Source organism: Coregonus clupeaformis, unplaced genomic scaffold (genome assembly GCF_020615455.1).
Source record: "Coregonus clupeaformis isolate EN_2021a unplaced genomic scaffold, ASM2061545v1 scaf1172, whole genome shotgun sequence".
Lineage (NCBI taxonomy): Eukaryota > Metazoa > Chordata > Actinopteri > Salmoniformes > Salmonidae > Coregonus > Coregonus clupeaformis.
In genome coordinates this window covers 89,582-161,468 of record NW_025534626.1, presented here as the reverse complement: position 1 = coordinate 161,468, position 71,887 = coordinate 89,582, and the positions used below count along the sequence as shown (strand labels likewise).

Below are 71,887 nucleotides of genomic sequence, written 5' to 3'. Positions count from 1 at the left end.
CAATTACTTTAATTATTTTTTTAATTGGCAAGATTAGCAAACTTAGTCATGACATGCCAGTAACAAACACTGACACTACACACCCAAGTATAACTGATCAAATTATGAAAGACAAGCATTGTAATTTTGAATTCCATTGTCTATCAACAATGACAAGCCACCGGGGTTTGACAACTTAGGTGGAAAATTACTGAGGATAATAACGAACGATATTGCCACTCCTATTTGCCATATCTTTCAATTTAAGCCTACTAGAAAGTGTGTGCCCTCAGGCCTGGACGGAAACAAAAGTAATTTCACTACCTAAGAATACTGGCTCAAATAGCTGACCAATCAGCCTGTTACCAACCCTTAGTAAACTTTTGGGAAAAATTGTATTTGACCAGATACAATGCTATTTTACAGTAAACAAATTGACAACATTCTTTCAGCATGCTTATAGGGAAGGACAATCAACAAGCACATCACTTACATAAATTACTGATGATTGACTGAGAGAAATTGATAATAAAAAGATTGTGGGGGCTGTTTTGTTAGAATTCAGTGCGGCTGTTGACATTATCGATCATAGTCTGGTGCTGGAAAAACGTATGTGTTATGGCTTTACACCCCCTGCTATATTGTGGATAAAGAGTTACCTGTCTAAAGGAACACAGATGGTGTTCTTTAATGAAGCCTCTCCAACATAATCTAGGTAGAATCAGGAATTCCCCAGGGCAGCTGTCTAGGCCCCTTACTTTACTAACGACATGCCACTGGCTTTGAGTAAAGCCAGTATGTCTATGTATGCAGATGACTCAACACTATACATGTCAGCTACTACAGCAACTGAAATGACTGCAACACTTAACAAAGAGCTGCAGTTAGTTTCAGAATGGGTGGCAAGGAATAAGTTAGTCCTAAATATTTCAAAAACTAAAAGCATTGTATTTGGGACAAATCATTCACTAAACCCTAAACCTCAACTAAATATTGTAATGAATAATGTGGAAATTGAGTAGTTGAGGTGACTAAACTGCTTGGAGTAACCCTGGATTGTAAACTGTCATGGTCAAAACATGTTGATACAACAGTAGCTAAGATGGGGAGAAGTCTGTCTATAATAAAGCGCTGCTCTGCCTTCTTAACAACACTTTCAACAACGCAGTTCCAACTGGCCCTAGTTTTGTCGCACCTGAACTACTGTTCAGTCGTGTTATCACTGAGAGGGACTTAGGAAAATCCCAATTGGCTCAGAACAGGGCAGCACGGCTGGCCCTTAAATGTACACGGAGAGCTAACATTAATGATATGCATGTCAATCTCTCATGGCTCAAAGTGGAGGAGAGATTGACTTCATCACTACTTGTTTTTGTAAGAAGTGTTGACAAGCTGAATGCGCCGAGCTGTCTGTTTTAAACTAATAGCACACAGCTCAGACACCAATGCATACCCCACAAGACATGCCACCAGAGGTCTCTTCACAATCCCAAAGTCCAGAACAGATTATGGGAGGCGCACAGTACTACATAGAGCCATGACTACATGGAACTCTATTCCACATCAGGTAACTGCTGCAAGCAGTAGAATCAGATTTAAAAAACATAAAAACACACCTTATTGAACAGCGTCGACTGTGAAGAGACACACACACAGATACAGACACACGCATACGCACACAGGCACTAGCACACACACTCTACACACGTACATTGTGGTATTGTTGTATGGTGGTATCGTGCATTTTGTGTTGTGGATATGTAGTGGTGTAGCGATGTTATATGATGTACTGTTTTATATTTTGTTTTATGTGTAATGTAAGTGTCTTGATGTGTTTTGACCCCAGGAAGAGTAACTGCTGCCTTGGCAGCAGCTAATGGGGATCCCTAATAAAACACTAATACAAATACACACTGGGGACAACAGAAGGCTGCTACTGTGACATCAACAACCTGATGCCCTCATCAAACACGAAAAATCGGCTTCCCACACCCAACACCAGATCACCCTAACAACTTTGGGGAACACACGGCTCGATCTGGCATTAAATGAGCAGCAAGAACAACAAGTGACCATGCACAATGCTAACCCACTGGGCACACATTGGTTGAATCAACGTTGTTTCCACGTCATTACAAGGAAATTACGTTGAACCAATGTAGAATAGACGTTGAATTGACGTCTGTGCCCAGTGGGAAGGTAGCCTAAAGGAAAACCGTGAGATTTTGAAGAAGGACCTTATTATAGCAACATGCTTAGGGAAACAAGAGTTAGCATTTCGGGGTAATGATGAACCCAGACACTTGAAGATTTCCACTGTGTTTTTGGGTAGGCCTACATCAAACAGAATACAGAATGATTTGATTTAAACAGTCAGCGATGTAAGGACAGAGGAATGGACTTTATTTAAAAGTAAAGGTAGGCCTAAATGCATTTTCGTTTGCAATTTGCAGGTTAGGCTACTGTTGAATGAACATGAGAATAATTGTTTATTAGCCTTTACAAACTTGTAAAATGTAATCAGTGTGTGTGAAACTAACTGTGCCCACAAACCGTCGACTTGCCTGTCCACAAACGGTAAGAATTATAGCTGGCTAGACAGAGGTGCTGTCCATTGAGCACCACAGAGTTAACCTGCCCGAGGCACTGTCCATTCAGCAGTGCTAAATCCTGGTCACGGCCTCAGCTACCTTTATAAAATACTTTCTTCTGAAGCTCATTTTCGTCATTGTTCCAGCCCATTCTCTTATGGAATACTCAAGGAAAAAATCCTGAAGTATCCCTTTAAGTTTAAACCTATCCCTAACCTTAACCCTAACCATTCTGAGTTAATGCCTAAACTTAAGTTTTAGTTTCACTTTTGCAGAGTTTGACTGACAGCTAAAATACGGCACTACATGGCATAATTAAAACGTAACGCAGTGTCTTAATTCTGTTACTGCAGTTACACCACAGCCTGAGGTTTCATTTGGAGATTGGCTTGCATTGTTCGGTCGAGTGGAGTAATGTGTCACTGGAACCTGCAGCAATTGTAATTACAGCTTCAGCTGGCCTTGATGATTACAAATCAAACTTGTCTTTCTTCAAGAAAACGTGCTGTTAATTTCACAAGGCCGCCATCATGTCCCCAGATTAAGAAACATCACCACAATGATATCTGACCGTAATCCACATAGATTTTAGTCCGAAAATCTATACACCTTTTTCCTTTTCCTCCACCTATCTCATGTGGGAATGTTGGTTCATTCTATATTCCCCTATCACAGGTCTTTTATCCAAATGGCCTGGGGATAGATATGTCTAGCAGGCTGCAGCAGGCAGGTCTGCAGAGCTCTAGGTCACCTAGATGTCACACCAATGGCACACACACACATACACACAAACACAGGGCTTGAGACGTTTTCCTTCACTGTAGGGTGATGAATAGAGAGAAAAATAACTTTTTCACATCACACAACACTCCCCCTGAAACGTTGAGATAAGTAAAACTGACATATTTACCACTGGTCCGCGGGACAATAATCACAGACGTCTAGCGGCAAGAAAAACACATTTGATAGTGAAAAGTGTTAAAAGAAGAAAAACTTGTGAATGGATCTGGGCTATCTGGGGTTGTGAATCCACCTGGTGAGATTATAAATTGATGTTGCAGAGGACAGAGCAATGGGAAGGACACACAACGAACCAACACAGCATTTGCCAGGTGACAAAAATACATCAAAAATACTAGGAGGATGAAGGATGACATCTATTGTTACCGGGGAAAGGCAGAGCCAGCCTTTTCCCATTTAGAAAATGTATATCAATCAATATAATCTCACCCCCGCAGATTACCATCACTATGCCAAGGTTACTTTCTAATTAAATGACATTCTAGGAAAAAAAGACATTGACATACATAAAAATACATATATTCTCAAATCAGTCATTTGCTTTGCATGTCATGCTCCCACAAGTGTGCTGAGGTCACACGGTACATTTCAATCACTCTGCTGCCGTGCCATGTTGACTGGCAGCCCTCCCCCCACGGCACGGCCCAACCTCAGCCTCTCCATCCCATCCTCCCACCATTAAATAAATTGTGTTGTAATAATCTCCTGTGATGTGATGTGTGCTCCTAATATTGGTGGATGGACAGGGCAGCAGCCTCTTTTGATTACCCCACTCTCAGGCTCAGCCAGATCCAGAGCTCTCGCTAATCCTGTGCTTTACCTTCACTCAATTAAAAAAGGGTGCAATGACTCCTCCGGCCGCACCCGTTTCCCCACTATGGCATCCCCTACTACATAGGCTATTAGCACTGTACTGTAGTGTGCCGTGCAGAGGAGAGGAGAGACATGCTCCATGAGGGCTGGCTGGGGGCCGGACCCGGGGGAGACACTCACTCCCAACACCCACCAATAGAGCTGGAGCAGTCAGTCAGAGCCTATGACTGCATGTGGCCACCATGCAGGGTGGAGAGACTGCATTATTTCCTCCCAGATCATTTTCTATAAATCACCCAATGACAAACTAGAGGTCCCGCAAGACCCAAACAAATCAATATGAAAACGCACCCTCAAATCAACTGCAATCAACCTGACTGAAAGTAGACAACACTGTCATCTGATCCCACCCCCTCCCTTTCTACCTGAGCTACGAGCAAGTCAAGAGAGAGCGAGAGAGAGAGAGCGAGTAAGAGAGAGATAAAGTGTGTGTGTGTGTGTGTGTGTGTGTGTGTGTGTGTGTGTCTACTAGAGCATTGCAGCCATGTATTACACCTGTATAATTTGTCATTCAAATTCCAATTTTCCGAGAGGGTTTAGTACCCTGTCACTATAGTGTATTGAAACAGTCTGCTGTACATTGATATAGCCTATAGTTTTCCCAACCTATGAAACATTCAATGATTGAACTGCCAAAGCTGTATTTCTGTATGACAAGCTGTTGGATGTGCTTCCAACAGACACATTTACAAAGCACTGTCGCAAGATCAATATGACCAGCCACCATACAAACACAGTTCTGCTTTCATTCAATGTGCAATCTTCATTTACGTACTGAAATAGAAATGGTGGAGTCATTTATAAGACCTCATTTTGACTTGGGATACCATTATTGTTATGATGAACCAAAAGGGGATACAAACTGAAGCCTTTATACACACAGAAGACTTGTCCAGACTGGAAAACAAGGGACATTTCGTATATTTCCTTTCCTTTTGAGCTGCTGAAACATTTCCATTATCAGAGCAACAGTTTTGATTCAGCAGCAAGCATCCCCCTTTAGTTTGATAATGACAAGCACAACTCTTATCCCATTTTTACAGGCTGATTGCTACAGTACATTTCCAAACAGAGATGTATTTTAGAAACAGGATAATAACCCTGTCATGGGGAGTTGAAGCAAGCTGAACTAATGAGTGTTACAATATGCATTCAGAAGGAAGTATTTCTGCTAATGCACATTTGGATATAATGGTGTTTCTTGGCCCTTGAAATGCATTCAACCCTACAGTAATGTGCATTTTCTCTTCTAAACCTGCACTACTTCACTTTTCTTTAATGTATTCCTCTGGAAAGGTAACAGGAGGAGAAGGAACTAGAAGATTTCTTTTTAGAGGCCTTATTTACTGCCAAGTGAAATCTCTTTGGGGAGATGGCGATGGTTATGCAGGATGAATAAAAAGCCTGGTGAGAAGTGGGGTTTGAAGGTTTGAACAGGGAATCTCCTGGCAGAGGTTGAGGCGGAGGGGGGGAGTCAACTGATTGACAGACACAGCAGGGAAGGTTAACCTCCTCTTCTGATTGGGTTGACAGCACTGTTTTATGCTTAATAGAGTCTTTAAAACCAAAAGAAGCTTTCATGTTAAAATTCTTGTCTTTTTCCAACTCGGTGGGGATACGGCAGTATTAAATAGTATACTACTACTGATGATGCATAATTCAGGGTGCTGCTGAATTACATTTTACATTTACATTTTAGTCATTTAGCAGACGCTCTTATCCAGAGCGACTTACAGTTAGTGAGTGCATACATTTTCATACTGGCCCCCTGTGGGAAACGAACCCACAACCCTTACAAGGTTATTGCTGACGCATCATCTGTCATTAACCTTGCCAAATCTCTCACTGATTCCCCCCATACAAATCACCAATCAATCACCTCTGCTCTGCTGCAGGCTGGTTGGCTGGCTGGCTACATCACTTCCCAACAGGAAGGAAGAAGACGCATGTTCAGCAATGAGCAGAAATTAGGCTGTACAGCTTTGGCTCTGGAAATGAGCCTTTAGATTGGATTACGATGCCATTTTTAAGCTGTCTTTTCCCCTCAGAAGATGTGCTGTGCTCCTCCCCTCCCTCTCAACGTTATACAATAGTTGACAAGGAAAAATATTGCTGAATTCCAGTAGTCATGACAGTGTGTGACTCCCAGTGACACTTTAATTTCTGCTTATTATGACAATATTAAATAGCAAAGGCAGGGAAATAGAAACTCACTCACAGAGTTCTGACTTCTCCAACCATGCCCATTACAAGATCCTCCTTCATCTCCTTCTATACTTTAATTTCAGCCATGTGCTATTTCTGTCTCTGATTCTAGTCAATATGCCTGCCAGTGGCACTATTTTCTGTTTATTCTATGGCAACAACACAGAAACAGTTTCTCATTATCATAATCCCCCTATTTTTAAAGCTGCAATATGTTACTTTTTGGGCGACCCGACCAAATTCACATAGAAATGTGAGTTATAGATCTGTCATTCTCATTGAAAGCATGTCTAAGAAGCGGTAGATCTGTTCTATTTGCGCCATTTTCTATGCTTCCAGTTCTTAGGTTTCGTTTTTGCGTGTTTTACTTTCGGTTTTGTACACCAGCTTCAAACAGCTGAAAATACAATATTTTTGGTTATGGAAAATATATTTCACAGCAGCTTAGATGGTACAATGATTCTCTACACAATGACTGCTTGTTTTGTCACATTAACTGAAATTAGGCTAACTATTAGAATTTTAGCAACCAGGAAATGGCAGAGCGATTTCTGCATATTGCACCTTTAACGTCACATTTCCAAGTAGGTTTGAAAGGTTCTACAAATAAAAAGACTACCTTTACTCTCATCTGACCAAAAGCCTGGCTGGATAGTATAAAGATTTAAATATGAATGTAAACAAAATCTCAACAGAAACACATCTACTGTTAACTGCATTGGATGAGGGGTGGGCCCTCTCTACGTCAGCTCCTCCCCATGGTCTGACATATCCTTACTTGGCTTCTCCTCAAGCAATCAACCTGCTCCCATTCCTTAATAATGACAACTAGAAGAAACAGGAAACGTCTTACACAACCTACTGTGCAAACAAGAATAAATCCCATCTCTCACACAAGTCTGTCTGTGACAATACAACCTGTAAGTGGAGGGAACAAGGTTATAGGCTACAGCTAAGGATGCTTAGTGGGATGACACAATGCAAAAAAGTAGTTTGTTTGCTCATCTCATGTACATTTAGACAGCTGCACTCATTAGCTAGTATCAAAAACCGGCTCTAGGCAACACAGTGACTATGGTCTGGTTTCAATTATGGACTCTTTTGGCATAGTGAACTACGTCACTGCCTACGTCGATAAGGGAAGAGAAAAAAATGGTCACTCCCAACAAATCACGAGGCAGACAAGCCAGAACGTCGCGATTCATAACCAAAGTTTGCAGTTAAAACCTTAACTAAAACCACTGCATACTAGCCACTATTTTTTATTTTTTTTTCACTTGGGATATGCACTCATTCAAAATAGCCTCTGTGATCTCCATCTTGCTAGAAACTATTTTGTAGTTTATTTAAGCTGATAAAGTAGTGACGTAGGCAGTGACAGTTCCTCTATGCCAAAAGAGTCCATCATTGAAACCAGACCCTAGTCACTGTTGCCTAGGGTCGGGTTTTCAAGACTACTCATTAGTAGAGTATTGTACTTCAATGGGGACACATAAGCATGCTGAAGCACAGAATGTTCAGCGTGACCTATGTTAAGGGTAAAGGCATCAACTGGGTGAATAAATAATAACGATAGCAGACCATTTAACAATGAGTCAGGACTGAAAGAGATTTTTAATTGCACAAGTGAGAGGAACGTCCCATATAATCACAGTGAACTGATTTTATAGCGTGTAAACTGCTGTCAGCTAGCCGAAATGTTTCAAATACAATTATGCCGATATACAGTAATACCCTCCCACACACACTGAGCGAGGCAAGTGATTGACCTGATTGTCATGCCACTTGGCAGGCATGGCCACTGGACATTAGGATGTGTTGGATGCCAGGGGGAGTCAGAGGTTGTAGCTACCGAGGGAGGGGGATATACTAGAACCGGCAGACTCCTGTACATACAGTAACTCTCGTCTCACTTCTTTATAAGGGGAAAAGGGGAGTTGGGGGTGTAAGTAATTATAGCAAGAGTGGGAGGCAATTGCAGGTGTGGGAGACAGAGGAGTGACTTTGGTGTAGGAGGTGCTAACTGTAGTGGTACAGGTGGGAGGGGTGACATTGGGAAAGGAGATGATGGTCCTTGTGGTGGGAGAGAGGGGTAACAGTCAGATAATTGATTGCAGTATCTGTGATCTATCCCTCACTGAATACCAATACTCCACACTGAGAAACAAATCATCCAATAACCTTGGTATGAAATGCGTAAACATAATCAGAATCCTGACAATAAGACAAAAGGAATCCAGTGTTCCAGTTACTGAATACAGTGTACTATGAAGGTTACTCAACACTGTTGGAATATATTCCTGGATGAAACAAAACAAAAATGATGGTACAACAAATCGTATGATTCAACTCCCAACTTACTCAGATATGCATGTATACTACTATATACTGTCACTGTCACTTGCACAATGCACACACCCACCCACCCACACACACACCCACACACACATACACTTCTTGCAAAGGCAAAGCAAATGGCCTCTCATTTCTTTTCTTGGCAGCCTGAGCTAAGTAATCCAGGCATCTGAGAAATGTGCACCATCCTGTGATGTAAAGGCAACAGAATGTCTGTGTAGATTCACAAGACCAATGGGTAAACAAGCAGATAAATCAGTCTGTTTTCCATGGAGAGTGCCTTCCTTTCCCTGAGCCCTTCTCTCTCTCTCCACAGCCCTGGGCTGTGTCTGCCTGCCTGACACTGCTGCCTGCTCCCTCTCTCCCCCTCTGGCCGCCAGCATAGCCTGCCTGTACACACTCGTCACGCACACTTGTCTCTCACAAGCGAGACAAACCTGGTCTTGTTCTTGAAGCACTACTGTTATGACACACCTTCTGCTTGTGTGACAGGTGATGGGGTTGGATGTGGTATTACTGTATATCATTATATCAGTGTACAGTAGATGAACCAAAGATAAACAGGCTGGATCAGATCCAATGTCAAGGAAAGGGAAAGATCTGTCGGGCAATTAGGCTTCTGCTATTGTCTTTCACAATATATATTTTTGCATTTAGCGTTAGCGTTTCGTCTGGTAACAATAAAGGCATTAGCCAACATGTAAATAGTTGGAGGCTTTTATTTTAACTATATTATTAGAGATTGTATATGTCCAGTTGATCATTTAATGCCACCTCAAAAAAACAAGGTAAGCATGAGGCCAGATGTCAACTGTTTAAAAGGTTTTCATGAGCCATTTCACTGTCCTTGAAACGCTGATACAGACCTCCAATATGGCAGCTAGAGACAAAATGTATCAATGACCTAAATATTTTGAAAGTATCAGAATACTGGAAAGCATGATGACTGGGTAAATTAAGATCACCTCTCAAAAAAAAATTATGTATTTGAGATCATTTGGTTTGGCATTCATGTATATTACTATAATTTGTCTCATGGGATCAGATACAATTGTGTTCAATTGTACTATAGTTTGATATAATATATAGTATGATATGATATTGTACAATATATTTACTATTTAAATTATGCATAAACAAATATTACAATTGCAATATCAAGCTTTGTATCTGGTTGCTGCGATTCGGTAATCCACTTTCGGAGTAAAAACATTATTCCTTAATAAAATATTCACTCCTAATCTATCCTATATTATATGCATGAGATGAATGATTACAATCCACTATATAAATTAAGCCTGTGTAAGAGGTTGTTATTAACTTAATTACATTATTGGGATTATAAAGATCACTGCTTATTTTGAAAATGAGTGAAGATGCTTTATAAATGCAGACTACATTCATATTGGTTTATACTGTATATCATACTTTCTGTAGCTATGTTTCACCATAATGTTTCACTCGTTCTCTGGATATACATTAGAATTCACTGTATGTTTTTGGACATATGGCAGGTAGGCCCTTGAGGTATAGCATCAATAATGGACAATATCCATAATGCTGGGCAATCCTGTGCTTTACATTTGAAGCCATGCATCAGATGCATGCACTGTACTGTATAGCCAATGTCACAGTCAAGGGCAATACTTAATGAATAACAAGAGAATGAGGCTGCACTTCCATTTAGACCTCTTATATGAAAACTTGAAGAATGGTACTGGTAATTTATAGGTAGAACTGGTTATTATAATGTTGAACACATGAAACCTGAAACCTTAAATACAAGTAGTGTGTGTGTATGGGGGGGGTCTAATTATTCAATCATTGGCACATACCCTCACATAAAGCCAATAGAGTTGCTGTACATTGATTAGTGATAAATCATTTCCCTGAGTATGATTTAATGAAAAAGAGAGAACATGGAACATTGGTGCACTTCTGTTGATTCTGTTTTAAAAGGTGATTTATCCCGGAAGGCCTGCAACTGAACAGACACCTTTGAGAACCATATTTGTGTGTGATGTGTGGCCTGTTCCTGCCACACATTATTCTGACGCCATGATTTGTATATAGTAGCCTACATTACATTTATTTGACTTTTTTGACTTTATCGTTGTATTTCCAATGTTTAATAAGTTATAGTTATACTATATCTGATGTCTAATAAATACATTTAAAATGATGAGTAACTATCATGGGTTTATGTAATTCTCCGACGTGTAAATTATTTTAGATTCGTTTTCAATTCATAAAAAAATTGTTACACACATATTTACACACAGAATTAGGCATGAACCAAATGCATTCTTTTATATCCGAGATGACTGCATTTTCTGATGCCATCACTAAATACCCTATCACTAATGCATGTGCCATTGAGCCTGATAGTGAGATAGTGAAAGTATCAGGTGACAATAAAGTACACATTTCATTTGACTTGTAGGCTAGGTGAGTGTGTATGAACACATCCTTCCTACACTTCATCGGCGCATGACGCTCTGATGTCTGGCCAGAGCCCAATGGAGTTAGTTACCTGAAATCACTGTAAGGGTGAATTATCCAAAATCCGGCGGATTTAACCCGCTCTTGTTCCCGTTCCACCGCCTTTTCGCTCCCAAACATCCTTAGGGAGAACTTGTTGACCCCCGGTTGCAGCATTGCCCCAAACTGCCTGTGTATGAATCCTGCCTGGTACAATCTCTCATCGTCTGGCGAAATTTGATCAATGCCATCCAACTTTATGAACCCTGATTCCTGGTCAAGAGAAGCATGTTGGGCACCACCAGCACCACCACCGCTGGCGCCTTGCGCACCCTGGTCAGCCCCGCCGCCAATAGCTCCAGGGGGGCTCTCCTCGCTCGGGGTGACGTCCCCCTCCGTGATGAGGCGCCTCTCCTCCGCCGAGTCTGAGTCGTGCACATGCCGACTGGTGATGGAGGAGAGACTGCCACGAAATCTCCGACAATCTCCGTTTATGCTGGTCTTCAATGGTCTTCCAATGTCCGTCTCCATGATCACCGTGTCCCCACTTCTGATCTCACCGATGCCTTTGAAGCTTCCTCTGGAGGTTGGTGATGGCAAGGGTTTCATCCTAATACTCTTCCTCCGGGTGTCCTTGTCGCCGTCTTCTCCTTCGCCCATGATAGAAGCTTTCTGTCCAATATGCTGTGGCAAACTGTAAAGCCTTTTACGCATGGAGGAGTGCAACCTGTCCATTATGACATTGAGACGGAACGAACAATTTAAAATGCAATAGATGTCAAGAATAGGATGGTTATTGTTAAGAAGTATTGCCACGAACCCCACAGCTCCCTATCTGTGAGTGAGAGCGACCAGTCTGGAGCTAATCTCAAACCCTGAAAGCATTACACTGATGCACATGACACGGGCTGCTGTGGCTCTGTTGGTGCAAATACAGGAAGAGGCTCCTCTCTCGATCATTACCTGACTGTTTACATATGCCTTCTCGCGCTGCTTTGACAGTCCGCTTCACCATAACACTCCTGGTAGGCACGTACGCTCCAACCGTGTGCGCACCAAGTGGGGGGAAAAATCTGGAAGAAGCCACTTTAGCATGATATGTAAGTGACGTGCCGACAGACAGAGAGGAGATGAGGAGGTCATGAACAGCGCGGGGAGGGATGCTCTTTTCCCCCAGATTCGTGTCAACTGCCTCTCAATAATAAACAATGCAATGCAATCACGCACCATAGGCTGCATCAGCAGCAGCATCCAAGGACCCATTGACATATATTGTCCCAAGCATTCTGGTAGTGTGAATATTCATGAAGCTGATGGGTTGCCATAGGAGCCAACGTGGTCTCCGAGCATTTTGTATTATTCTGTAGGCTACCTAAATCCGAGATATTACATTTAGTATGATATGTTACCTTTCGCATGGTATGTATTAATTTGTGGATGTCCATCATCCATTTTGTATGATATGTTACAAATTGCTATATGTTACGACTTGCAATTCCTATAATATGTTACGAATTTGCAAAAGGTATGATATGTTATGAATTCCAATTTGTGGTGGCTAATGTTAGCTAGGTGGCTAACGCTAGCTAGCATTAGGGATTAGGGGTTAAGGTTAGGGTTAAGGTTAGGAGATCAATTCAAGTTAGTGTTAGGGGAAGGGTTAGCTAAAAGGGTTAAGGGTTAGGGGAAGGATTAGCTACAGTGCTTGACTTGGGCAGGAGCTCACCGGAGCTGAGTACCTGCAATTTAAATGTTCTACTGCTTGAGCTCATGTTCATCTTATAGAATATTAGCTCAAAAGTATTGTGGAGCTCTTGCACCTAAATATAAACAGTACCGGCACCCAAATTGAGTATCGGCACCTATTTCAGTCCAAGTCGGCAGGTAGCTTAGTGGTTAAGAGCGTTGTGCCAATAACCGAAAGGTCGCTGGTTCTAATCCCCGAGCCGACTAGGTGAAAAATCTGTCGTTGTGCCCTTGAGCAAGGCACTTAACCCTAATTGCTCCTGTAAGTCGCTCTGGATAAGAGCGTCTGCTAAAAATGAAAAAAAAAAAAAAAGTTGAGCACTGGTTAGCTAACATGCTAAGTAGTTGCAAAGTAGCTAAAAAGTAGTAAGTAGTTGCAAAGTTGGTAATTAGCTAAAATGCTAAAGTTGTCCTTAATGAGATTCGAACACTCCGTTCGTAAATACATCCACCTCGACCAACCACCCTCTTTTCGTTTTTGCCTTAAGTAACCTATGTAACCATACCAAACGTAACATATCATACTAATTTGATTGTCCCGGATTTACATTTACTATGTTATGTCTAGTCTATGAGACCAGTCAGTAGGAGCGAGAACTGCAAATTAGCAAAGCTCTCCACAATTCTTAAATAGCTATCATGTCCTTTTAAGTTATATCCCCTCGGGATTGTCTTATGCCAGCCCAGGCTATGCGTGTCCAAAGGTGATATTTAGGCTACTATGCCATTCCTCATGCTTTTGTTCATCAGGTTGTAGGATATACAGACAGCAGCTGTGGTAGAATGATCAGCTGGTAAGGGAAACTGCACACTCATTTAATGTCATACTGGTGATTTATCAAGATAACTTTCACAGACCAAATATGTCAACGTTTCTTCAAAATGCATATGAAATAAACGTGGTTAAAGGGTTAAAGAAATGTATTTTTTGTCAATTTTGCTCAACTTTAACAATGCCTACATAATGCAAATTAACCATGCAAATAAAATCAATAAAATGCATGTTCAAAAAGGATATAGGCTGTGGTAAGCTATCTCATGAATTGATATAATGTATCCAAGTGAGCAGACACCTAAGGCTGATTCATGAATGGTTCACGCCTGATGCCCTCAATTGCCCTTCATGCCCGCTCCCATACCCAATAATTCTGTATTTCTTTGTGACTAACTTGTATACAGGTACACCAGAAAAGCCACATCCCTGATTGGCAGATGAGTGGCAACCCTGATTAGAAGCACCTGCTGCTAATCAGTTGTTCCCTATAAATGCTGTTTTGAATTTAAATAAAATTGTACCTACGCACTGACGAAGGCTGCAAAGCAGAAACGTCTGTGTACGCTATCCCTGATGCAGTAAAAATAACAAAAAAAATCTAAAAATGAAGTAAGCTTTATGCGACATATTTTTGAGTGTGGACATATTATACCTTTTGTTATAGCTTTTGCCTATAGCCTAATGACATAGCCTAATGATGCAATGCAGGAAATGTAAAACTTGTAGTGTAGGTTTAAACTTGAGGTTTAAATAGGCTTATGAAGTTTGAAATTTCCACTTTGAAATTTCAGACTTGATTTTCCCTTATGAAAAATGTATTAACCCCTACAAAAAATGTCCTTTAATTATAATCTACATAATAATTCACATTTCCTGTTGCTGCAGGATTATTTTCCTGATGTTGCAAACATGGCTTAAATCAAGATCCTACATCTGTATACTACACTGACCACAGTCACATGCACACCAATATCCCATTATTATTAGGGATACTCAAGTATTCCGTTTTTTAGTTGACACATAAACATCATATTCCGTTTACAATAACCCGAAAAAGCTTGTATCTCGGTTATGAGAAACCCGGATAAGATGCCTGGGATATGCAGATCTTAGACGGGATACTGAGGCATGTAAACATCGTATCACCTTTACTGTTGTTTTTCGCAGTCTGCGCAGGCTCAGTTTCGGATAACATCGGTGTAGTGTGGCGATGTTAACATCTGATTATCAAACAAATCACTTCAAATAATAATTAATTATTTTGCAGATAATCTGTACTGGACCGTATAGCCTGGCTACTTTCACCCCTAATTTTAATTGTTTCTGCTTATAATTTCTGCCATTTGGTAGTCCATATTATAATTTCAGACATTTTGTTGGACATTTGGTAGGCCATTTGTATGTCAACTATAGTTAAGATACATGCAGCTTCTCTTCTTTAATAACTTGTTGCCCCAGAAGACTAAATAAAGTAGTGCTCACCAGAATAATGTCTTACATTGATAGAATGAATGCATTAATAATCTAGGTAACAATAGTAAAGTTGTCTGTTTTGTTTAGGGACCGGGAAGAAAACGCAATTACTCCAAAACAGTTGAAAGATTGGTCCTGTGCAATGTGTCCAAATGTCATCAGTTTGACCAGTTTTAAGGAAATGAAAAGCTGAGAAAACGATTAAACAAGACTTCAGTTGGTCTTGGGTGCATATTTTAAGTGGCTCAAAATCAGTGGAGGCTCCTCAGAGGAGGAAGGGGAGGACCATCCTCCTCACTGAATTTCATAAAAATAAAAATAGTGAAACATTTAAAAATTTACCCTTTTTAGATAAAACTAGGCCTATACTAAATATATTCACTTCACCAAATAATTGATTAAAACACACTGTTTTGCAATGAAGGTCTACAGTAGCCTCAACAGCACTCTGTAGGGTAGCACCATGGTGTAGCCGGGGAACAGCTAGTTTCTGTCCTCTTCTGGGTACATTGAATTCAATATAAAACCCAGGAGGCTCATGGCTCTCACCCACTTCCATAGACTTACACAGTAATTATGACAACTTCTGGAGGATGCCCTCCAACTTATCTGAGCTTTTGCAGCATGATCTGACATGTTGTCCACCCAATCAAACAATCAGAGAATGAATCTAGTACTGAAAGCATAAGCTACAGCTAGCTAGCACTGCAGTGCATGGTGAGTAGTTGACTCAAAGAGAGTGAAAGACAATAGTTGAACAGTTTTGAACAAATGTATTGATATAAAAATGAAGGAAAAGCAAGAGAGAGAGAGAGAGAGAGAGCTATATTATGCGGTTATGATATGAAGGTTTGGCTTGGAAAGGTTTTTTCACCTGGTCACAGACAGCTGATGTGTTGTTCACTGAAGTCCACAACAGAAAAGGTGAGAGGAAGAGAGCATGTAGATGCGAGAAGGAATTATACAATGTTCAAAATGTTCATGCTGTTTCTATGTGGTTGCTATGAAAGTGAACTGTGTTTGCGTGTGAACAGGGGTGTATTCATTCCCCAAATTCTGTTGAAATACATTTCTTAAACAGAAGCAAACGGAACGAAATGGGGATAAACATACCTGAATTTGTCCAATAGAAACTCTCGTTTGCAACTGTTGGACTAACGATTACACCCTAGATCAGCTAGATGCAGGCAAGAGTGTGCAAGGCGGTACTGAATGTGCCACTGTCTGTCACCTTGATTACTTAAATTTTTCTCTCGACCTGTGCACCTAAGTTGTAACTTTCATTCATAGGCTAGGTTGTACCAACCTCATGATGGGGTATTGGGAAAATTAGAGTATCATGTAGTAGTAGCCTAAACCTATCGATGTTACATTGAGCGGTGAATGGAATATGAATGACCGTCATCCAATATGCTGTAATAGAAATAAGGCAATGCTCATAAAAAAAAGATATCATCCTCCCTATTCTTAAACATCAGCAACCACCACTGGTGAAATACTGTCTGCTTGCATAACAGAGTCAAACATAACACATTACATTACATGCTCATTCGCATTTTCTCAAGAGATGCTGAAAGAAATAAATCAGATTTCTCCACTCCTGTTCCCGAGACAAAATTAACATTTGTTGTATAATTTTACTGCAAAAAAACGAGTTAAATTATATTAGGTTATTGGCCTACAGTCAGTATCCATATTTCAGTTACTATTCCATATACATTTATGAGGAATATTCTATTTATTCATGGATACAGGGATACTCGTGAGCGGGATATCAAAGGTGCATGTAAACACCTTATGCCAAATAAGACCTTAAACGGTATATGAGATATGACTACTGTGCTCATGTAAACGTGGTCACTATTCTAATCCAGCACCACTAACACATCACAGCTAATCAAAGGTTGAGCAATGGAGCCTGGAGATTAGGTTAGAGTTGAGTAGGTGCAACTGCTGTGGTGTGCTGTGCTGGCACAAAAAAAAGTGCACTTCTAGGATCCCCAGCCAGAATCCAGCGCATGCGCGCACCCAGAAACACAATCTACCTGGGTGACTCATGAGCTCGCAAATTTCTGGTTTTCCCGCGCTCATCGCGGCAAACACACGTGGCTAGCTAGATAGCGTTAGCTCTTCTGAGATATATATATATATTTTTTTTTTACAAATGGCAACTGTACATACATCTATATGGAGGTTGAAACGCTTTGGACGTTTTTTGCCTGGGACCAAAGAAGACGGCGGTAATCCATGGAAGGTGACATGAGTTGTCTAGTCGGGAATTTTGGCCAACATCTGTTTTATCTGTGATAATGCTAGCTAACGTTAGCTACCTAAGGACCCTTGCTAGCTAGGCTAACTAAAAGTTGTTTACAAATGTTTAGGACATTAGCAAATCAAATTGTTATAGGCCTACACTTTACATTATGGTTATTGAATGAACTTGCCTCAGATGTGATGTGAATCATCTAGCTGTAGATGTTGAAAAATGTGTCTTAACTTCTCTAGATGTTTGAGCCCAGTGAAAGTGCGGGTGAATTGGTGCTCACCATTGTGGAATCCGGTCATATGCTGGTGTCCCAAGGCCACTGTCTTCTGGTAAGTGAGTTGAGGTCTGACTAAATTAGATGCCCTTTGATGTCCGAAAGTCAAGTCATTCCTGGATGGATCTGGACCTAGTTTTTACAGTATTTGATCTAGGCCAAGTAACAATGTAACGTTATCCAAATAAGCTTATATAGCCTTAAAATATCCCCCAATATATTCAGTAACTCATTATTATATACCAAATTATTGACAAATGTACACCCCATAGACATAATAGCTGTTATTGTCCAACCTGCACTCATTGTTGGTGTAATTATACACGGAGTTTACAAAACATTAGGAACACCTGCTCTTTCTCTGACATACTGACCATGTGAAAGCTATGAACCCTTATTGATGTCACTTGTTAAATCCACTTCAATCAGTGTAGATAAGGGGAGGAGACAGGTTAAAACATGATTTTTAAGCCTTGAGACATTAACTGTAAGTCGCTCTGGATAAGAGCGTCTGCTAAATGACTAAAATGTAAATGTAAATGTAAATTGAAACATTGATTGTGTATGTGTGCCATTCAGAGGGTGAATGGGCACGACAAAAGATTGCAGTGTCTTTGAACGGGGTATGGTAGTAGGTGCCAGGTGCACCGGTTTGAGTGTGTCAAGAACTGCAACGCTAATGGGTTTTTCACGCTCAACAGTTTCCCGTGCGTATCAAGAATGGTCCACCACCCAAAGGACAGCCAGCCAACTTGACACAACTGTGGGAAGGATTGGGGTCAACATGGGCCAGCATCCCTGTGGAATGCTTTCGACACCTTGTAGAGTCCTCCATGCCCCGAAGAATTGAGGCTATTCTGTGGGCAAAAGGGGGTGCAACTCAATGTTAGAAAGGTGTTCCTAATGTTTTGTACACTCAGTGTATAATGCAGCACTTGTGATTATTTTTAAATGTATTAACAAATAGTTTTCCTACTATCTCTGGCTAGTCTAAGCTTAGATCTCCACTGTTAGGCTTATAGGCAGATAGCCTAGCTATGGATACAATTTTATGTGTTTGCAACAATGTTAAAAAGTGACCCCAATTTTAGCATTCAAATTACTTGATTCCAAGTCCTTGGAAATACAGGGAACTAGAACAAATACTGAACACCAGCTATGTTGCTGCTATACACAGAATAGCGCCTGTGTTAGTGTGTAGTTCATCCTGTGTCTTCTCAAGATTCACTGCCAGACTCTGTGTGCAGCTGAGAGACTCAGATATCTTAGCACAATAAGCAGGAATTGCTGTAGAAACACAACGGCCGTAGCTGCACTATGCCACATTGAGTACTGCATGGAAAGTGGCTACAGCTATCTTGCTGAGCCAGGGTGCCAGGCAAGGCTACATGCTTATTCAGGTCAGGACACAAAGTGCTCTCTGACAAAAGGGGATAGCGGTCATTGATAGATCGGCGCCCTTAATCTTAATGCTCTTGAGTATCTTTCAATACAGAGAGATTACAGTAGGACACAGTGGCTGAAGCCAGGGGACTCCCAACTGAATGATGATGCCATATTAGGATGCACCATGGTAGAGGAGAGAGGGTTATTGAGTGTAATCATTATCCAGATTACTCCTGATCCAAGATATCGTTTAATGGGGGTTTTCTCTCAGTTTTTGGAGGAAGGAGGGGGGATTGGGATTATAGGAAATGGAACCTCTCAACCTGACTCAGATAACTAACCATGTCTCAGAAAACGACTTGCTGTGCCTCACAGAATTACTTGAAGACAAGTCTTGTTCAAATTATGTCATGTGATTCCTTCTTGATATGATAATTTGCAACTAAAAATAAGAATTTGATCTAATCCCTTCGAAACATCTCAGTGGAGTAGGAAAATTGAAATCTGTTTTGAATCTGGAAGTATGGAGCTGAAATGTAATGTTTTATGTAACAGAGCTGAGTAGAGTATCCATCCCTCCAGTGCGCTGAAGTCCATTTGAAATGGGGAAAACATAACTTTCAGTATCTTTATCACTAAGAAGGATCTGTTGCTATGGTAAAATGTTATTCCAAATATAATGTCATAAAGCTAGCATTTCCCAGTGCTCAGGCCAAGGTCTAACACATTTTCTATCATTATTAATGTGCATAAAGCAACTACTGTCTCCTGTCAACACAGCAGGCAGCAGGTATTATTGGCCTATATTTCACTGGTACATTTCAACGCAAATTCTAAGACTGATTAAACTATACTAAACAGAATAGTGTTTAAATAGATTTAGACTTTAGTTGATGTTAAATAGTTACAAATTGTAAGGTGTCAGACATCATTTCAAAGTATTCAGTGTATTCAGGGTAGTGTAATTTTTCACTTGGTTAGAAAAGTGCTGATTCATACATGGAACTAAACTAACACCTGTTTTTATTCATTGTAGCCTAAACATGGAGAGATTTCTACTCAAGAGACTATGACTCTATCAAAACGAATATTTAGTACGACAACATTCAGCCTCCAACAGCTGGTTGTTTGAGATGGAGATGGAAGTTATCTATCCAAATACATACTGATGGCATGCTGCTGGTCACAGGGGCTGGATGGGTTTCTGAGTCAATAGAGCCCCCTGGAGGCGTGCTTATGTCATTTCAGATCATTTGAAATTGCTCCTGCTCCTGCTAACCAAAAGTAGAGCTGTGATTGCTGAATGCTCGGTCTGATACTGTTAAATGGACTTGTATGTCTCATTGAAGACATGAGGTTTAGCTGTGTGCCCTATCCAATTTGACTTTGGTTTTACTACTATGACTTTTGACTGTTGTTTGTTTACCATTGTTTGTCAGTCTGATTGTTGTGCTAGTGCATTTTTCAGGATGGGTTTTCCTTGCTTGATGCTCCAAGCTTCCTCAAAGTTCAGCAGAAATCAGATACCCTGCTGTTCCGTCTAACTGTTAAGGTGGGTTGATAAAGTTATATTCTTGGAGATATGTCATAAATGGATTGCAAGCCTTTATTTGCTTTTAGAAACAACACAATTTTTAAAATAGAAGCTAGCTACAGTATACAAGAGTCTACATACCAAATTGTATTATTATTCTAGCACCTACTTTTATATGAAATTTAGGCTAATGTTGACTACAAGGCAACACTGGAATTTTACAGTCGGTAATTTCCCCACAATTTGTATAGTGGCAGCTTTATTTACCATAGCCAGATTTCACATTGACATTAGTGTGGCAGAGCCGATGTTTGGCAGGGGTGGCTGTGCTGAGACAACAGTGTAATTGGTCATTAAATGGCCTGAATTAAGGGGATCTGAGGCCTGACACGATGCATTTTGAACAGTCTTGGCACAACTAGCTGGCTGTGAGTGGTGCTTTGGCTGTCCATATTCTGCCAACGGCCTGGCTTGTGAGTGATATGTAGGCTAAATAAGTGTTGTAGGTAAGTGCGACTGTGATGAATTGTAAGTATCATGTCAAGCTTGTAGTCTGCTGGTCAAGATTGCCTCAGTAGGGGTGAAGAGGAGATATAGGCTAGCTCTCAAACAAAACATTGCTGTGTATGTGCAGGGGGAGAGCCGTCTGATGAGGATGCAGTTCAGTGGTAGCAGCAGGGCTGAGGCTCTGGAGGAGTGTGGCAGTGCAGTACTCAGACTGAAGGAGTACCTGCCTGTCACCACACAGGGGGGGCCCCCACCACCACCACTCAGCTGCCCCCCAACATCCAATCAGCCCCCTACCAAGACCACTGCACAGGATCAACAGGTACTCAACAACACATACACTGAAAACATGTAGCTACGTATTGCATCATGAAAGTGTATTTTGGAACATCTGAATTGGAACAGCTCCTGCAATAAATTAACTAATTGAAATGAGTGCAGTGCGTGTTTTTTTTCTCCACCTTTGTTGCTGTTCTTATGTTAAGAATGTTATTCTTCATAATGTAAACTAGTTAATGAGGGACTAAAGTTGCTGTTGTTACAGTAAGAATCACCCACTAGATGGTGCTATTTACAAGCATGAAAACAATATAGCTTGTTTAATACTGGATGGCACTGGAACAAACTAGGTTAATATGGATTTTATGTATGAATCAATGACAATGTGTGATATGTTAATCCTTAACCTCCCGACACAGAAGGGGGAGAAATTAAACCAACGATAAACACCATCACACACATTTGAAAAAGCTCTCAGTGAGGATGAAAGGGCCGTGGTGACTGAGGGAAATCTTTCAATAAATGATGAAGCTATGATGCAGTTTAACCTCCCTTGGTGTGTTACCCTGTAAAGTCCTGTGGCAGTAGTAACATATTTCTTTTTAACCGTGTGTCATCAGGCGGGTGCTGGGGAGGCTATGGCTACTGAACCCGAGGTCGTCCAGGGCTCTTTATCCATCAAACGTCTTACCCAGGTAGGTTGGTACTGACACCACACAGTGATTAGATAGATGACTGATGAATGCTGAGGGTGATGATTCATATGATGATCACTTGATGGAGGTTGATAATCGCGCAAGCTGAATAAATAGTACCTATTTAACATTCAGGAGTGTGATTACGGCTCCCACCCATGGAGCTTGAATGTAACACACTTCATCGGCTCTTATTTGTTGTTATTCCCCGCCACTACTGAAGTGTAGGGTAGGCCACTGAAATAATTAACACCTAACTGACTTGGGCGATTATAATTAGCCAATATAAGTCTCCCAAGTGGTGCAGTGGTCTAAGGCACTGCATCGCAGTGCTAGCTGTGCCACTAGAGATCCCGGTTCGAATCCAGACTCTGTCGTAGCCGGCTGCGACCGGGAGACCCATGGGGCGGCGCACAATTGTCCCAGCGTCGTCCAGGGTAGGGAATGACCGGCAGGGATGTAGCTCAGTTGGTAGAGCATGGCGTTTGCAACGCCAGGGTTGTAGGTTCGATTCCCACGGGGGGCCAGTATGAAAAAATAATAAAAAATTTATGCCCTCACTAACTGTAAGTCGCTCTGGATAAGAGCGTCTGCTAAATGACGTAAATGTAAAATCATGGATTTAATTATATACAAACAAATGAACAGATCCCTGGTCTATCTATTTTTCCTCAGCACTTCCTGGGCGAGTATGGTCTGTCCTTGCCCCTGGTGTACCGCCACAGTGCTCTGTCCCGTGGGGAGCTGGAGCCCTTCCTCCGCCTGTGTCTCTTGGACCCCAGCTTCCCTGCCTTGGTGGAGGAGGTGGAGGGGGAGCTGAAGAGAGTGCTCCAGGACTGAGGAGCTGAAGCTCATCAACACAAACAGCCAGAGGGAGACAGGTCAACTCACTACACACGGTACACATGTGGGTGGGAGGTGGGTTTTGGAAGAGTTGGGGGTTGGGTTGTTCTTCATGCTGCTGATTGTGGAAATGTGTGCTGGAACATAGTGGTCATTGTGTTGTAGGAGGATATTTAAACCGTCACAACTGTTGTGGTTTCTAGAAAGGATTTTCCAGGCAAAAAAAACCAATGTATTTTGGAGCCTTTTATTTTCAAAAAAGTATTGGTCTCGTATGTTATTGGTCTCATATGTTTTATCGTGGCTAGAGATACCGTAGCTCCTTCCATTCCCACCCTAATGTAGGTCCATTTGCACTGCAACACACATGGATACACTGTATTTATAGGAGAGTAGTCATGCAGCTACAGCAGTGCATTTTGCTATACCAGCTTCCAAGTGGTCCCACAATATTAAAGCTTCACTGAGAAAAACAAACTGCCCCCAATATATCTATATATGAATACATATTGCATAGGATAATAGACATGCTGTACAATTTCAGAAAAATAAAAATGAATGAATTAAGTTGGGAAATATAAAATGTATTTTTTTCTTTACATACAGTATTTGCTATCATTTGAACACTCGTACCTCAACATATACAAGACATCCTAAGTTACTCTGAAAAATAAAAATAAACACTTACTTGTCATTTTATTTATAACTAGATAGATTATAGTAGTCATTTTCTGTAATCATTTTCAAGTAAATACTGCCAGACATTGAATCCCTTGCATCACATTTTCACTATAATGGCTGTTAAGAGTGGACTTTCCTTTCACTAAATCAAACATCGTTTAATGACAATGAATCAGCTGTACAAAGTTATTTTAAGAATATAACAGTATTTTTCAGTTCAGGACAATTTCATAAAAAAACATAATTCATTTGGACGCAAAATAGCCACACAGACATGAGGGAAAACAACAAATTCTGGGCATCCTATTGCGTAATAATTTGCATGCATTTTACATGATATGTAATACAAAAAGGATCGCCTCTGGTTGGAGGACATGATAAAATGAATAAAAGAGACATCAAACGGCACACAAAAAAGATGTGCACACCTTTCGTGATGGAATTAGTCATCTTTCCGTCCAGGACTGTTCATGTAAGACTGAATAAGGCATGCTTAAGACAGCCATCTTGTTCTTTTCTGCCAGTGTTACGCTGTTATTGTTTTTTCTCATAAGAGAGACGAGATATGCTTCATTAAAAATTGCCTGGAGCTCCCTCCTCAGATACCTTCATATGGTCAAGATATGCAGTTAGTCATCTGTTAATGAAAATCGGGGGAGGAAGGCGTTAGTATACCCTGTGCACATGATCACATTCCTACAGTATATCACTTAGTTCCCTGTTGACTTCCATATGCCTCAGATTCCTTTTTCTAAAGTCCAGAATACTCACTACAACGAGTAGCTTCTCATTGTATAAAGTCCAGAATACTCACTACAACGAGTAGCTTCTCATTGTATAAAGGCCAGAATACTTACTGCAACGAGTAGCTTCTCATTTCGTATTCCTCTGGCGCACGTTTTTGTCTTTGTGGTTGTTTGTCGAATTTGTTTTCCTAGTGAAGAAATAGAGTTTAGTCAATTCCAGGGGGAAATTATGAGATGTATGTATGTATATACAGTGAGGGAAAAAAGTATTTGATCCCCTGCTGATTTTGTAAGTTTGCCCACTGACAAATACATGATCAGTCTATACATTTAATGGTAGGTTTATTTGAACAGTGAGGGACAGAATAACAAGAAAAAAATCCAGAAAAACGCATGTCAAAAATGTTATAAATTGATTTGCATTTTAATGAGGGAAATAAGTATTTGACCCCCTCTCAATCAGAATGCTATGCTCAAGAAAGCATATACAGGGCCGTCTGAAGTTTGCCAATGAATATCTGAATGATTCAGAGGAGAACTGGGTGAAAGTGTTGTGGTCAGATGAGACCAAAATTGAGCTCTTTGGCATCAACTCCACTCGCCGTGTTTGGAGGAGGAGGAATGCTGCCTATGACCCCAAGAACACCATCCCCACCGTCAAACATGGAGGTGGAAACATTATGCTTTGGGGGTGTTTTTCTGCTAAGGGGACAGGACAATTTCACAGCATCAAAGGGACGATGGACGGGGCCATGTACCGTCAAATCATGGGTGAGAATCTCCTTCCCTCAGCCAGGGCATTGAAAATGGGTCGTGGATGGGTATTCCAGCATGACAATGACCCAAAACACATGGCCAAGGCAACAAAGGAGTGGCTCAAGAAGAAGCACATTAAGGTCCTGGAGTGGCCTAGCCAGTCTCCAGACCTTAATCCCATAGAAAATCTGTGGCGGGAGCTGAAGGTTCGAGTTGCCAAACGTCAGCCTTGAAACCTTAATGACTTGGAGAAGATCTGCAAAGAGGAGTGGAACAAAATCCCTCCTGAGATGTGTGCAAACCTGGTGGCCAACCAGGGGCGGTGTGTTCAATAGGGCGATATGGGCGACGCACTGCCAAACGGGAAAAGGAAGGGATTTTTTTTCTAATCAATTATATCACGGCAACAGTAGTTATCAGTGTTCTAATCTGATCTGACTGCCACTAAATGTCCAATCAGGCTAAAGTCGTGCTTCAAATGCCCCCCCCCCCCCCTTTTGGGGCGATTTCAGTCAGGTTGAAAATCGCCCAGAAGTCTGTCATAGACTCCCATGTAAAATCTATTTTTTTCAAATTTCAGAGCTTTCAATACAATCTCTATGGGTTTCTGAGGGCTTGCACTTACGCGCTTTCGTCATACGTAACGTAACCATGAACGTAACTAAGAAAATAGCGGGTAGCAGCGTCTCTGTTGCGACCTGCAGTGTGGCGTTATCTTATGTTTTTAATTTGTACACTTAGTGGCGTTATTTTATGTTTTTAATTTGTACACTTAGTTTACAAACATTCTGCCAACCATGGATTTCCAGTGGTGGGTTTTGGACTGATCTTGTTGATCGTGTACATACCCGCTACGAACGGACTAAATAATGAAAACGCTGCTGGCAGCGGAATCCAATACAGCAGGGAGTTTTTACTACAATGCAACTCAAATACGAACGCGATGGATATCCCAATGGCCCATCTAATACCTGATTGTCTGCGAGTGGATTACAAACCCAAATGCAAACGTGGAAAACGCGGGGAATCAGACAACGACTTTAAAAAATTAAGAACAAACTTCCCTTACCCACCACCTTGCTGATTAATGCCCAGTCACTGAGGGGGAAAGCGGATGAGTTGTCAGCGAATCTGCGCTTCCAACACGAATATCGGGAGGCCTGTTTGCTGGCATTTACTGAGACTTGGCTGGATGACAGAGTCCCGGACAGAGAAGTGGAGCCGGCCGGCTTCACCCTGGTCAGAGCGGACCGCGATCTGACAGTCACAGGGAAAATCGATCCTGGTAAGAGAGCGACTCTGTACCCCGACATTGAACTGCTTTCTGTGTCACTGCGACCTTACTATCTGCCCCGTGAGTTCCCCCAATTGTTTGTTACCGTTGTGTACATTCAACCAAAAGCTAATATAACAAAGGCATCAGAGATTATTTATAATCTGTCACAGAAACTGGAATCCATCTCCCCAGATCAGTCAATAAATGCTTCTGGTATTGACTTATATGCTGCCCCTGTCTTCATGTTGTTGCTGGACATATCTTTTTTAAAATGTGTGTAGGTCACCTAAATCATCAGAAAAATTGCCCCCCCTGAGAATTTTTTCAGGAGCCGCCACTGTGGCCAACTACAAGAAACGTCTGACCTTTGTGATTGCCAACAAGGGTTTTGCCACCAAGTACTAAGTCATGTTTTGCAGAGGGGTCAAATACTTATTATTTGATATACGTTTTTCTGGATTTTGTTGTTGTTATTCTGTCTCTCACTGTTCAAATAAACTAATAAAGAAAATTATAGACTGATCATGTCTTTGTCAGTGGGCAAATGTACAAAATCAGCAGGGGATCAAGTACTTTTTTCCCTCACTGTATGTATATATGTGTGTGTGTATTTGTTGTAGTCTCGAGAGAATTGAATATTTATCAGATACTTACGTTGGTGCGGCTGGCTCATCATCTTCATCATGAGGGGAGAGAAGAGGGGAAAGAGCACAGAAACAATGGAATATTAGACAACATGGTCATCCTTCAGAAGTGGCCAACACACTGCTCCCATATTTTCTTTCAAATGCAGATGTTGACATCTTAACTGTAATGAAATATCAAATGGATTAAATGACATGATTGTTACATGACTGTAGCAGTTTAAAATGCAGTCACATCACGTCAGTGTGAAGTATTGCAAATTTGCAACTGATGTTAACATTTTTAATGTTCAGGTTTTCTTCGAGTTCACTTGTGGATCCCACAGTATGGGTCTTTTGCATGGGTTGTTACCAAGTTCCAGTTGTCATTACAGAATATAGAAGTTATAGGAATAAAGTAGAAACATTTTTTATTTTGCCCCTTTTTCTCTCCAATTGGTAGTTACAGTCTTGTCCCATCGCTGCAACTCCCGTACGGACTCGGGAGAGGCGAAGGTCGAGAGCCTTGCTTCCTACGAAACATAACCCAGCTGATCCGCACTGCCCGCTTAACCCGGAAGCCAGCCGCATCAATGACCGTGTCAGCGTGCACAGGAGTCGCTAGTGCGCGATGGGACAAGAATACCCCTGCCGGCCAAACCCTCCCCTAAACTGGACGACGCTGGGCCAATTGTGCGCCGCCCAACGACAGCCTGGACTCCAACCAGGATCTCTAGTGGCACAGCTAGCACTGCAATGCAGTGCCTTACACCACTGCGCAACTCGGGAGGCCTAAAGTTAACTATTTGACGTCTGTAGGTCTGCATTTTTTATTTGACTGAGTCTGACAATAAAAGCTCTGAGTTGTGTAAGCAGGCTTTACGTGTACATGAATGAGCAAAAAAATATGTTTTAGTAGAATAACGTTTTTAGTGTAGAGTTGAATTACACAGCAGCATGCAGTGTGAGTGGACATCATCGCACATTAGGGTGATTAGCTAGTTAGTATAGATAACCACTCTTTCAAGGTGCCACGGTGGCATGTTTTTGACCACACACGAGAAGGAATGGGTCAGTAGGTCAGTATAGTAAACATGGAGAGTGTAAGTGTGTTCAGTAGCATGCAACCAGAGATCTGGGGCATGTATTCATAACCCATTTCAGAGTAGAAGTGCTGATATAGAATCAATTTTGCCTTTTAGATCATAATCCGTAAGATTATATAAAGACGGGGGACCTGATCCTAGATCAGCACTAAACTATGAGACGCTTTATGAATACGGGCCCAGAGAGCAGCAGCATGCCATTGGCAGTTAAATGGGGGTATGGTGGTCACAATGTGAGATGGGACAGCATGGCTGCATGTGAGACAGTCTTGGGGACAGAGGGGGCACATCTGTTCGTCCGTGCCCAATCCCCACCTTTTTCCACCCCTACACTACCATCTGAGTTCACTCACAACTAGCCCCTGGGTGCAGAGTTATCCAGTCGGGCAAAGATAATGTGTAGAATATGTGATTCAAGTCATGAAATTGCAAACAAACAAAAACACTGACTTTTACAGTGTGGAGAATATTAAGAGTATAGCCAGGGTAATATCAATGTATTCAGCAAGTTCTTCCTGTATGCCAATGGGTTGATAAGCTCTGCATTACATTTTTACAGTTTAGTCATTTAGCAGATGCTCTTATCCAGAGTGACTTTTCACCTAGTCGGTTCGGGGATTCGAACCAGCGACCTTTTGGTTATTGGTTCAACGCTCTTAACCGCTAGGCTACCTGCTGCCCTACATTTTGCATAATATAATCTAACCTGGTTGTTCACTAATGATCCCACACAGTAAAAGAAAGTGGAACCCTCACAACAGGTTCTTTAAATTAATTTGCTCTACAAAAAATCTCTACCTTTGCTTTGGATCACTTAGTAGTGCATTATCAGTATTGATACACAATTTAGCCATCATGAAGATGTACACCTACATATAACAAAGCTCTTGGGGATAGAGGATACTAAAAGGATATTTCAGAGCTGGCCATCGGCACAAGTGATGCAGAGTGTGCTGCATCTCTGATTCGGTTGATATGACCATGGCAGATAATCTACCTTCATCTACTTGTTGGGGGGGGATCACTCTGTTGCTAACCCCTGTCCTACAGCAAAGCAAGTTTCTCTCTCCCCCTCCTCCTGTAGATAAACCCTTGCCAAACTAGAGGCCTTGCCTACAGGTGCAGGAGATTGGTTGGTGTTTGTCAAAGCACTACACTGTCTTCACACTGTACACAAAGCCAATGCTTACTTTATTGGTGAATTTGCATAATTTCTGTTTAGTAGTGTAACAAATTTACTGACATATTTAACGCTGATACCATAATGGGGAGGATTATACAGTGCATACACAATTCAGACTTCAGAAATAGAAGTATGCATCATTTATCTTTTTCATCTACCCTGTCTTTTCTTTTCAGATAGCATCTACAGGATATCAATGCCTTGGGGAACCTAGAGTGCATACTATCTCTCCTCGTGTGTGTGTGTGGCGGTTTAAGTGATTTAACACTCCTATAGAAGACAAGTGAAGAAGACTTGTATAAAATGTATACAGTTATAAACAAGACGTAGCAGTGCATTTCAGTAGGCTGATAGCAATATGTTTTAAACATCAGAGACCACCACCTATACAGGAGAAAACATGTCAAACTGCGTTGGCCCCTCTAAATTGAAATGAATACGAATGGAGTAAATACATCATTTCAACATATATATTGTCTATACAAAGACACCAAACAACTTGTAGTCCAATAATCGGATAAACGGGTGTTGACATCGTGGTCTGGATGGACTGTAGTAGAAACGGATCAAATAAAAAATCATTCTCTGAAAACATGCAAGATCTCTCACTTACCAACCATTTAGATAATGATGCCATTTGGAGAGAGGGGGAAAGAAGTCATAGTAACCAATTAATTCATATCTTGCTGATATCCTGAATAAAGTTGATAGAACCATAGGCGGGTGAAGCCTCAACGGCCTTTTTGGCTTTGACTCTACACTCAAATGATTTTGTTTGACTCTAGACTCAAATGATTAAGCCTTTGTTTGACTTTGACACTTAAATCTAGGTTTAACCGTTTATATTAACAGTTTATATTATTGTATGTTATTGAGTAGTTCTGTTATTAGACTGTTTGAAAATGAACAGATATTACTCTGTAAAAGTAGTAACTAGTTAGTAGTTACCAACGTAGGCTTCTTTGAGAATAACTTACCTGTGGGTGTGACAGGCTTTGATTGGAGTAGGGTAACAGGGATTTTAGATTCTCTACGTTAAGCCCTCAGCCATAGGCAGAACTTGTAGGGCAAAGCCAAAATAACACATCAAACTTCCCCTGATTCCCTGTCTCAAGTTATTGTCAATGAAATGAATTCATCAGTTCTCCAGATGGGTGATAAAATGGTCCCTGGTTATCATCATTAGCGAGACCGCAACGGTACTTCAACTCTTTCATTTAAAAGGTTAGCTGTGGACCCCCTCCTGGTTTCCTAATGTGGAGCATCTCTAAAGGTCATATTATCATGCAGCTAATGTGTGGCGCTGCGCTGTGTGGCAGGCAGCGGTGTCTCTGTCTCCCTTCTCAGTACTGACGGAGCGTCCAGGGAGCGTGTCCCCCGACAGAGGTCAATTATTCACAGTGGGTCTCCACTGCTACTGCTAACACAGCAGAGTCAGCGTCATTAATATTCAGCACCGTGTCTATAGCCTCCGCAACATGTTCACTTGGTAACAGTGTAATGTGTGTGGTGATGGTAGATGAACCCTGTTTCAATTGGTTCTTGATGGCTGTTGAACTTCTAGCCGAGTGCAGGCCCGTAATCAGATATTTCAATCATTGTGAGAATGTCTTTGTATTGTTCCAGGAGCAGCAGCCTATTTACTGGGTCATAATTCCCTCACGACGCCAGGACAGCGGAGTCACTCACCACCTTCTGGAGAAACTTGAAACCCCACCTCTTTAAGGAATACCTGGGATAGGATAAAGTAATCCTTCTACCCCCCAAATGTTTTTTGTTGAAAAAAAATAATATTGTAAAGTGGTTATCCCACTGGCTATAAGGTGAATGCACCAATTTGTAAGTCGCTCTGGATAAGAGCGTCTGCTAAATGACGTAAATGTAAATGTAAATCATTCCCTCTCCCTCCCTGATTTTACCCCAAACAGTACATACTCCCCTGCCGCTGTTAGCACGTTGGTCTCTTTGAGGTGAGATCGAGAACCCTTTTTCCTGTTAAGGTAATGTACTGTACAGTCATTTCAATGACAGCATCCAGTAACGCTGACAAGTATAATAATCAAACAGGCCTGACGATGACAACATGGCGAGAGGTTGTCTGTCTCCCCAAAGAGATACAATATAATACTATATTCACACTATATTTAATGTTGTCTTACCGTCCAACACATCGTCTGGCCTCTTGCGTTTTTCGTACACTACGATGATGACCACCAGGATGATGATCTCCGCTAGCACCCCCAGGAAGGGCCAGAGGGGTGCCAGGTGGCTGCGCACCCGCAGGATGGACGACACGGACTTGGTGCCAATGTGGTTGGTAGCGTTGCACTGGTATTCACCAGGGTCCGAGGTGCGGTTCAGGTTGACGATGTTCAGCTCTGTGTAGTTCTCTTTGTTGGTGATGAAGAAGCGGCCAGAGGAGTTGTCGATTTCCTAGAGGAGGGTAATTTAGCATATCAATTATTTATATGTTACAGACAATTTTACGATCACATACCAGACAGTGATCACATTAAGTTATACACCATGCGGGGTCGTGAGCGTCACCTGATATGAAAATAGGGTCGTGGGAGAATTTCCTAAACCCCCCCCCCCCCCAAAAAAAAATAAAGATGTCCCAAAGATATATATATATATATACATATTAGAATATCATCTTTGTATCTCAAAATCATTGTAATGTGGTTAACCTTAAAAATCTAAATGAAAATTCTTCAAATCTAAAATTCAACCAGAGAGCGCCCTTAGATCATGGGAAACGGCCGCACTTGACCTTTGCACTTCAATCATTCCGACGGTGAATGACTAGGCCCGCTACGCTATGAAACCACACACTATTGCAGGTACTCTGATATTACCGGAGGCAATTGATATGGTGAAAACAATGTGTGGGGAGGCAGAGGCACAGAAACTCACATCAATACCTTTGTCAGATAACACTGTTATATGCTTTTGCTAGCAATCAAGAGAGTACTGACTGAACGACTCAAAAACTCCCTAGCTAATGCTCTCAAAATGGACACTAGCTGTGAGGGCTGAGATGCCCATGCATGACTTTTGTTCGCAATACATGTCGGGGGATGCTATTCACGCGTACATATTGTTCTGTCTCTCGATTCCCGAGCATGAAACTGCACAGGGGATGTTCAGTGTGCTGTGTGGCTATATTGACGAAAAACAGATTCCATGGGATCGAATGGTGGGCTTTTGCACAGATGGGTCTCCATCTATCAGGTAGGCCTATGCACTCTGGTTATTAATGTGTCTCTCTCTACCATATGGACGCATTGTATGATACACCGAGAGCAACTGGCAGCAAAAGAGCTGAACACAGAACTCTGAGATATACTGAAGCGGGTAACTTAGATTGTACTATGCTGAACAAAAATATAAACGCAACATGCAACAATTTCAATGATTTTACTGAGTTACAGTTCATATAAGGAAATCAGTCAATTTAATCTATGGATTTCACATGACTGGGCAGGGGTGCAGCCATGGGTGGGCCTGGGAGGGCATAGGCCCACCCACTTGGGAGCCAGGCCCAGCCAATCAGAATATGTTTTTCCCCACAAAATGGCTTTATTACAGACAGAAATACTCCTCAGTTTCATCAGCTGTCCGGTTGGCTGGTCTCAGACGATCCCGCAGGTGAAGAAGCCGGATGTGGAGGTCCTGGGCTGGCGTGGTTACAAGTGGTCTGCGGTTGTGAGGCCGATTGGACGTTCTGCCAAATTCTCTTAAACGACGTTGGAGGCGGCTTATGGTAAAGAAATTAACATTAAATGATCTGGCAACAGCTCTGGTGGACATTCCTGCAGTCAGCATGCCAATTGCACGCTCCCTCAAAACTTGAGACATCTGTGGCATTATGTTGTGTGACAACTGCACATTCTAGAGTGGCCTTTTATTGTCCCCAGCACAAGGTGCACCTGTGTAATGATCATGCTGTTTAATCAGCTTCTTGATATGCCACACCTGTCAGGTGGATGGATTATCTTGGCAAAGGAGAAATGCTCACTAACAGGGACGTAAACAAATATGTTCACAACATTTGAGAGAAGTACGCTTTTTGTGCGTATGGACATTTTCTGGGGTCTTTTATTTCAGCTCATGAAACATGGGACCAACAATTTACATGATGCGTTTATATTTTTGTTCAGTATACATCAAACCACATCCACTGCACGCACACCTGTTCGCAAAACTATGTGGAGATATGGGATCAGAGCATGACAATGTTCTATTTCACACCAAGGCTTGGTGGTTATCGAGGGGGAGTGTTGGAAAGATTTTTTTTGCATTGAGAGAGGAACTGTCCGTGGGAAACGAACCCACATCCCTGCCGGCCAAACACTCCCCTACCTTGGACGACGCTGGACCAATTGTGCGCCGCCCATGGGTCTCCCGGTCTCGGCCGGCTGCAACAGAGCCTGGACTCTAACCAGGATATCTAGTGGCACAGCTAGCACTGCGATGCAGTGCCTTAGACCACTGCGCCATCTGGTTAGCGCTTAGTGGGATTATCATTTGTTTTTCAAAAGGACAATGACCCAAAACACACCTCCAGGCTGTGTAAGGGCTATTTGACCAAGAAGGAGAGTGATGGAGTGCTGCATCAGATGACCTGGCCTCCACAATCACCCGACTTCAACCAAATTGAGATGGTTTGGGATGAGTCGGACCACAGAGTGAAGGAAAAGCAGCCAACAAGTGCTCAGCATATGTGGGAACTCCTTCAAGACTGTTGGAAAAGCATTCCTCATGAAGCTGGTTGAGAGAATGCCAAAGAGTGTGCAAAGCTGTCATCAAGGCAAAGGGTGGCTACTTTAAAGAATCTCAAATATAAAATAAATGTTGATTTGTTTAACACTTTTTTTGGTTACTACATGATTCCATATGTGTTCTTTCATAGTTATGTCTTCACTATTATTCTACAATGTAGAAAATAGTAAAAATCAAGAAAAACCCTTGCATGAGTAGGTGTGTCCAAACTTTTGACTGGTACTGTACATTATGTCAGACTAATTTGCAATTGACTGTCATAGCCCCACATTAAAAGTATGTGATGGTGAGTTGAGAAGACAATCAGAAATACTGTTAGGATGTTTTTCAATTGACTGCCATAGCCCCAAATAAAAACGTAAACATTGGCTGTTAATTACATAATTACAAATATTTTCACATGGTTGAGGTCACGAGAATTTTCAGATATCAAAATGGGGTCGTGGGCAATTTTTTTGGGGGAACCCCTGATCTAGCATGAGTTATATAGAGCTGAGGAAGAGGATACGTACCATGTAGTTTGAGCCATCCAGTTTACGCCACGTCCAGATGGGAAAGGGGTAGCCAACAGACTTACAGTACAACAGAGCACTCTGCCCCTCATTCTTATTGTCACTGCGCTTGTGGCCCGTGATCTCAGGTGCCGCTAAAACAAGGGAAAAAGGGAGTGACATGCATTTGAATAAAAATTCAAACATTTTATGCAAGACGTTCCATGTTTGTGTCAAAGGTGTTCCTCGTCGGCTTCTCTAAATAACAAGACGTCAGATGATATAGTCAAGTCTGTCGGGACCCATTTTGATTACGGTAACTAACATTAAGATGAACATGAAAGTGATGGTAAATTAAGTAAGGATTTGGGGAATTGTTCTGTGATTTAGCTGTGAGGCACTGACTTCCCTGGAGATGGACTTACACTGGAATCAGTGCTTTATCACCACAGTGATCGAGGCAGGGACACATTTAGCTGTTTTATTCAATTGCCACGTTTCTTTAAAAGGTAGAGCTCATGGTTTGCTGATGCTTACTTCCAGGTCTGCCTTTTGAAGGTGTAGGCCTACATATCTTGCAGAGTTTCAGTTCATAGACGCCAGTAAACGTATGACTGAGACTTTCTTAAAGGTGAGATTCTCCAACCCAGCGACAGCCTGGGTTTTCAGACAGAATCCTCAGTTTAACTCGGCTCTGGAGCCGAGAGACAACTGCCACAGCCTTTAGCTAATCCTTGAAATTACGGTAATTCCTTCCATGCAATTAAGCAGGATCAGGGGAGAGGCTGGCCTGGTGCTGCAGCGTTTTCTGCAGTGCGCGGCGGCCGTTATCGTGGAGTATGATTGAGCAGCAGTGGCTTGAGCTCAAAGTGACATCATCCTTCCTACTGTAATTATGGTGCACACGTGCTCTCTGGCTAGTGGGGGAGGGGCCAGGTATCTCCGTCTTCGTTATCCCCAGCTCACTAACACTGACAGCATGGAGACTGACTGCCCTCTGAGTGGCGCCAAAACAGGCAGAAATCTTCCATTTCACACCCCCAGCAGCTTGTGTGATTACTGATCTACAGTGCTGCTGGGTGGATGTGTCTGTCTGTGTGTCAGAAAGATATTGAGAATGTGACACCTTCTGGTAGTCTCTCTGGAAGAGGTGATTAGACAGTCAGATTTATATTTACTGTATTTGATACCGCCCATCTCTCCACTGAATTTAAAGAGCATTTGAGCTCAAACGTGATGATCGTGTGGAATTAGTAAGGGATAATCAACGAGGGGCTATGCGTTCTGGAAAAGACGCGGAACTAACCTTCCACTTAGTTGCATTATTTTCCAGAGAATGCATAACCCCGAGTTGATTATCCCTTTTATACCATGGCTATAATTTAACACATTTACCGCTATAAATTTGTTAATTTGCATGTAGAAATGTGTTCAACATCCACTGAAGGAGCTAGCAAGTTTACTAGATAGCGACAGTAGTTGCCTTGGTAACCAAACAAACAGACTTGCTAGTTTAGCTAACCGAACCATCAGTCCCAGCTTGCTATTATGAAAATCAAATTAAACAATGCCAATAATGTTTTCAATTTGACTTTCAAAAGCAGCTCAAACATAGAACATGTAAGAACTATAGCCATTGAATTATACCGTGCAAATATACTGTGCGTTATATGGAAATAATGCATGCTCTAGAATGCCCTTCAAGCCAATCAGAAAAAGGTATTCAACAATGCCACGGTATAAATAATTATATGACACATTATCCTGTGGGCCTGTACTGTGCGGTTGACAAAAAATTGGAATTAGAAAAAAATCTAGATCTGCAAAATACATAATTGATTTGATTAAATCAACAGGGCGTGTAGAATTATCTCTTTAAAAAATTTGTAAATAGCACACAAAAAAATCTGATATATAAAAATACAAATATAATTGGGATGTGCAAAATATGCATGCTCAGGACAGCAGCTTACTGTATCATCGTAGACAATAAAGTCCTGCCATTACAAATGGCTGGGAGCAGATTCTGAGCCTTAATCCCACACCACCATCACACAAGCCTCCATCTGTTGCCTCGCTCTGAGCTGAGAGCTGGAGAGATGGGAGCGCCAAGGACACTGCAGCCGGAGGGAGCTGGGGGGAGCTCAGAGCTCAGCTGCCAGGAGCATAGAGCACACAGGCTGGCCTGCATGGGCCCCTCTACCATGCTTAATGTATGGGACCTGGTGGTACGACCGAGTATGGGTTTAATGGTATGGGACTCAGTGCCCTTGTATAAGGCAGGGCAAGACTAATTGGATGCAATTGGTCACAACTATCATGGATTTCTGCTTAGAATGATCATTCTCTTTAGCTTTTATTGAGGCTATTCCTCAATCGGTCCCTAACTGTAACAATTAACAGGAAAGCCTGCAAAAGTATCTAAATCTATCTCAAAAACGATTGTCGTGTCCATGCTTCCTCCAAACCAAGACATCAGCATCCCAAATGCAACTAACAGCATCTGTCAACAATTCAGTTAATACTTCCAGACAGTAATCAATAATGTTCAAAGGCAGTGCTGCCATGGTGTTTGTATGTCCAGCAAACGGTGTGTTGTGCATGCTCTAACAGCCAGGGGCAGCAAGCCTCCCTGCCTGCCTGCCTCCCTCCCTTCAAACGACCCTAGGGTCAGGACGCTGAGGTTTGATTGGAGATGAGGCCTGTCATCTCTCAGGCTGTAGGAAGCAGCAGAGCTGCAGAGCATACACGGTCATCACCCGCGTTACGCAACCAACCAACCACGCAGGCAGCTAGCGCTTAATACTGCCACGGCAGGCATAACAGTCAATGGCAAGCTCTGTATACACCACCATAGCAATGTCACAGCAAATTGGCTTAAGCACTGTACGTGTAAGCAAGCTTCTCTAGAACAGGGTTTTGCAAGTCCTTTCTCACCCAGAGGAAAATCCCTTATTCCACTTGAAGGGTGACCTGTCAACTTCTATCTCGCTAGGGTGTCAGTTTTTCTATAAGCGTCTTTCACGTCAATGAATTATCCTAACAGTTATGAATATGTGCTTTCAAATGTGAAACGATGTTATCCAACATATACCGTACAGAATAAGCCACTAATTCAAATGAGTGACATTATTTGACACATTATCACTAATTATCATCATGGTTATCCTTAAAAATAGAACAAATACGACACAAATACGATACCCTTGGTCCTGCGTCAATTATATGTGGTAACTGGTGCAAAATGACTGATAATCTTAATAATAATCTGTCTAATAAAAATAAATAAAGTAAATCACTGTTAGACCAGTGTGTACAGAGGAGACAGTAGCCTGAAGGAAGGTGTGTCTGTGTGAATCGAGTGTACAGAGAGAGCAGAGAAGACAGGACTCTGTCCCTCCCTTCAGCTGGCCTGTCCTGCCCTGTCCTCTCAGTGAGTGGCAGCAGCCTCCAGAGGCCAGCCTGTCAACACCACAACACATCACCGGACCAACATCTCAACGTCTGTCACTGGAAGGGGATCTGTTCACAGGAAGTAGCTCTAGATTGTGTTATCCATCAAATCCCTCATAGGATAACTTTATCTCTCTCTTAGGTATGGCAGAGGGTCAAATGACAGTATGGATTAAAGTGGAGGCCAATTATAAAAATCAACAGTGTATCTGTCATTTGTTTATACCGTGAGTGAGATCTGGTGGTCGGGGAGTCTTACCTTTTACCTCAATAGTGGCGTTGGCGTTGGGAGCCATTTCAAACGTGTAAACACACATGTACTCCCCTGCATCATCTGACCTTGGTTTCTTGATTCTGCAACAAACCACAAAATATCAGTTACTCCATAACTACTACATTGTAGAATAATAGTGAAGACATCAAAACTATGAAATAACACATATGGAATCATGTAGTAACCAAAAAAGTGTTAAACAAATAAAAATATTAAATATTTGAGATTTGAGATTTTTCAAATAGCCACCCTTTGCCTTGATGACAGCTTTTCACACTCTTGGCATTCTGTCAACCAACTTCACCTGGAATGCTTTTCCAACAGTCTTGAAGGAGTTCCCACATATGCTGAGCACTTGTTGGCTACTTTTCCTTCACTCTGCTGTCCGACTCATCCCAAATCATCTCAATTGGGATTAGGTCGGGGGATTGTGGAGGCCAGGTCATCTGATGCAGCACTCCATCACTCTCCGTGGTGGTATAATTGCCCTTACACAGCCTGGAGGTGTGTTGGGTCATTGTCCTGTTAAAAAACAAATGATAGTCCCACTAAGCCCAAACCAGATGGGATGGCGTATCGCTGCAGAATGCTGTGGCAGCCATGCTGGTTAAGTGTGCCTTGAATTCAAAATAAATCACAGACAGTGTCACCAGCAAAGCACCCCCACACCATAACACCTCCTCCTCAATGCTTTACGGTGGGAACTATACATGTGGAGATCATCCGTTCACCCACACCACGTCTCACAAAGACACAGCGGTTGGAACCAAAAATCTCAAATTTGGATTTCCACCGGTCTAATGTCCATTGCTCGTGTTTCTTGGCACAAGCAGGTCTCTTCTTCTTATTGGTGTCCTTTAGTAGTGCTTTCTTTGCAGCAATTCGACCATGAAGGCCTGATTCACACAGTCCCCTCTGAACAGTTGATGTTGAGATGTGTCTGTGGCATTTATTTGGGCTGCAATTTCTGAGGCTGGTAACTCTAATGAACTCATCCTCTGCAGCAGAGGTAACTCTGGGTCTTCCATTCCTGTGGCGGTCCTCATGAGAGCCAGTTTCATCATAGCGCTTGATGGTTTTTGCGACTGCACTTGAAGAAGTTCTTGAAATGTTCTTTATTGACTGACCTTCATGTCTTGATGATGGACTGTCATTTCTCTTTGCTTATTTGAGCTGTTCTTGCCATAATATGGACTTAGTCTTTTACAAAATAGGGCTATCTTCTGTATACCCACCCTACCTTGTCACAACACAACTGATTGTCTCAAACGCATTATGAATGAAAGAAATTCCACAAATTAACTTTTAACAAGGCACGCCTGTTAATTGAAATGCATTTCAGGTGACTACCTCATGAAACTGGTTGAGAGAATGCCAAGAGTGTGCAAAGCTGTCATCAAGGCAAAGGGTGGCTATTTGAAGAATCTCAAATAAAAAATATATTACTAATAACTCTGGATTAGAGCGTCTGCAAAATGACTAAAATGTAAAATGTAAATGTAATATATTTTGATTTGTTTAACACTTTTTTGGTTACTACATGATTCCATATGTGTTATTTCATAGTTTTGATGTCTTCACTATTATTCTACAATGTAAAAAATAGTAAAAATAAAGAAAAACCCTTAATGAGTAGGTGTGTCCAAACTTTTGACTGGTAGTGTATATGCAAAGACAATACTCATTTTCTCTAATTCTGTTGTCTATCATTGTGCATCACCCAATGATGCATGTTGTGTGGAAGTCCTTAGAGTACATTGTTAGCACTGTGCTGTGTTTTAGGCAGCCAGGAGAGAGGAGAGGTTAGGACGGGGCTGTCTGTTCTGGGGTTAGCCATTAGTAGAGTACTGAGATGTAATGTGACAGGAAGGGAGCTGCCCAGTGGTCTCATCATGTAGCTGCCCGCGCCTGGCTGGGGAGAGTCTGGGAGATGTCTATGGGGGTGTTGTGCAGTACAGGGGCTGGCTGCTCTGCTCTAAGCTCAGGGGCTGCTCTGATGGCTATGCCCTGCAAGGGATGGAGCTGCCCAACAACTGTTTGTGTCTGGATGTCTTCTCTGTGTCAATGTTTTCACTAAAGGACTTGGCAACATTGCTGTTATTTCCATCTCAGGGTGATTGGTCTTAGTGTTGATCGTCTGTGTGACAATTGGAAAGGCTTTGTTGAATGCTCTAGCAAGAGAACTACAGAATACATAAGGACTAACATGTACTCTGTGTTCTTCTGCTCATTCCGTGTGTCTGTGATCTCCACTCCATTTTTCATCCAGAAGCTCTCTTGTTGGCCTTCGTGGGCGTTGGTCAGGTTACACTGCAGGGTGACAGGGGGCCCTTTGGTCTCCGAGGGCAGGATGATCTGATCTGACGCATTGATCTTGGGCTCTGAAACACACAGAGAGACAGCAACCCCTTATCATTGAACCAGGGCTCAACACTATACCAGAACCTGTAACTATACTAACTATTCCCCACACACAGATCTGGGTGGGAGTTGAGGCAGGAACATAAGACAACAAAAACACACATACATAAAGATAAACACAACATGGAGCGGCAGGAAAATACATGCAACACTAAACCCTGTATCTGTCTTTGGTTCTGTTGTTACCATACAATAGAGGGACTCACAAAATGAAGTCTGTAAAAGTAAAATGATGATTAGTCTCCCTACAGACCTATAGTACCTCTGTAGTTCCCTCTCCCATTTTGAGATGATAGATAATCATATTGACACTACATTTACATTTTAGCAGACGCGATTTACAAGAGCAATTTGGGCACATCGACAGATTTTTCACCTAGTCGGCTCAGGGATTTGAACCAGTGACCTTTCGGTTACTAACCCAACTCTCTTAATCGCTAGGCTACCTGCCGCCCTACATACTCCTCTGTACACGCTGAACTAACAGTGACTTACTTGACTTCCAAATAACTGCTGTCCTGTCATTCAAACCAAAACCAGGAAGTGAATAAGGTATAATCTTCAGCAAACCTATGGGGTGGTAGTAGAATCAATAGCTAAACAGAAGAGGACAAAGTATATAACCGAGGCAAACAAATGAGATGAACAACAGCTTGACTACTGCTGCACTACACTATAACAATCCCTAGCTCTTTGTTAACAGAGCAACACAAGGGTCCATTTCTCAAGGACATAGAGGGAGGCTCAGGCAGGATGTTTCATCAGAGAGTGCAGGCAGGCAGGCAGCCTTGGGTAGTGAGGAAGCTCCCCCCACTCCCTCCCTCCCCCAGGGCGGGCCAGCCATGGCAACCACGCAACCCCACTCTAGAGGATGGAGGAGTATAATAATCTTACTATTGGCTGCTGCTACAAACTTCCTAGTAGAGAAGGGGGAGGGGAGGGGAGGGGGAAGGAGGAGGGTCTCTGGGCCCTGGCTAGTGACTTCTATTAGCATTCATGGCACCTACTCCTGCAGTTCTGTATACCCAATAGCTAGAGGGAAATCTCTCTCTCTCACTCTCTCTCTCTCACTCTATTGCTCTCTCTCTCCCTCCCTCTAGCTCTCGCTCTCTTTCTCTCCCTATATTGCTCTCTCTCCTCCTCCCGCCCTCTCTCTCTCTCTCTCTCTCTCTCTCTATGGCTCTCTCTGTCTCCCCTCCTCTCTCTCTGCTTCAGAACCCCTATACAGACCACTCAGCCCACATAGTGTGGCATCCTGGGAATATACACAGACTACACAGAAATAGTTCATTCAAGAAATGTGCATTAGGCATTAAAGGCACAGTGTTTTCCATAGGAGGTTTCCTCAGCTCAATAGAAGGTCATTTGTAGGACACCTGCTCAAAAATAGAATGAATCAGTGATGTCATGCACAGCACACAGGCACTGACCCACGTGGCCACCTCTGTGTCTAGGATTGTAAAAGCATAATTACATTGACACTGTTACCCACTCATAACAGTGTAATACATTATATTCCATTATGACCTGCATCCAGTCCTAGAGGATGGTGCCAGTAATGGCTATTTCTTGCTGACAGAGGGAGGATGTTTGCCCACTTGATCGGTATGTTGAGCCAACCCCTCCTCCCTCCCTCCCTCCCTCCCTCCCTCCCATGCATTAAACAACTCAGCTATCAGCTATAACACAATACAGGTTGGGAGAGGATTAAAACCAAATCACACTGAGGCCTGTGTCGACTAGTTCATTTACTGCAATTAAATACACTGTTGATTAAACTGTTACCTAAGCTAAGGAGTTTATTACAAATGTAGTAACTATATAAGAGTTAATCAAAAAACGGCCTTGACTTTGGAATGGATCTCCAGATCTATGCACAATCACAAACTAAACGGCTAAAACAAGACAAGCACATATTTGAAAACATTCACGAAGAACTATACATTATCATCTCCTTTGGTTCAGTGTGTATAGCCTGTTATATACATGTCATATACACATATTATTACATGTATATAAGAAGAACGTTGACACTCAGTAATGACAGAATATATTGGATGACAAAAGGTCTGACTCAATTATTAGAACATGTACTGATTTTTTTAGGAATGAATATCTGCTCATTTTAGGAATGCATATCTGTCTTTTAAATAAGAAAACATTGAATTTACCAATTCCATGTTAGCTTGATGATGGAAACATTTCTACAACCAGTAAACTGAGATATCTACTGTAGACCTACTGTACACGTCTCAAGCCAGCTGGTGGAGTGAAGTGTAATGGGCGTGAGATTAGGCAGTGTGTACATGTAGCCCTTGCAGTCAGATAGTAGTCAAACAGCATGGTAAACACTGTGTATGACAGACAGATCAGTAGTTAATGCTCAGGAGATGAAGGAGCTGACTCCGGTAGTAAGCCTCTGAGAGTATCTGGCTGCATGGCTGTGACTAACAACATTCCACATCTCTCTGCTCCAATGGGCTGGGCACTCACTGGAGCGTGCACTCATTAAAAGGGTCCAGTTGACATTCAGTATGTTTGTATGCAATACAGCAGAGAGGGGAGAGGATATAATGTCATTACTGATTCACGCTCAAACACTTAATAACGGCTAAGAAGGCACAAGGTCATACAGTACACAGGCGAGTCCAGAGAGAGACTGTCTGTCTGCTGTAGCAATGAAACCAGCTCTCTCAAATCTAGAAAGGAAAAAAATAATTTAAGAACCTCACTGGGTTCTGTCCTTTATTGGATTAGGGTGAGTCAAAACAAGGGCACGCTTTACACTTGGACAGCTCCCTCCTTGTGTCTTCTTAAGTCCCATCTACCCCTTCCCCATTACCAGATGCTAAAATAAGCGGCACAACTTCAAAGCGCTGCGATGCCTAGGCTACATGGTGCAGACAGGGCAGAATTACACTGGGCTTTGAAGTAAATAAAACAACCCACACAACACAAGAGATGAGACAACATTTCAACTGAAAAACACAAATCACAAAATAAATACAGAAATAAATGGATGAAATTAGGATGTTTTGAGAATAGGGAAAGAAACGGGACAACTGTCGAAGGTCACATGAGACAGAGGAGAGGGCCAGAATGGCCAGGATGGGCTATATGTGGGGAAGGAGAGGTTGGTGTTGGAGGAAAGATGGGGTAGGTGGACAGAGACTGGGGAGGTTTCTGGGTTTGTGGTAATCTACAACAAAACACTCAGGGTTTTGGGAGAGGCAGGAAATCTACGGAATTCTGAGAATCCTCAAATTCTGCAGGGGGAGGAGGGAACACTCATAGGAGCTATCAACATAATAGAATAAAAACACAAAAGGTAGTACTTATAGGATGAAATAAAATACAACGTCTTCCAATTTATTATACAGAAATAAAACAAAGACAAGTCTTTGAAATGAACAAATAACAAGGTGGTGGTTGGTGTTTTGTTTTATTTCTGTCTTTGCCAGGGACAGCTGTGGTGGAGGTGTGAACTCCATTTTTTTACGGAGTGGGGTGGCGGGACAGGCACGGGGTTGTTTGTTCATTCACCATCTAGGTACTACAGGACATAGACCACTCACTCTGCAGCACTGAAATGGTGGCCTGGGCGCGGATCCAGGTGATGGCGGGGTTTTGGCGCAGGTCGTTGCGCCGTGGGTCGTTGCTGGCCCGGCACTCGTAGGTCCCGGAGTCCTCCAGCGTGAGGCGTGTGATGCCCAGCACGCTCACCCCGTTGTTGCCGTAGGCCGTGTTGATGGACACGCGGCGCTTGCGGGCGCCATCCCACAGCTGCTTGAAGGAGTCGGCGCGGTTGATCTCTGCATACCACCACTGGATCTCCGGGGTGGGGTTACCGACCACGTCGCAGTACAGCTCAAAGGTGTCCAGCGTGAGCTTAGTCTCAGACATTGGCGACTTCACAAACCCAGCTGGAGAGGAAAGGTGTGTTGGGGAGGAGGAGAGGGGGGTAGAAGAGGGGTTAGAGTGGAAGAGGGAGGGGGTGGAGAGGCCAGGGGATGTAGGTAGGAGTAAATCAAAAAGGGATCAGTTGGAAACAAAAGAAGAGGATGATTAAAGGTAAATCAAGGAAAAAGCAAGCTACAAAGCATAAAGTGGCAGGAAAAAGTCGTTGAGTATAAGAAATACAGTTTATAAAAGAGGAAGAGATTTGTGTGAATGAGAAACAGGTTAATGGCCCCTGAAACCCAATGTATCACTATCCAATGTTACTCTATCATCCCTGGACCAATCATGGCCACACGACCTTCAGCTGAGGTCACAGCCAACCAATCACAGTCTCTGTCATCAAGCCACCTCTGGGATCTCACCAGGGTTTAGGATGATATTACTTCCTCAACATTCTGGATCACGGCTCTCTCAAAGCTCGTATTTCATTCCCTACAGTACTCAAATTGCAGAAAATAAATAGCTGCGCTTTCCATTATGGTCAGAATAATACAAATATTTAATTTAGCAGTCTAACAAATCAAGCGGAATTCAGCAGAGTTGTATATTTTCTGTGTAAACAACTAAAATGGATTTACAGTGCAAAATATGTTGACTACTCACACCATTGTGAAATGTTTAAAGATTTGAAACTACTAACGTAGAACAACATAGCAAACTGACATGCAGTAGAACTAGGAGTAAATACATTTTCACATATGGACAACTTAGTCAAGACATGTTTCTTCATCTCATCAATAAGTGATATTTTCTTCCTATCTGTCAACCTTTACATTGCATGCAGAGATTACATTCCTGCCCCACAATCCACTTAAATAGATTCAATATTATATCTGACAGTCACTGAAACACACAGAACTATACCCCTGTGAGTTTCTGAACAGATATTGCATAATGGGAAGCCTTTGCTTTCTTGTATCTCTTTGATGTTAGATTGAAATGACAACTGACTACAAAGCTCCCTGTTTACAGAAGTGTTTAGTTGGTTTGCCACATTAAGGAAACTCATGTTGTGTGATGTGACAGTTATGTCAAAGGGCACTGCTTGAGCTGATGGAAAGCCATGTGACTACTTGTAACATTGGCTGAGTATAATTTCTGTCGAGCCCTATGAAGCCATGATGAGGACCTTATGTACAGGCCATTTTGAGTGCTTTATTCTGGTCAAATGAGAACTGAAATAGGGAACTGCTCTAACAGCCAATCTGGTTCGGAACATAACTGACTCAGTCAGGAATCATAAATGTGTTGAAATGCATTGAAGCTGAAACAGCAGATGTTGCATGTGCTTTGAACCCCACGCCTGATGACTAGTACTGTAGTGATTTATTCTTCTACAGCAAGACATGCATTCTGTCTGTTTTCAATCTGATTGTCTGTGGGTATATGCTGTTGTTGGTAACTCTATAAATGAGGTCATCCATCCTGTGATTCACTATCAGCTGGAATCATCACTGTGTGTATGTGTGTGTGTGTGTGTGTGTGTGTGTGTGTGTGTGCACGCCATTCTCATGACATGAATCATACTACCACTACACATCAATGGTCAGCGCCTACAACCATATGCCAGCATTCTAGCACAGACCCAATGCACTCATCAATCTGAAGCCAAATCACCTGGGCTGTGCCTTAGGGTTCAGGCCTGTTGCAAGGCCTCCATTGTCTGCCTGCTCTATGCCATGTGTCCTCGGATGAACCACAGAAAAGACCGCCACACCCTAACCCTAACTCTGCCTATGCTGAAGGCAAGAGAGACAGGAAGAGATAGCAGAGCAGACGGTCTCTCTGTGGTGCTATAGCCGTGTGTCTTATTACAACAGATTACAGGCCCTCCCAGAACAGCCCAACTTGCTCAACAGTAATGTACTGTATCCTCAGCACATGAGCAGATAAGTGTCATGAGCCCTCTCACTCCACTGGGTTACCACCTTAAGTTGTTTCCACTCTGCTCACCACTCTCTCTCTACTCAGCCTAACTAGCTCCACCTGTCCCTGCTCTGCTCGGCTCTATTACTCTGCCAGCTGCGCTGCATTACCCACTAACCTCTCCCAGTATTTATAGCCCTGTCTTTCAGCTCTCCGGTGTCAGATCGTCTGCAAAGCTCACACCCGAACCTGTTTGCTCGGGCCTCTGGCTCACCCTGGTTTTGTGACCCCGGACCTGCCTGGTTTTTGGATACTCTTCTGCCTCAGGAGATCCAGACCTGCTTCTGCCATTACGACTCCTGACTACTCTTCAATCCCGGTAACTCTGACCAGCCTTCTGCCTTGCTACTACGTATTTTGGATCTCCCTTGAACTGTACTGCTGCCTGGTTTCATTCCGCCCGTTGTGTCTGTGTTTCCTCCCCCCAGGACTTCTGGACCACCAACCACCGGCGTCATCGGACGCATCGCTGCCACTGGGGGAGGCACAGACCCAGCACATCGGACGGGATAACCCCTGGAGCCTTCACTCACTCCCTACATCCCTTTCCCCTTAAGTTTAAATAAACTTTCTGGTGTGACGCAATTGTGGTCCTCTTGTCGTCTGTCTGAACCGTGACAGTACGATCTGACCATTATGGACTCAGCGCACACTTCCCCCGACATGGAAACCGAAGAACCTGAGCAACCCACCGCCATGCTACGCCTGGAACACACTGAGAGAGAGCTAGGCCGCATGAGCGGCGACATCACCTCTCTGCTTCAGGCCGGCACCAACAGCATCAGCAGTTCCAGCAGCACCAGCAGCAGTCCCAGCAGCAGCAACAACAACTCGCCATGATCATTCAACTCCTCACCAACCTGACCCCAGCCAGTCTGCCCACCAGCCCTGCCCCGCGAGTTACCTGCCCCGGTCATTGCAGCCGCTGCTCCGGAACCCAAGATTGGAAACCCCGAGCGGTTCAACGGCGATTCTACCCAGGTCCGGCCATTCCTGACTAGCTGCCGACTTCAGTTCTCCTTGCAGCCAAGGACCTTCGCCACGGAGGGGCTAAGGTTGGGTATGCCATCACTCACCTGACGGGCCGAGCTCGACTCTGGGGAACAGCAGAGTTCGAACGTCAAACCCCCGCATGTGCAACCTTCGACCGGTTTGCCGAGGAGATGCTGAAGGTGTTTGACCTGGATTCACCAACCGCAGAGGCGTCTCGTGAACTGTTCAGTATTCGACAAGGCAGACGTACAGTCGCAGACCATTCCATCGACTTCCGAACCCTGGCTAGACGAAGTTCTTGGAACACACCATCGTTGGTGGACGCGTTCTTCCATAGTTTGGCTGACTATATCAAGGACGAGTTGGTCTCCCATGAACTGCCTTCCACTCTTGATGAAGCCATGCACTGACTGTCAGGATCGACAGAGGGATACAGACCCGTCGTCGTGAGAGGGGGGGCGCCAAGGTCCACCTACTACCGGCATTCGGAGAGATCCGACTGGGCTCCTGTCATCTACTGCCACTCACCCAGTTCAGCTTGATCAGTCTGAGCCTATGGAGATTGGGCGAGCCTCTCTCACTCCTGCAGAGCGCCAGCGACGCTCACCTCAAACCTCTGCCTCTATTGTGGAGGTGATGGACATCGTGTGGTAACCTGCCCTTTAAAGGGCCGAAGCTCACCGGGCATAGGGGAGTCCGGTTGAGTTCAATGACCATCCAGTCCTCCGACCGCAAACCCCTGCTGCAAGTTCACCTCCGCCTCCCTGACTCAACTCACACCCTGGCTGCTCTGGTGGATTCTGGCGCCGAAGCCAACATAATGGACATCAAGCTGGCACGCCAACTGGGACTGGAGAACCTCCGTTTGACACCTCCTATTCCTGCCCGGGCACTGGACGGACACTTACTCGGATCGGTCACTCATGTCACGGCCCCGGTCTCGATGGGTCTGTCCGGGAAACCATCAAGAAACTATCCAGTTTCACCTGCTCCCCTCTCCAGGCCAACCCCTCATCCTGGGTTACCCATGGCTCCGCCGGCACAACCTCAGCTCGACTGGGTGACCGGGGTGATCAGGGAGTGGGAGAGGACTGCCACCGAACCTGCCTGCTTGCCGCCGCACTACCCCCTCGGCCAGTACCTACTAACTCCGCTCCTGACCCCTCCAAGGACCCTGTGTCGATTCTGCCAAGTCCCTGCATCGTTGCAGCTCTGACCTGGGCTGTTGAGGAACAGGTGCTGGAGGCTCTCCGTAACCAGCCAGGTCCCAGCACTTGCCCAGCTGACCGCCTTTGTCCCCGAAGACCTGAGGTCCCAGGTCGTTCAGTGGGGACATGACTCGCCTAGCTTGTCACCCTGGCTCCACCCGCACTTACAACCTGCTCGCCCAGAGGTTCTGGTGGCCCTCTCTGAGGAAGGGATGTGCGGGAATTCGTCCAAGCCTGCCCCATCTGCAACCAACACAAGTCGTCCTGCCAGCCCCCAGCCGGATTGCTGCAGCCTGCCTGTGCCCAGGAGTCCGCTGGTCCCTGCTGCGCCTTGTCCTCCTCCTCCACGGCTCGCCGATGGTGGTCTGGTTTACACCGTCCGCCGCCTGCTTCGGTCCAGACGGAGGGGTAGGGGTCTCCAGTACCTCATTGACTGGGAGGGCTATGGACCTGAGGAAAGGACCTGGGTGCCAGCTAGTCGGATTGTGGATAGGACTCTCATCACCGCTTTCCACCAACGGCATCCTGATCAACCTGCAATCCGTAGGGGGCCGCCCCAGAGGGGTCTCTAACCGTCCTGCCCGCCTCGGCTTCCTGTCCTGTGCCTGATCCTGTCTCGGGACCTGTCCCATCTCCCGACCACGGCCCTCCGGCTTCCTCCGAGGATGAGGACGTTCGCTCGGGACCGTTCGGGAGGAGTTCTAGCCCTCCTCCGGCTCCCCTCCCGCCCGGCGTGGTGTTGCTCTTGGGACTTCTGGGGCCGTCCCCTTGGGGGGGTTCTGTCATGAGCCCTCTCACTCCACTGGGTTACCACCTTAAGTTGTTTCCACTCTGCTCACCACTCTCTCTCTACTCAGCCTAACTAGCTCCACCTGTCCCTGCTCTGCTCGGCTCTATTACTCTGCCAGCTGCGCTGCATTACCCACTAACCTCTCCCAGTATTTATAGCCCTGTCTTTCAGCTCTCCGGTGTCAGATCGTCTGCAAAGCTCACACCCGAACCTGTTTGCTCGCGCTTCTGGCTCACCCTGGTTTTGTGACCCCCGGACCTGCCTGGTTTTTGGATACTCTTCTGCCTCAGGAGATCCAGACCTGCTTCTGCCATTACGACTCCTGACTACTCTTCAATCCCGGTAACTCTGACCAGCCTTCTGCCTTGCTACTACGTATTTTGGATCTCCCTTGAACTGTACTGCTGCCTGGTTTCATTCCGCCCCGTTGTGTCTGTGTTTCCTCCCCCCAGGACTTCTGGACCACCAACCACCGGCGTCATCGGACGCATCGCTGCCACTGGGGGAGGCACAGACCCAGCACATCGGACGGGATAACCCCTGGAGCCTTCACTCACTCCCTACATCCCTTTCCCCTTAAGTTTAAATAAACTTTCTGGTGTGACGCAATTGTGGTCCTCTTGTCGTCTGTCTGAACCGTGACAATAAGCTGCCTAGTGGGGGGAGGTTACTAGGCGCCTACGCATAGCTGTCAGTACTGCGTTAAAATGAGCTGTGCCTAACATTTCATTATTACAATATAACCTAGATACTTAGCGTTTTGGTTGGGCAAATAATGTATTGTTCTGTATCAGTTTGTAACCAAGAGACAGAGTTTATACTGTAGGCTATAATTTTCAATTTGAGGTCAAACACTTCTAGCTATGCAGCCACTGTGTTTCCACAGCTAGAGCCAGTGTGTTCTCTACACAACTGAAGCCAAACACTCTTTGGTCTGGTCCACCCACAGTAAGATATTCCAGAGACTGAACAATAAATGCATGGAAATCATACCGTCCCATACCCTGGCAGCAACAGTTAGAAGGCAGCTGTAAATAATAAGGCAATAGGAAAAGGGTAAATGATTTGGGTGTGGACATGATCCAGCCTACCCTGGCCTGATTTACACAGACCAGAGCCTACACAGACCTTGTGCCATCTTGCCTGAAGCCCAGATACATGCAGAGTAATTAGTGTTTGTGTCTTTCTCCTGAAACATCTGGGCCCATCTAGCTTCAGCCTCCACCCCCCATGATCATCCCCCATCACAGAGGCTAAAGCCCAGCCTGGACGCCCACTGACTCTGCTCAGGCTGCCTCTGAACTAAAGCATCCGCTGAGATCAAAGAACTGGACCAGCCTCACATCCTCCACTCTTTTGGAGGGCAACAGAAAGTGATGGGGACCAGGAGGTTTTCATAGAAGAAAGTAGCCTGTAATGTCGTTAAACGGATACTATCACAATTACATTGGTGATGTGAATGAAATGATACAATACGAGGAAGGATACATATACAGCACAGACTGAATCACAAGGATCCATTAATCTCTGTTTATTCTGTAAGGCACTTCATTATCATGTCATATAGCATCATGTAGAGGTTACTGTGGTGAATAGATCCTATCTGAGTCTGTGTGGTGGCCCATCACACATGTGCCCGGCCCACTGAATGAGTTGGGGAGCTCTCTCCCCTGAGGACTGAGAGCAGAGCACACACATCACCAGGCAGGCAGGCTGTGGCTCTGAGTCACCTGCCTGTAACCTGCCTCCCAGTCCCACAACACAGACACACCGCAGCTAGAAAACCCCAAGGGCCACTGCACTGGCTACGTGCAGGGCATTTATTTATGTTTGGGCAGGGTGATATGAGTATCACCTCTGTGTACTAGTGTGTGAGGACATCTATAGTTGGATAAAATACAAACAAACTCAAAATGGGGTATACAGTGAATGTTGAATTTGATATTGAAATCATGGGCATTAAAGAGCTAGCTGTAGTATCAGTATACTGTGGTGTGATGCTCCATTGTCTTAGCTAGTATATCTGACTTTTGTAGGAGAGCCAACTTAGCTGGCTTCCAAGCATCTGGTTAAGAGGTGTTCCACTTGGCCGATTGCCCAAGGTTTCAAAAAGCCTTCTGCTCTGACAGTTGTAAATGAGTCGCTGCTGTGGGTTGAAGGATGATGTATTTGTTTTTGAGCTGCTCTTAACACATCGATGGGTGGGCGGCTATAGATTTCCTCATTCGTTTTAACAAATCAACAATAATCCTTGATGCCTGCATGCATTAGAGTGGTGTTGTGGATAAATGGCAGTTAGCAACAGCACAGCAGCTGAGATGAGAGGGAGGAGGTGACCTCTGCCATCTTACTGTAACTACTCAGGGACAGCCATTCAGGTCTTAGAGGGGAGCCACAGCTATTTAATGAGAGTTAAATTCCAACCCCCCCATCCCCAGCTGAAATGGGCTTATCCCCCTCAACCAGCAAACATTTCTCCCTGATTAACCCTTTCAGGGGTCAAGATGACAGACAACCCGGGCCCTCTGTCACTGTTCAAAGCTAGCATGGTTAAGATAACATATGCCACAGGACTGGCTGACACTCATCAATGTCACCATAACAGTTTGTGACAACAACTATCAAATGAGGGGTTTTCTTCACTGGACACACTGTGATAACACATATTGTCACCACAAACAAATCTCCCAGAACGAATATGCCACACAACCACATATCAACCTTAAGTCTTATGTCTCCATTTTGTTTAACATTTCCTCTAGCGTCTTCCATTTGGGTATCATCATCAGTAGCTAAAGTATGTCTGGTGTGTACTGTGTTGGAGGCTGTGGGATGCATGATGCTGTTGCCATCGGTGCAGTATGTATCATGTTTCACAGTTGGCTGGTGTGACTCAGTGGAAGAACTGGCTTACGTCCCACAGCACATTTTCCGGTCTCACAGATGTGTCCTTTACTACTCAGAACATGGGCAGTGATACAGCATGGACTTACAATTACCAAGCTACACTGTACCTTGCAGTTACATTGATTGAATCCCTTATTAATTGTAAGAGAGATGCCATTTTAGGTTTCTTTTTATAATGTTGCCTGGCCCTGGTTCAGGGGATTTGTTCATGAAACATGTTTAGTGATAGAAACTTGGACGACAAACTGTCTGTGGCTTTGAGCCACACAAACCTACTAATACTGTACTACATGAAGAAATAATGAGAGGTCGTAGCTCTCTATCTTATAGCAAAATAACAGACATTGCATGTTTTTAGAGCAGCATTTTGTTGATGCTTGAGTTTATGTTTCTATTGGTAACTCACATCAAAGGAATTCACATTGTGGTCTGTATTCTATGTCAACTCAAAAAGAGGATATTATACACATAAATGTCCTAAACTAGAGTATGGCTGTTAAATTGTTCATAGAGGGAGATTATGCATGATGCATTGCCATAAGCAGCATCTTCAGGTTAGGGAGAGAACCCCCCCTTCATATTCCTCATGCATAAAGAACAACGCCCTTTAAGAGCTTAAATAGTTCACATGCATCTAGTGAGTCTACAGAGAGCCAAGCAGCTGTGCACAGGGATGCTGCTGTCCATTAAGAGTTAATGGACTCACTTTCACAAAAGGACATTAAAGCCACAGTTCTCTGTGCTAAGGGTGCTGTGTCTCCGCTCTATAAATAGCAACTGGCAGCAGAATGGACCAATGCTATTTACAGTCCCCCAGATATCTGTTGCTGAATCTCAGCCATCTATGGTTGGTCGGGCTCCCCAAGCATATAGAGGCATAATGGCCTCAGCTCAGCTCCCACCACTGTTTCACACATATTGTACTGTGATTAAATATCCTGCTTTTATTAATTACACTTCTTTACACGTCATCGCCCCGAATCTGAAATATTGCTGATGAAATCAAACGTGACATAGTGAAGCCTGCCACGTTACATCACTCACACTAAATCCAGACTGAAATATGAATTCATTTGTTTGGAGGGTATACCCATATTTGTGCGACCAAATAGCATCAGTATAACATCCATGAAAATATGATTACTGTATTTATATAACAGCCTCATAAATGTGTTTTACAGTATCTAGCTACAGAACTGTATCTCACTAGTGTCTAAGGAAACCTGACATAAACAATAATAAACATTAATAAATCAGTAGGCTAAAAAGAAAGCTGTGATGTATCAGTCTTCACCAGTTACAGTGACTCTCAGACAGACACAGAGTGACAAGGTAGCACCAGTCTGTCTCCCACAGCACCCTGGGAGTCTCAGCAGAGCCCATAGTGAAGTGCCACTATGAGACCCAGGGAGTGGGCACTAACACTGGGCAAAGACTGGAATGCATTCACTTGGGCTTTACCAAACAATAGGAGGGCTTAGATCTGACTTTGTGGATGGGGACCATCAAAGCGTGTCCTCATACACACATAATTCATCCACCAGATCAATGAATGAATGTACACTGAGTATACAAAACATTAGGTACAACTGCTCTTTCCATGACATAGACTGACCAGGTGAATCCAGGTGAAAGCTATGATCCCTTATTGATGTCACTTGTTAAATCCACTTCAATCAGTGTAGATGAAGGGGACGAGACAGGTTAAAGAAGGATTTCTAAGCCTTAAGACAATTGAGACGGATTGTGTGTGTGCCATTCAGAGGGTGAATGGGCAAGACAAAATATTTAAGTGCCTTTGAACGGTGTATGGTAGTAGGTGTCAGGCGCACCGGTTTGAGTGTGTCAAGAACTGCAACGCTGCTGGGATTTTCACGTAAAACAGTTTCCGTGTGTATCAAGAATGGTCCACCACCCAAAGGACATCCAGCCAACTTGACACAACTGTGGGAAGCATTGGAGTCAACATGGGCCAGCATCCCTGTGGAACACTTTCGACACCTTGTAGAGTCCATGCCCTGACGAATTGAGGCTGTTTTGAGGGCAAAAAGGGGTGCAACTCAATATTAGGAAGGCATTCCTAATGTTTTGTACACTCATTGTTCACTAGTAGTAGCAGGGTCGGGGTCAATTCCATTTCAACAAAGTCAATTCAAGATTGAAACTGAAATTCTAATTTTTTTCTCATAGAGAAGCATAAAGTAGAATTGGAATTAGATTTGGAATTTCCATTTACTTCCTAAATTGACTGAATTGAAATGGAATTGACACCAACCCTGGTAGTGAGAATAGTAGAGCCAATGATGGATTTCTCTATTCCGCTTTGAGTTACTATTGCTGTACAACTTCATATTACAATCTTTCTGTGTTCTCAGTGCTAACAGTCCTTTAGCAGATGCTCTTATCCAGAGTGACTTACATTAGTGCATTCATCTTAAGACAGTTAGGTGAAACAACAACATTTCACAATCGTAGCAAGTACATTTTCCCTCAACAAAGTAGTTATCAACAAAGTCAGTGCTAGCAGGAAAAGACTAGTGAATTTTAATTTGCTTTCTATAGGCCTATAACACAATCGAAAATTGCTACTTTTGTCATTGAAACAATTATTGTTGTAAAATATACCAATAGCTGGTAGTAGCTCAGCTCTGAGAACATGCATTAGCCTGTGTTTTGTGTAGAGGCTGCCTCTGATTGGTGTGCCCCCTCTGGGTGACAGAAGTGATTCACCGGGATTGGCCATCCATCAGGGGCATGTCAGGGAAGGCAACCCTTAACACGCAATGATGAGGAGGCTCAGACATCCTTCATGTCAAGCAAATGTGTGAACCGTGTGTTCATCAAAGACTTAAATAAATACACTTGGATGGCCCATGGAGAGACAATTGAAATCAGTAAAATGTGGAAACAAATTGGTGATAATAATTTGAAAGGTTATCCACCATATTGTGGAATAAGATATTATAACCTTCAAACATGTAGGCTACAGACAGATAATCTAGATGTGTTTTGTTGAAAGTTGTGTATATGTTTTGAGGTTATCAACACTCTGCCTTGAGCCAACAGTGGGATTCAGAAGCTTCAATTATGTAATAGAATCTCAACTCCACTGACACACAGAGAGAAACTAATGGACCTAAATATTTCCAGAAAACCAAATATGCTGTTTACAATCATGCAGATTGTATTTTGGGGGCAGAAAACGTGTCATGACCTTTCCAAATATCAACACTGTCACTAAGAATGATATCAATGACAATGGCTGCCTATTAATTCACATGAGATGTAGAAATGACACACACACACACACACATAAAGTGGAACGTTGACCTCTTTACATATGAAAGCCCGATGATTTATTTGTTGTTGTGTTCTAGCCAGAGAGAGACTATGGGCTTAACGGTCCTGAATCGTGCAGACTGTTTGGCAGGTTCTTCAACAGTCCACTCCATTACGCTACGAATGCACTACGCTGCTCTTCTTCACAACATAACAATACGTACATCCCAAACACTAAATATGCCAAAATCAAAGCGTGTCAACAATCTGTTTATTCAGTAATCTATTTATCAATGAAGACAAATAATTCAAACCCAGCTGACTTCGTGGAGACTAAGGAATTCCAATGTATCCATCAAATAGTAATAATATAATACTAACTCCAAACATAACGAAATAGCTAATAGAGCATATATTAGGTAACTCCAAGCAAACACAACTATGCTGTCGTTTGCTGTAACATATTTATGCTCTGGTTTGCACTAGGATATTCATCTAGTTTCAATCCATTTGCCTACACTATTAAATAGAGAATCGTGTGCGTAGGGAAATGGTCGTAGAAAATATGAGCACCCTAAATACTGTGAACAGAGTTATGTAAACGAATTTGTTCTAAATAAATACTATATTGCGATGCGTAAATGCGCCCATGCCCCTCGTATTTGACATTATGTCAAATGACAGACATCATCAAATCTTTAAAAAAAAAAAAAAAAATAAAACATGTTCTCGAGTCACAGTAGGCTACTCATTGGAACAATTAGCAAGACATTGTGTCTGACTGCGATTGTGTACAATCCCGGGCATGGTCACATCTTTATTCTTACCGTTTTGAGCCGAGACGTAATGCAGCATCAAGTTTCCAAAAAGGACCACAGCCAACATCACTGCATTGGGCTGCATTCTTGGGGTTCGATGAGAGGACCAAGCAGGGACTCGACAAGGTGATTGTGGGAGATGAGATATTGATCGCCGAAATTAGAGATCTGGTCTAAAGGTGCATAGCAGAGTGGATGCGGAGTTCTTTAGAATGATCTACGAAGGCTATAAAGATAAAGTCCTCCGGAAAATAACAAAATGAAGGCAGCAAGGAATGGTCCGGGACAGGCCGGTGGCTCCGTCAGGGATGCTGATGTAGTAGGGCCATAAACGGAGCCTCCTTCATCGGATTGCGGAGGAGAGGTCTTTCGATGTCAGTGAGAGAGTCCACGGATGTAGTTCTGAAGGATCATAGATGCGCAGACCGATGCGCATTTGCGCTCATAGAAACGAGGCCCTTTAGTGCCGAAAATAAAGATGCACATTTGACAATCATTCCGAACATGCACGAATTATTGCCTACGTCAATTTGATTTATTTTGAACGTTTATTGAGTCAATCATTTTTATTGACAGACAGTCCATTGACATATGGAATTTTAGCATTGAAATGTGGCGCAGGAAAGCTTCACAAACGCGAGCAACCACAAACGCGAGCAACCACAAACGCTCGCGCGCAAACACACACACACACACACACACACAGAGAATGAAAGTGGTCACTTCAGGTGGTTTATCTCTGAGTAGACCTCTTGACCAATGACAATTATAGAGGCACTGATAATTGCTATAATTGCAAGGGATTCAGGTAAATCATCAATGCACCATCTGCCTGAGGGTAAGTAATTATAGGCTATGGTTTAATCTTCACAAATGCCATGCCCCATCATAATACTGTAAATCCATAGGAAACAGGTCACTTGGTGGTAACAACCCTACCATGAACCACACATAGCAGCTCATTTGACCAGAAGACATAACCCAGGATACAGCAAATCCAGGCTACTGTACTGGACTGTGTATCAATCAGACAGACCCTAACTAACATGGCCTCCCTGTAATCCCTGTATTCCGGAGCTGTGCAGCGGTGTTACATGGGCGACATCTGGTGGTTCATTATAGAAGATAGAATTCAACTGAATCATACTGGGCATATTGTGTTGTGTGAACATTAGCAGTGGGGAAATTAATATACTTAATGGGTATATTAATGTTTTTTGGAAATAAGTGGTATATTAATGTTTTTTGGAAACAAGTGGAAAACACACTATGATAAATGAAAGGCCAGACAATGGCAACCCATTCAGTCAGTGTGTATACAGTACACATGTCATGTCCATTTGAGCGACACTGTTTAAGTAGTACTGTCCATATTCTGATTCTGTGGCTAAATTTATCTGCCGCACTACAGTATCCGTCGGCCATTGCACTGTGAGTATTTGTGTGCTAGAGGAAGTATTGTAAATGGCTGGTCTTCTCACCCAATAGCAGAACAAACTGGACTTCCCTCCACTTTACTCTCCTCCCTCTAGTTTATCTGTGGAAGAGTACGTTTAAAATGTAACCCCACCTGAAACTCCCCCACCAGCCAATCAGCTGGGGAAAGGACAGTGCCGATGACACACCCTCCTTTGTTCAAAACCAATGAGAACTGTTAATCACGCATCACTTAACTGTTGCCAATGTGTTCACAACGATACACCCTCTGTTGGGCTTTTTACCTCTACTACTCAAATTTTTTGGTCTATTTAGTATGGAAAGTAGACAACAATGGCTTACCAGACTGAAAAATGAACTTAGCAACAGTCCTCTGGTCTCCAATGTGGCTTTTGGATTTATCCTCATGGGACTAGAGAAGCTGGTGGAGCTGGAGTTTGAGTGTCCTTGCAATCCTAAATGGAACGGAGTGTTTTCATCTGCCTTCTTCATCATTCCTGCTGTCATGGCCTTCACGTTGATGCTGATCATTCAAGGATGCAGGTGCGATACGTGGTGCCGGAAGTCTTTTTCCAGTTTTGTTCCTGCAATCGTGTGGCTGATCTTGTTGTTCCTCGATGGCCAGTACTTTGCTTGTGCAATGACAGACTGGAAGGGCAGATTTGTCATTGTTGATAAAGCAGCACCGCAGAAATGGTGTGAGCCAACTAGTGAGGGAGACGTCACACCGCAAGAACTAATGCTCCGCTCACAGCAGCTATTTGTTGTGTCTCAGGTGAGTTTCCTTTCATGCATATCACATGCATACTACATTGTTACATGCATATGTTTCATTACATGAGGTGGAATGAGGAGCTAGGGGCCATATGTATCAAGCGATTCAGAGAGGGAGTGCTGATCGAGAATCAGGTCCCCCCTGTCCATGTAATCTTATTAATTAAGATCTAAATGGCTAAACTGATCCTAAATCAGCACTCCTACTCTGAAACTCTTAATACATATGGCCCCTAGCTCCTCATGTTACTGCACAGCTCTTACCTGTTACAAAGCGCTCTACTTATGTGGGGTGGTGTAGTTGTGTGTTATCAATGACAAAGATGTCTAGCCTATGCATTGCAGTCACATGTAGGATGTTATTCACCTTATTCGCTCTTTATTTCTGCCCCCTGATGTATCAGGTTATAGGTATATTTCTTCTCATATTCATCTGTGTGGGACTCATAGTATATGTGATCAGAGAGAGCTGCCAGCAGGATTCTGAGATGCAGGATGCAGACGTGCTCAGGATGAGCTCTCTGAGAACCAGGACGACGTGAGAGGACAGGCTCCTCCACCACCACCACACCTGGCTGGCCTGCCCGCTGAGCCAGCTCTCAGATGGTTCTGATGGCTCTGAGGCCCTTGCCATAGCTCATGCCTTGTGTGGAGACTTTGTAAATGACCTGAATGGACAGCTTCGTTTGAAAGTACTCTTTCTATTTGTAAATAAGGATTTTTGTGGGATTCTTTTTAATTTTTTACCTTTTGCATTTTCAATGACCCCGTCATTCAGTGAGTGAGTGCATGTCATGAGACGAATGAAAGAAAAGGCCACACATGGTTGCATGCTGCACCCATGGAACGTACATGAGAGCAACATACGTGTATACCATGTGCAGGCTTTTCTTTCATTTATTATCAACCGCATTTGGCCAAGCAACAGTGGGGAAATTTGGGATGTGCATATCACTTACAGACTCTCACACTCATATCATGGACCTGCCTTCAATGAAAAATACGTTTATGCAGTCATGTAGACAATTTTATACTAACTGGTTGAGCCAGTTTTAATTTGTTGCTTCATGATGTCAGTACCTCATGTATATTTCCTACATAAGACATTTGGACTAATTTCAGACCCAGTTCTAGGTCATATAGTATGTATCTGACGGCCATATTGCAGCTGGGCTGGGCTACGCTGCACTTTGCTTCCTATGGTGCCCATTCTGGCCATCTGAAGGTATGTAATAAAGGACTGGTCTTTACCCTGGCTGGGAGGAGTACATCTCTGGACTGGCCTTCTCATTCTGTTGTGAGGCCCATCCCATCACTCCCAGACCACTGAGTCCCAGGCCCAAACCCAGGACCAGCTAAACTACATACAGTAGTTGACGTTATTCAGAGAAAAAGGATAGCTCTCATACTAAGCAGAATATGTACATGTAGCACTGTTGAAAAGGAGTCATGTTATGTGTCATCTCATATGTAACACTGGATATTAGGTTTAACCAGGGACAAATTCAAATGTAACAACTGGTCATACCCACAGTCTGTCTGTACAATGCATTTTTTATTAAATAAATTATTTATTTAATGAAAAAAGCTCAGGCTTTTGTACAGTGATGTAACACGTGCAGAATACAATATTATTACTTTTGCTTGACTATCAAAACAGAAGTTATGCCATAATTTATATGATCAAATATAATACATATGAAATGCTTTTGGCTGCAGATGTAATAAGATGAGAAAAAATAAGAAACCCGCACACTGCTCTTGATAGTATCACTGCTCTTGAATAAGCTTTACGTATCGACCTCAAGGCCTTCAGAAGAGCAGTGTGCGGGTTTCTCCTTTTTTCTCATCTTATTCAACTGTTACCATGCACCTGTAAAAAAGATAGCTCAGATGTTCAAGTGCCTTTTGATCTGCAGATGTAATAAAACAACGCTATTATCCATCACTGTCAAGTATGCAACTATCCATTACGCTAATAAGTGGTATCAATCTCTCTTGCCAGTAAATAATGTATTTACATTTTTGCTTTCTCAATGAAACATGTATTGTATTTGTCATTGGTATTTTGCTATTCAAGCCAATACACAATGGCCTTCTCAAATCATTTCATTCATGTTTCATTTTTCGTCTACAACACATCCTGAAGCATAAACACCTGATGATGGCAAAAGTAGTCAGCAGAATAAGTAGCACAACAGCCAGTAAAAACAACACTACATCCACAGAGTGGTAGGAGTACCAGGGCATTCTGTAGGACTCTGTACGCAGGTGAGCAGCACCCTTGTGTCTCATGACAAACTCAATCCAGAAGAGGGCAGTGTCCAGGGGCTCCATTGGCACGTCCCTGTGTAGCCTGGAGAGTCTCTGCATGTTCATCCTGTAGGACGGCTCATCCAGAACTTCCTGTAAGGCTTGGGAGAATATGTTTCTATCTAGTGTTGCTAAATCCACAACCTTTGCTACACCCTTCACTTTCATTCTAGAAAGATTGTCAGGTTGGTCGAACACCAGAGGAAGGCCTACTATTGGAACACCGTGGTAGATAGCCTCGAAAATCCCATTTGTTCCTCCGTGAGCTACAAACAGCCTTGTCTTTGGATGTCCTAACAGATCATTCTGAGGCATCCAGTCAACTAGTAAGGTGTTGTTGCCCAGAGTAGCTGGCCTGTCTCCTTTGTACCTCCAGATGACCTTCTGAGGCAGTTGGGCAAAAGCATCAGCTATCGCATCAGCTATATCATGTGGAAGCTGTCCAACTAAAGTCCCCAAAGACATGATAATGACTCCATGCTCCCCAGAACTCTGAGCAAACCCCTCCAGTTCTTGGGGAAGAGGCTTGGCAGGTTTACATTGGAACCCTCCCATATAGATAACATTAGGCATGGTGGGACGAGGGAATTCAAACACAAAGTCAACTCTCATGAGCCAAAGATCAGCAGCTTGAAACAATGAGAAGTAGTCGACCCCAGGACCAAAGTAACGACTAACCAAAGCGGAATAATGAGGTCCCACTGTCTGTCTGTACAGATGCTGCCTGATGACATAAACAAGGAAGTTATGGACTCGCTCAAAAAAACTCATCTTGTCTGTTAACTCTGCAACAGGAAATGGAACATAAGATAGCGGAGAGGGAGCAATAGCAAAATGACCCTCACCATGTACTGTCCATCTAACATTGAAAACAAGGGGCACATTTAAATGGTGCGCCAGCACAACGCCTCCCCCATTTGCTGGGTCTGTCAGAACCAAGTCATACTTGGTTTCTCTAATAGACTGCATCAACTGTTTATTCTCTAACATTTGGATTACCATCTCACACACTTTGCGGTGCATTTCAGAAAATCTGTCCTTCAACTCCATGTCCAAACTAAAACGAGTCCAAGCAGACTTTCCCTCTCTCTTTATCTGTATTTGTCTTGACACAAATGAGCTAAAGAATTCCTCATCAGCTCCACCTGGAATATCAATTGTAATTGAACTGTAGTGAGGGGAGGTTTCCTTGATGTACCAGCTGTCTGATGGCCGTATTACTGACACACTGTGACCTCTTGAATGCAGCGCTTCAATAATGACCTTCATGTTGACCCAGTGGCTGCCCTCTTGAGGAAACACCAGGACTTTCCCACCATGGACAGCAGGAATTGAGATTGTCAACAGGGTAGCAATGAAGATACCATAGAGACACATCTTCACTAGCTGCTTCACACAAGCATGCATCAATTGTACCTGAAATATACAAAAATAAGGAGTAAATAAACCAAATAAAATTATGTTTTGACATGAGAAGAATTAAAACAGGCTTGATAGTGAAGCCTACGTTTTTGTTTTCTAGCCCTACCTTAAAGTTTAGACAACTTTTTATGTCAAAAGGTTGATTACGTTACGTAATACAGTATCATATTTCATTCTGAGATAAATAATTTTTTTCTCCGTTAAAAGTATTGAACGGTAGGACATTTTCAAATTCTATAGATTTTGCCGATGAGAAACCTATCTTACATCATAATATTAGGCTACACGTTAACATTGTATTATCTTTGACAGTAGCTCCGAATAAATCATCTGTCTTGACAGTGTACACAACCAACGTCACGACAGAATCCATACATTCGGAGCTAATTTAACTGTAGGCTTACGTTCCGGTTTTCCTCCAAAGAATTTGAAATGAAGGCTATTTCAAAGCCTATTTGTCTGTAAATCAGTTCGTTGGTATTTGTAATAATCTCGGAAACCATAGAGAAAGAGGCGAATTCAGTATAGTATAATCTCTAGACATCCGCGTTGCCCCACCCGCAATTTTCAATAACTCCGGTTTTTCAAGACCGTACACTTGTCAGTATATAGAATGGGCGCGTTCGAGCAGATCACTTTTGTCAAGTCGGTCACCGCCTTTTGCATTATAGGGATACAAATTGTTAACTAGGTGGGACTTCCTATGCGTTAAAGTAACTGTCCATTGTTTCCAGATTTCTATTAAATATGACCTATAATTAATTACAATTTGAGTGAAAGAGTTTTCCTTCCAATTTTTTTAAAATTAAGTATGTTAAAAAAGCAGTTTTTCTGTGTTGGAATGGTGTGGGCGTACCCCAACAACAGGATGGTGTGGGCATATACAGGTTATAAAAAATATTCATGCGAGTAGACCGCTGATTGGCCAGCTCATCCTCCTCAGGAGGATGACATCATCCTCTATGAGGAAATAGCAAGCATTTGTGAAACGGTCTGTTTGAGTCACAAGTTTTAGGTAGGGTAGTGTTTTTTCTCCCATTTATGCTTTAGCCACAAATACGAGTATAGGAGTCAACAATATTATTTGGGTATGTTAACAAAATATGAACTTTTAAAAGTGTGATTTTCACTGGATAGTTACTCTAAGGAAGGATCACATAATTTAATCCAGGTCATCAAGATGGATCAGCCAATGAATTATACTTGTGAGAAAACATTCCATAACTGCAGGTGGCAGTAAATTGGCTTTATACCTGTTCAAACAACACTCTCCAGGTGGCAGTATGCACACTTTCAGTTTCTTTACCAACTCATAGAAGTAGAAGAAGAAGAAAATTGAATACTTCAAAATGGGGATGGTCTCAATGGTGCTGCCTATGCGCTCACAGACACCATAATGAGACAGATACAATGTTGCGTCCTCTAACTATCTCGATGGTTTGTAGGAAATGTGAAGAAAGTGGAGAGTTCCTCTTAAAGGGGAAATCTGCAAATGGTATGTACATTTTTTTTCTATTAATAATAATACCCATTCATTCTTGAAGAATATAATTTGTCAATGCCTCATTTAGTTAAACTGTCTTACCCCATTAGAACCAAAATATAACATTGTGTTACTTAATTGTTTATAAACAAACACTTTATAGCCTCAAAACAAAGTTCATACGTATAATTTTGATCCCATGAATGGTCCAAAGCTCTGTCTATGAATTTTAGCATGGTTTCATTTCTCCAGCCCCATCCCTCAGCTGTTTACCAAAACAGTGGTGGGGTGTGACCGCTTTGTTGTTGTAGGAACTGCAGATGACCTCTTTAAATGCCACACTGTGAGATGGGCATGAAATAATAATAAAAAAACATAGCCAAATACTGGACTGAATGCATCCATGATGTTGTCACATGCAAGAAGCACTTGGTTTCTATGATTGGTTGTACATAATTTGTTATAAATGTAGTGCTCAAGAATGAGATTGATAAGATATGATATGAAGTTATAGTCCACAATAGGCCTACAGACACAGTCAAATATATTGGCACCCTTGCACTTTACAATGGAGTGCAATAGAGCAGAATGTTATTTTTCTCTTTTCAAAGCTAGTAGAATGGCTATCATTACCCTGTAGGCAAAACATTTTTTTTTGGGGGGTCCGTGCATTTGCAAATCAAATCAAATCAAATCGAATGTATTGGTCACATACACATGGTTAGCAGATGTTATTGCGAGTGTAGCGAAATGCTTGTGCTTCTAGTTCTGACAGTGCAGTAATATCTAGCAAGTAATATCTAACAGTTCCACAACAAATATCTAATACACACACATCTAAGTAAAGGAATGGAATAAGAATATATAAATATATGGATGAGCAATGTCATTGTCAGAGCGGCATAGGCTTAGATGAAATAGATAGTATAGAATACAGTATATACATATGAGATGGGTAATGCAAGATATGTAAACACATGAGATGGGTAATGCAAGATATGTAAACATTATTACGATAGTATAGAATACAGCACGATAGTATGTTATGATTTAACTGGATAAGAACCCAAATGCAGACAAGTACACCAAGCCAGATAAGTTTTAACAGGTTTATTTACAATGTTCAAAGTCCAGGTTTCCAAATATAGGGGAAGAGCAAGTCCAGGTACAGGGAGGGTAACAGATCCAGATCAGGGCAGGTGTGGTACCGTAATGTCCTAGTGTCCGTGGTGAGTCCAAAAGAGAGGTCGGCAAAGGAGAGCAGGATGGTGGTGGCAGGAGTGAAGCGGAGGCAGGAGTCAGGTTCCAATATCTGTGGCACAGGAGAAAAAGTAAATAGAGCAGGCCAAAAACACAAAGAGCAAAAATAACCAGGTTGAATCGGCAGCGAGACTAACATGGTCAGTCTTGACTATGATCTGACGATGAGTGGCAAGTTTGACCGGGTCTTAAAGGCTGAGGTGATTATGGTGAATGAGCTGCAGCTGGAACCCTGACTCCCGCACACCAGACTTCACTCCTGCAATCAAGGACAGACAGAGGGGAGGGAGAGAGCAGAGAGAGCTACCTAGCAGCAGTAGGCCTAACAGTACCCCCCTCTCACGGACGCCACCTGGCGGCCGACGGGGTTTATCGGGATGTAACCTATGAAACTCTCGGACCAGAGCAGGATCCACAATGAAGCTCCTGGGCACCCAGGAACGTTCCTCAGGACCATAACCCTCCCAATCCACCAGGTACTGGCAACCACGACCTCGGCGGCGAACATCCAGAAGTCGCCGGACAGTGTAGACCGGACCCCCCACCCACGATCCTGGGCGGAGGAGGGGGGACGAGAGGGCGGGCACAGAGGGCTAACCGACACAGGCTTAATCTGGGAAACATGAAAGGTGGAATGAACCCGTAGGGAGGCAGGAAGCTGTAGCTTAACCGCGCAGGGGTTAACAATAGACAGTATCTTGAACGGTCCTATAAAACGAGGCGCCATCTTCTTAGACTCCACCTTCAATGGAAGGTCCCGTGACTTCAGCCATACCTCTTGACCAGGAGAGTAACCGGGGAGCCTGGGACCGGTGACGGATTGGCTTGCCTCTGCATGTACGCCCGAAGCTCGGGACAGAGCTACCCTGGCCTTCCTCCAGACCTTGAAGCAGCGGCGCATGTGGGACTGCACCGAGGGTACCGCCAGTTCCCTCTCTTGGGAAGGGAACAGGGGAGGTTGATAACCCAGAGCACACAGAAAAGGAGACAAACCAGAGGAAGCGTTAGTCAAGGTGTTATGAGCATATTCCACCCAGGGGAGCATGGAGCTCCATGACCCAGGGTTAGACCCAGTGACACAGCCGAAGAGCGGTCTCCATCTCCTGGTTCGCTCTCTCGGCTTGCCCGTTGGTCTGGGGGTGATATCCAGAGGACAGGCTGGATGTAATGCCCAAAGCTTTACAGAAAGCTTTCCACACCTGGGAGACAAACTGGGGACCCCTGTCAGAGACAATATCCGTGGGTAGACCATGAGGAGCGGAACACATGTTCAACCAAAATCTCAGCCGTCTCTCTGGCAGTGGGCAGTTTAGGTAGGGCCAAAAAATGAGCGAACTTAGAAAAAGCGATCAATCACCGTAAGAATGACAGTCTTTCCAGACGAGGGGGAAGTCCAGTGACAAAATCCATAGCGATATGCGACCAGGGCCGGCTGGGTATAGGTAGAGGTCGTAGATGACCGCGCTGGCCTGGGTGGAGTTTTTACTTCGTGCACATACCGTACAAGCAGCAATGAAGGCTCGAGTGTCCGCCTCCATCCTGGCCCACCAGAACTTCCGTCGCACAAAGTCAAGGGTCCGCGAAACTCCAGGGTGACAGGTAAGGGAGACGAGTGAGCCCACTGAAGTACCTGGGAGCGAGCAGACTCAGGGACAAACATCCGGTTAGGGAGGACCCCTCCCAGGGTCAGCTTGATGATGTTGAGCCTGTCTAACAATCCCCTCGATGTCACATGTGATGACCGCAATACTGCAGGTAGGAGGCAAAATGGGTTCAGGGTTACTACCAGTATCAACAGCCGAATGAACACGAGACAGGGCGTCAGGCTTGACGTTGCGTGACCCAGGACGGTACGACAGAGAAAAATTGAATCTCCCAAAAAATAGTGCCCACCTGGCTTGGACGGGGGGTTGAGCTGCTTCGCTGACTGGAGGTAAGCCAGATTCTTATGATCCGTCCAAACGATGAAGGGTTGTTCCGCCCCCCTCCAACCAATGTCGCCACTCCTCGAGAGCCAGCTTAACGGCGAGCAGTTCACGATTGCCAACATCATAATTCCTCTCAGCCTGAGAAAGTTTCCTTGAGAGAAAAGCACAGGGATGCAGTTTGTTATCTTCAGGAGAACGTTGTGACAACACCGCACCTGCCCCAGTGTCGGATGCATCCACCTCCACGACAAACTGGCGGTCGGGGTCCGGCTGCATCAGAATGGGAGCCGAGGCGAGCGATGTTTCAGTTCTTCGAACGCTGATTCGGCCCCTTCATTCCAAGCGAACGGTCGTGAGATGGAGGTGAGAGCGGTGAGTGGCGCCGCAATGCGGCTGTAGTCCTTGATGAACCTCCTATAGAAGTTCGCAAACCCCAGGAATCGTTGAAGTTGTTTTGCGGGTAGAGGGAGCTGGCCAGTCCGTGACAGCAGAGATCTTAGCTGGGTCCATCCGCAACTCCCCTGAGCTATGATGTAACCCAAAGAGGTCTCAGACACATGAAATTCACATTTCTCCATCTTCACAAACAGTTTGTTCTCCAACAACCTTTGCAACACCTGGCGCACATGCAGTTCATGTTCCTGAGAGGACTCTGAGAAAATCAAGATATCATCCAGATAGACAAAAACAAACCGATTCAACATGTCCCGAAGGACATCATTGACTAGTGCCTGAAAAACAGCAGGGGCATTGGACAACCCAAAAGGCATAACCAGATACTCAAAATGTCCCAAGGGTGTGTTGAAGGCAGTCTTCCATTCATCACCCTTACGAATGCGCACCAGGTGATACGCATTTCGTAGATCCAGTTTCGTAAAGATGGTAGCACCATGAAGGAGGGGAAAAGCAGAATTAATCAAAGGCAGAGAATACTTGTTCTTAATGGTGATGTTGTTAAGTCCACGGTAATCAATACAGGGTCTGAGGGTCTTATCCTTCTTAGCAACAAAAAAGAATCCCGCTCCTACAGGTGACGAGGAAGGACGCATAATACCTGCCGCCAAGGAGTCCCGAATGTAGTTCTCCATAGCCTCCGTCTCCGGCCGGGAGAGATTGTACAGGCGACTGCTGGGGAGCGGGGCTCCTGGCTGGAGGTCAATGGCGCAGTCGTAAGGCCGGTGAGGAGGAAGAGAAGTAGCTCTGTGTTTGCAGAAAACGGATGCCAGGGTCATGATACACGTCAGGAACAGCAGAAAGATCCATGGACTCCAGTGGAGGTTGAGGCACAGTACTGGCAGGAGTCTGAGCAGAACACAAACAATTCACATGACAAAATGTGCTCCATGAAACAATGCTACCTGTCACCCAATCAATGTGTGGATTGTGTCTTATGAGCCAGGGGATACCAAGGACCAGGGGAGTCTGTGGGCAGTCGATAATATAGAATTGAATGTTCTCCTGATGATTTCCCGACACTCTAAGACAAACAGGAACAGTCTGATGGGTATCCGGGTCAACAATTGTCCATTTAGACCCTTAGCCTGCAGCGGACAGTCCATAGGAACAGTCTCCAAATCCATTTGTTGAGCCCACTCTCATCCAAAAAGCTTTCGTCGGCACCAGAGTCAATCAGCGCACTAACAGAGAAATTCTGGGACTGCCACTGGAGGGATGCCTGGAGCAGAATGCGGGAGAAGAGGAAGAATCCGCTGCTCGGCTCACCAAAACTTCTCCCATTAATGATGAGCCGGCCCTTTTCCCCGGACGAACTGGGCAGGAAGGAACGAAATGACCAGCTTCTCCACAATACAGGCAGACCCGAGCCTGAATACGACGTGCACGCTCCTCTGAGGACAACCGTGCACGACCCACCTCCATGGCCCGGGTTCAGTGCTCCTCGTATCGACTCGGGGAAGACACGGCTCTCTCCGTAGGGACGATGCAGGGAGGAGTTTGTTGATGACAGACAGGTTGCTTGGAACTAACACTCCTCTCCCGGCGGCCGCTCCCGAATCCGATTATCCAACCTGATAGTGAGTGAAATAAGATTATCCAGCGTAGGCGATTCATCATATGACACCAATTCATCTTTTAAAGTCTCAGACAAAGCATTGATGAACACTCCTTGTAATGCCTCGTCATTCCAACCACTCACTGCTGCTAAAGTCCGAAACTCCACTGCCATCTCCGCCACACTACGAGCCCCCTGCCGAAGAGAAAACAGCCGTTTCGCAGCCTCCTTGCCTCGTACGGGGTGGTCAAAAACCTTCCTCATCTCCGTGGTGAAGACAACGTAAGCGTTGCAGATGTCCGACTGACTCTCCCAGACCGCGGATCCCCAGGCACGCAGCAGAACCGCTAGTAGAGTTGATAAGGTAGGCAATACGGGCTCTTTCTGAGGCGTAGGTGAGGGGCTGTTGTTCAAACACTAACGAGCATTGAGTCAAAAAATCGCCACAGGTTCCCATGTTCCCGTCATAGCGCTCTGGAGCAGGAACAAAAGGCTCTCGGATCTGGGCTGAAGGGGTAAAAGGGCAGACACTTGATTGGAGAGTAATTGAACCTGATTAAGCAGCACCTGACTGTCCTCAGCAATCGTCTTAAACAGGGTATCATGTTGGCCAAGTAAAATGCCCTGATTGGCTATGGCAGTCCAAATTTGAGTGCACTCTGGGGTGGTATCCGAGCTACTGTCTGCTGGGTTCATGTTGGTCAGATCATACTGTTATGATTTAACTGGATAAGAACCCAAATGCAGACAAGTACACCAAGCCAGATAAGTTTTAACAGGTTTATTTACAATGTTCAAAAGTCCAGGTTTCCAAATATAGGGGAAGAGCAAGTCCAGGTACAGGGAGGGTAACAGATCCAGATCAGGGCAGGTGTGGTACCGTAATGTCCTAGTGTCCGTGGTGAGTCCAAAAGAGAGGTCCGGTAAAGGAGAGCAGGATGGTGGTGGCAGGAGTGAAGCGGAGGCAGGAGTCAGGTTCCAATATCTGTGGCACAGGAGAAAAAGTAAATAGAGCAGGCCAAAAACACAAAGAGCAAAAATAACCAGGTTGAATCGGCAGCGAGACTAACATGGTCGTCTTGACTATGATCTGACGATGAGTGGCAAGTTTGACCGGGTCTTAAAGGCTGAGGTGATTATGGTGAATGAGCTGCAGCTGGAACCCTGACTCCCGCACACCAGACTTCACTCCTGCAATCAAGGACAGACAGAGGGGAGGGAGAGAGCAGAGAGAGCTACCTAGCAGCAGTAGGCCTAACATAGTATAGCATACAAACAAATACATGTGTGAACAACTAAAGTTATTTTTTATTTCAACTTATTTTAGAATAAATAATGAATTGTGCAAAGGTGCCCATATATTTTACCGCATCTGTATGTGTTGCATACAACCCAAATAAATGTGTAATTCACTTGTTTGTCGTTTTGATAAGGTAGATGTGCTAATTACTTGAAATCTTACAGAGACAGAGACTATAATACGGTCATCACTATCTAGGCATGTGGCAAAGTCATAAACCCTGCTCATTTCTAAAATTGTTCTTCCTAAAATCTGATTTTAAACCTAACCCTTACCTTAACCCTAACCTTAACCAAACTGATAACCTTATGCCTAACCATAACCTTAAAAGATACTTTTTTGTTTTCAAACATAAAAATTAAAAAGATTGGTCTGTCAAACGAAAAAAAAATGGTGTACTAAAATTACAAAAAGTTAACTCAATTAACTCTGACAGCCCTAAAAAATGTATATACAGTGCCTTGCAAAAGTATTCAGACCCCTTGGATTTCATCATATTTTACTGTGTTAAAGTGGGATTAAAATTGATTTAATTGTAAAAAAAAAAAAAATTCAGCAATCTATACAAAATACTCTTTAATGTCAAAGTGGAAGAAAAATTCTTAAAAAAAATAAAAAAATCATAACTAAAATATAGTCGTTGCATAAGTATTCAGCATTATTTGTTTAGGCAAGCATAAATTAGTTCAGGAGTAAAATGTGTCTTAACAAATCACATAAGTTACATGGACTCACTCTGTGTGAAATAAAAGGAGTTGACATGATTTTTGAATGACTAACCCGTCCTCTGTCTCCATACATACAACATCTGAAAGGTCCCTCAGTCAAATATTGAATTTCAAGCACAGATTCAACTACGAAGAACAGGGAGCTTTTCGAAAGCCTCATAAAGAAGGGCAGTGATTGGTAGATGGGTAACAATAACAAATCAGAGATTGAATATCTCTTTAAGCATGGTCAAGCTAAAGATTATGCTGTGGATGATGTACTAAACCACCCAGACACATCAACGATACAGTCTTCCTTCTGAACTGAGCTGCAGGACAGGAAGGAAACTGCTCAGGGATGTTACCATGCTTTTATTTATTTGCACCAAAGAAAACAAGTGATAGAAAACAATACAGATACACATTTTTTTAATAAAATGGTGTGCAGGTGGGGTTGGAAGCCCATAGGCTTATATGAAAACCAGACCACAAAAAAAACAATATAGAATACAT

At 43.4% G+C, this 71,887-nt stretch overlaps 4 protein-coding genes across 8 annotated transcripts; 2 read left to right on the top strand and 2 right to left on the bottom strand.

Annotated features, from left to right (window-relative positions):
• The first annotated feature begins 17,370 nt into the window (after positions 1-17,370).
• Positions 17,371-31,150, top strand: LOC121582294 (meiotic recombination protein REC114-like). 3 transcript variants are annotated; one of them, XR_006003342.2, is made up of 7 exons: positions 17,371-17,533; positions 17,785-17,874; positions 20,662-20,757; positions 21,374-21,568; positions 22,146-22,220; positions 22,896-23,119; positions 29,336-31,150. XR_006003342.2 is itself a non-coding variant. In XM_041898005.2 (6 exons), exons 1-6 carry the CDS (start codon positions 17,444-17,446, stop codon positions 23,058-23,060), a joined length of 699 nt encoding a protein of 232 aa, XP_041753939.1. In that variant the 5' UTR covers positions 17,371-17,443; the 3' UTR covers positions 23,061-23,630. The 3 variants fall into 3 exon arrangements, 2 of the variants coding, with proteins under 2 accessions (XP_041753939.1, XP_041753938.1); XM_041898005.2 differs by lacking the exon at positions 29,336-31,150 and having other exon boundaries at positions 20,674-20,757; positions 22,896-23,630; XM_041898004.2 differs by lacking the exon at positions 29,336-31,150 and having other exon boundaries at positions 22,896-23,630.
• Positions 23,297-57,149, bottom strand: LOC121582292 (neuroplastin). 3 transcript variants are annotated; one of them, XM_041898002.2, is made up of 9 exons: positions 56,749-57,149; positions 44,434-44,781; positions 40,644-40,818; positions 38,423-38,517; positions 34,732-34,865; positions 31,594-31,867; positions 27,177-27,186; positions 24,602-24,678; positions 23,297-24,381 (listed from the first exon to the last, which is right to left on the bottom strand). In XM_041898002.2, the coding sequence occupies exons 1-8, from the start codon at positions 56,822-56,824 to the stop codon at positions 24,618-24,620; spliced, it is 1,173 nt and encodes a 390-aa protein (XP_041753936.1). In that variant the 5' UTR covers positions 56,825-57,149; the 3' UTR covers positions 23,297-24,381; positions 24,602-24,617. The 3 variants fall into 3 exon arrangements, with proteins under 3 accessions (XP_041753936.1, XP_041753935.1, XP_041753937.1); XM_041898001.2 differs by having other exon boundaries at positions 27,177-27,198; positions 56,749-57,148; XM_041898003.2 differs by lacking the exon at positions 44,434-44,781 and having other exon boundaries at positions 27,177-27,198; positions 56,749-57,146.
• Positions 57,150-58,418: 1,269 nt separating this feature from the next.
• LOC121582297 (calcium homeostasis modulator protein 6) lies at positions 58,419-60,893 on the top strand. Its single transcript, XM_041898009.2, has 2 exons — positions 58,419-58,951; positions 59,355-60,893. The coding sequence occupies exons 1-2, from the start codon at positions 58,493-58,495 to the stop codon at positions 59,490-59,492; spliced, it is 597 nt and encodes a 198-aa protein (XP_041753943.1). The 5' UTR covers positions 58,419-58,492; the 3' UTR covers positions 59,493-60,893.
• Positions 60,894-61,016: 123 nt separating this feature from the next.
• On the bottom strand, positions 61,017-63,239 carry LOC121582295 (UDP-glucuronosyltransferase 2A1-like). The gene is made up of 2 exons (XM_041898007.2): positions 63,090-63,239; positions 61,017-62,679 (listed from the first exon to the last, which is right to left on the bottom strand). The coding sequence occupies exons 1-2, from the start codon at positions 63,186-63,188 to the stop codon at positions 61,060-61,062; spliced, it is 1,719 nt and encodes a 572-aa protein (XP_041753941.1). The 5' UTR covers positions 63,189-63,239; the 3' UTR covers positions 61,017-61,059.
• Positions 63,240-71,887: the final 8,648 nt, after the last annotated feature.

Coding starts and splice junctions, on each gene's coding strand:
- LOC121582295 (XM_041898007.2), bottom strand. CDS start 63,188: ATGGTTTCCGAGATTATTACAAATACCAACGAACTGATTTACAGACAA. Junction 62,680..63,089: donor CTTTGGAGGAAAACCGGAAC/GTAAGCCTACAG, acceptor TGTATATTTCAG/GTACAATTGATGCATGCTTG.
- LOC121582294 (XM_041898004.2), top strand. CDS start 17,444: ATGGCAACTGTACATACATCTATATGGAGGTTGAAACGCTTTGGACGT. Junction 17,875..20,661: donor CCCAAGGCCACTGTCTTCTG/GTAAGTGAGTTG, acceptor TTGTTGTGCTAG/TGCATTTTTCAGGATGGGTT. Junction 21,569..22,145: donor CCACTGCACAGGATCAACAG/GTACTCAACAAC, acceptor GTGTGTCATCAG/GCGGGTGCTGGGGAGGCTAT.
- LOC121582297 (XM_041898009.2), top strand. CDS start 58,493: ATGGAAAGTAGACAACAATGGCTTACCAGACTGAAAAATGAACTTAGC. Junction 58,952..59,354: donor AGCTATTTGTTGTGTCTCAG/GTGAGTTTCCTT, acceptor CTGATGTATCAG/GTTATAGGTATATTTCTTCT.
- LOC121582292 (XM_041898001.2), bottom strand. CDS start 56,824: ATGCAGCCCAATGCAGTGATGTTGGCTGTGGTCCTTTTTGGAAACTTG. Junction 31,868..34,731: donor TGGATGGCTCAAACTACATG/GTACGTATCCTC, acceptor ACCCTCCTCTAG/GAAATCGACAACTCCTCTGG. Junction 27,199..31,593: donor GCCAGACGATGTGTTGGACG/GTAAGACAACAT, acceptor CTCATGATGAAG/ATGATGAGCCAGCCGCACCA.